Source organism: Ursus maritimus, unplaced genomic scaffold (genome assembly GCF_017311325.1).
Source record: "Ursus maritimus isolate PB19 unplaced genomic scaffold, ASM1731132v1 scaffold_9, whole genome shotgun sequence".
NCBI lineage: Eukaryota > Metazoa > Chordata > Mammalia > Carnivora > Ursidae > Ursus > Ursus maritimus.
Genome location: NW_024427107.1, coordinates 75387902 through 75459990, shown reverse-complemented (window position 1 = coordinate 75459990; position 72089 = coordinate 75387902).

Genomic DNA, 72089 nt, shown 5'->3' with positions numbered 1-72089 from the left:
CCTGGTTCCATCCCCCACCCCCAACCCGCCATCCCACCTGTGTTTCCTCTGATCCGAGGTGGTAAAGATGTCCACTACCAAGTTTCTGATGACTGCATGAAGACAGGTGTTGGAGTGCTTAGCACGCCCCTTTACTCAGGGCAGGAGCTCATTTCATGCCTCTAACCAGCAGGTGTTTATTAAGTACCTAGTCTGTGGTGACTTGGGCCCTGGCGATGCAGCGGTGAGCAGGGAGACAGAGGGCCTGCCCTGATGGAAATCACGTTCTAGGATGAAGGGGGAACAATAAGCAGGTACAAGTAAACGTGTAATCTGTCAGGTGGTGATACAGGTTTACTCTACTCTTGGAAAGTATTGCGTTCCCATAAAACTTGATGTAAAATGAAGAAGCATTACTATTATTTTATATGGAACCATTTTTCAGTGTTCCCAGACCCAAAGATATCCTTTCTCAGGCTTTTTAGATGTCTTGGGCCACATCATGCTAATGCATGTAAAAAAATAAATAGAGATGAAACACGGATTCTCACAGACACAGTTCAAAAGCTCAGGTGCTCCGATGCCCAGAGGCTGAGTGTAGTTCCCGGGGAAGACGCTGGGGGGCGCCACGCTTCCAGGTCCGGAGCTGCCTCTGTAACAGCTTGCTGCAAAATCAATGCCGCACACTTCACTTTTTTGCCCTTTTTTGTGAAAGCAAAAATCCTCTTCGGGTTCCTTTTAGTTAGTGGAAACAGGGACTAATGCAGGTATTCTGTAAAGGTGAAGCAGCGGAACACACATTTTCGAAAAGCGGGGAATACCCATGCTATGGAAGAAGCTGAGCCAGAGAGAGGGGAGGGAATTCATTACTGTCATTGTTATCACCGAAATCATGACGTTAGGAAATTATCCGCGTCATCAACCGTGATCAGTAGAATGGGTATAGCAATGCATGTGGGCTTCCCTGCTAACCCTACAGTCAGAGTAAATGCGGGATTCTCTGCAGACAGGAGGGCAGCGTGCAGGTGGGTGGGTGCCGCAGACAGAATTTGAGCTCCATGTGGAAACAACAAGTGGGAATCAGCAATGCTGGCAACGAGGTGGGTCGGGCGTGTGGGACGACAGGGCGTGTGGAGAAGCTCGGGTGGTGGTGCTGTGAGCCGTGGCTGGGACCAGGTGAGGAGGGGTGGCCACTGGGGGAGGAGCAGCAGTGGGTCCCAGAGTCACTGGGCTCTCAGCACCTGCAGGCACTGTGCATGACCTCACTGAGGGCTCGTCCTGGTTTGGGGCGGTAGGTCGTCAATTTCAGGCAGGTTGACCTTCAGCCTACACATAATAAATGTAAAAATGTAGCATTGATACACAATGCCCCCTTCACAGGAAGATAGATTTGTGTGCTCAGATATGTCTGCAGGTGTCCCCAGTCTGTCCAAGCAACTCACAGCGTCCAGCTAATGGCCCCCCAAGTGACCTGATTGATATTACTCGCTGCTTACAATCCAGCATAAATGTCCTCAGATCAGGCTCAGTGCATTTTCACTAACTCCCATCCAGGCCCGCGTGGTGCCACCGCAGACTCCTCTGTGATATCCCTCCGCTCACCCAGCCTCGTTGTGCTTGATCTTCAAAGCGGCCTCTGATGCCCTGACTGCAAAGAGAATTTTAAGCAAGGAACACAGTCTTGTGCTGGGGCTGAGGAGGGTACTTCTGGGGGAGCGACACGAAGCCCATGGGAGGAGAGGCGAGCAAGGAGAGCATCCCACAGCCTGATTGGAAACAGGAAGTTGTGTGGGAGAAGTCGCAATTGTCTATTGATTCTTGACCCATTTGTTTACTTGTTCATTTGTGTGCTCATCTATTAGTGTCATTTCTCATCGGCCCCAGGGATGCTGGGACAAAGGGACACGCTTTCTGTCCGCGGGAGCTCAGAATCTACCAGCAGAAACAGATGGGGGAACAAATTGTGATGTCTGCTTGAGAACAGTCTTGCAAAATTTAACCTTTCTGCAAAACGTAATTAGTAAATTTACTTAACATCGTAGTGCCTCAGTTTGCTTAAGTGTAAAATGGGCGTAAATAATGGTGGGTATCTCAGAGTTCTGTTACGAATATAAACAGGACGATACAAAGGAAGCACTGGGATGAGTTGGTGACATAGAAATGCTAATATCAGGAATATTAGCTACAAGAATTGTTATTAATATTATTTGTTGACACCAAAGTACTTATGGCAAAGTGTAGAATCATAGCAGAAATTAAATACAGTAGCTTCATCGTATAACCACTTCCCCCAAGTGGCCTTGGGGAAGGTTACAAAGAAAGATGTTATCTGTAATTTTTATTTATAAAAATTTCAGAAGCAAAGGAGACAAAATGTCAACATCTGCTAATTTGACTTGATGGGCAAATGGGTATTTATTATATTACTATATCTTTATTCTTTCGTAGGTTTACTTCTCTTTTTTCAAAGTTGAAAAAATTCACAAACAATGAGGATGGGAGGTTATAAATTGGGTGATAGGTAACTAAGTCGGGCTGAATAAAACGTAGCTAAAACCCAGGGCTTGGGTTTCTGGAGGTAGGATGCAGGGATATGCCAGAGGAAGCCTCCCAGATAGGCACAGAAACAGGGGATGTTGGATCTGGAAGAGGGATGGAAGGAGACCACATCTGGGGAACCTACTCCATCCCAAGCACTGTGTGGATTCTGTTTTGTTTGAACTGACTTTAATGGGAAATGTAGCAACCGTGCAGAAATGTGCAGAGCATGAATGTATACCTAACCGGTGTTTGGACAGTGACCCTCGTGGGAAAGTAGTGTTTCTCAGCCGTGGAGATGTTGCACTTTAGGGGGCATTTGGCAAAATCTATAGACATTTTTCATTGTCAAAACTGGGGGAGAACATACTACTGTATTTAATGGGTAGAGACCAGGGACGCCAGTCAACACCCTCCAATGAACAGGACGGCCACCGGGACAAAGAATTATCCAACTCAAAAGGCAAATAGAGTGGAGATTGAGAACCGTCATGTAAGCGCCAGCCAATGAGGAAATAGAGTATCCTGAACTCTGCGCAGACCCTCATTCCTCTTCTCAACCATACCCTTCCCTTCCTGGGCTGTGCCTAACCTGATCTCTAAGGTAACCACACTCCCAGTTTCCTCAATGTCCCCCTGCAAGCATGCAGCCAGAAGTGTCTGAACTTAATCCAGGTTTTTCCACTAACAGACTGTGTGACCTTGGGCAAGTTCCTTCCGTTCTCTGCGTCTCGGGGCTGCATCCGTAAAGCAGGATCCTAATGCTCTTCCGGTGACAGACTGTGTCACAGCCCCTGGTATAAGGACAGCCCCTGGAACTGTGGCAATGTGTGCTCATTGTTTTATTCTAGCTGGTGTGTTTACGTGACAGCAGAGGACTGACGTCTCCTGGGGGTGGGAGCGGGTGGCTGGTCAAGGTTATGATGTAAGTGCTGGGCTTTCAGCAGCCCGAGTGGGTGCCCCCAGGGCATGAGAGGGGCCAGACCTCTACAGGGCCCAATGCCCAGCACTCTCCCTAGGCCTGCTAGGTCCCCCTGACCCGCACCATCCCACTCTCCAGTGCTGTGACAGACGGAGCCGTTTTGACTCATTGGGATTTTTGGCAAGAAAAGAGCAGATAACAAATTGGGTTCTATCTGGAAACGGCTCCCCAGCGTGTGAAAGATACTCCTTGTCCCTCTCCGCATGTTACTTCCCCCTCCCTGCCTGCTGCTGGCCAGACCACATGGGCTTCCTCTCCAGCCTTCCAGGCCACCAGCTCCACCTGAACCAAACGTACGCTTGGGTAAAAGGAAATGGATGTAACGGGGTCACAGCACACCGAACGACTTCCCATCGTGAAGCTCAGGATGAACGAATTTGGTGACCCGCCTTCTCACCTGTGGGTCCCTCTACCTGAGATGCTTCACCTCGTCTGCCCCTATCTGCCACGCCCGCACCCAGCTAACATCCACTGACTATTCGGGGCTCGGTGGCCTTTTGAGGTGGTGGACGATGCCTGGGTCCACATTCAGCTCTGCCACCAATTATCTGCAAGGCACTCAGCCTCCTGATGTCTCCTTCTCTGATTTGCCTCCTGGAGATGCTAACACCTTGCACGCCAGGTTATAGGAATGTTAAATGAGATGGAAGTGAAGAGGTTGGGACATGTCTGCTACACGGTCAGCACTAGGGAAATGTTCACTGTCACTAGTGTGGTTGCTGTGAGGGTGCAGAGCGAGCCCGGGAGGCATGGGGCGCCGCAGACAGGCTCTGGCTATCTCCACTGCCAAGGAGCTTGGTGGTCTTGACTTTATCTCTCCTCACGTTGCAAAGCCGCCCCCACCGTGCAGCAGGGGTAACCATAATGCTCCAAGAATAGAGTTGTTATGGTGACAGTTCACGGAGCCGTTTCTGCTAGAAAAAAAAAATTACTTAGCTAATTGCTTAACCAATACTAAGTCCTCCGGGATACTGGTTACAATTAGGAGAGTAATAAAACCACCACGCGGGAGCAGTGATCACGTGCCAGGCCATGCTCAAGTGTTTGAACAATACTTTGTCCCAAACTTTTTAAGTTGCATCGATGAGATGATGAGATGAAAACCCAGACAGGCTCGCAGCAGTTATGTGAGTGATGTTGGACGGCCCGCTTCTGAGAATGTTCTTCCATCCACGTCTCCTCCCGCACCCGCTCCCTTGACTCCAGCCTGTAGGGTTTCCCAATCCTGCTGGTACTTCCGTGACCCCTGTGCTGCCCACAGTGCCTTCCCTCGCCTCATGTTCTCTGGGTTTTCCCCACTTGGGCAAGGCTCTGTCCTTGACCGTGGGATCCCCAGTTCTGGGTCCAGCGCCTGGCACAGAGTAAACATTGCACTGAATTTGCTGACTTACTGTAAATTCAACGGCATTACATTTTATCACCCAAATATAAGCTAAATTCATGTTTTGTGTGCACTTCGGGGTTCTCTTTAGAGCACCCTATTGTGAGAGTGTCAATCATAGCACTACCCCCACCCAGGTTATTAGTTATTAAGATTTTGCACACAGCTGTTAAGAGGCTGGGATCACAGTCAAGCCCCTCCCCCAACTGACACCTTTCACAAAAGTTTGTCCTTTGAACTCAGGAGACAGACTTTCTCCAGGACTCCATCCAAAAGTGTTTCCATAGTAACCACCGCCACTTCAAAGGTGCCAGAATGTCTCCCTCCTACATCTGACTTCTTCCCTCCCTGTCCATCCCTTCCTTCCTCCCTTCCTTCCTCCCAGGCAGTTGGAATGAGCCTCAGGTCAACTTACCAAATGTTTCACAGCTGGCAGGAGCAGGTGCACCTATTAAATAAATTACTCGAGCTACATAGATCCTGGTGCACCATCTTCCTATGACTCTGGAGAGAGACCTGCTTTCATCAGTTCTACTGTCCACGAGGAGTCCCTGAGCTGAACCAAAGCCTCATCGTCCTGGGACATTGTACATGAGTGGTTCTTCATAAATATGGGCCGATGGAGTGAAAACACGTACGTACCTACATAAACATACATATATGCATATGTACATATAACTATTGTTTTCTTTACTAGTTGCTTAACTCCTTATATTCTATACCTGATTCAATGGGTGTATTTTATTTATTTATTTGTCAGAGAGAGACAGAAACAGAGAACAAGCAGGGGGACCTGCAGGCAGAGGCAGAAGCAGGTTCCCTGCTGAGCAAGGAACCTGATGTGGGACTTGATTCCAGGACCCTGGGATCATGACCTGAGCTGCAGGCAGATGCTTAACCAACTGAGCCACTCAGGTGTCCCTCAATGGGTGTATTTTAAATGCGATGTATAACAACATGAGATATCACTTTCCTGTATTCAAAAGATTGTGATTGTGAGGTAAAGGTTCCTCTCATAACCATTTGGAATTGGAGGGGTGACTTATTAATACCTATTCTAAATATATTTATCCTGAAATTCCATATCTAGGAATATTTATAATTCCCTACACTATTTATAATACAAAGCACCGAAGACCCGCAAACCTAAATGGCTTAACTGCACAGCAGTTTATTATTGCTTATTTATGCTCCTGTGAGCTCCAGGACAGTTCGTCTGGTGTTGGCTGGTCCCACTCGTGCCCTGTGCCTTCTGCGGCTTACATACGCACCTTTGCTAATCTTGGCTGCACAGTGTCATATAATTGGACATGGACTAGGTAGTGTCCCGGGTCTAAAGGAGAGGACAGTGGATGTGTGCAAACGCTTTCTCAAGCTTCTGCTCATTCCAGTTATGTCTCAGGTCGCATGGCCCAGTTCGAGTCATGTGAGAGGCAGTATTCACTGAGTGCAAAGAGGTCCGAGAGTTTGGGGCTACCGGTGTAATCATTCTGCCACCAACTTAACTGCACCACGGTTGAAGAACTTTGTATGACACTAGCTACTTGAAACTTGTTGAATCTTGCTTTATGGTCCAGAATGTGGTGAGATTTTGTTTTGTTTTATTTTTAATTCCATGCATACTTGAGAATCATTTGTGATCTCAGATGCTTGGGGCAGCGTTCTATGTGTCCCTTAAGTCAGGTATCTTCAGTGTATGACTCAAATCTGACCCATTGTCATTAATGTTTTGGATGCTTGACACAGCAAATAATTGAGAGATCATGTGGAAATTTCCCAGTATGATGGGGATTTCTCAATCTTGCCAATTTCTCTTCTGTATATCACACACACACACACACACACACACACACATATTTTTAGGAGGGAGACAATGAGAGAGGAGGGACAGAGGGAGAGGAGGAGAGAGAATCTTAAGCACACTGAGCTGAGTGCGGAGCCTGATGCAGGACTTAATCCCAGGATGCTGAGCTGACATCGAGTCTGATGCTTAACCGAATGAGCCACCCAGGTGCCCCTACACATATATTTTTGAAAAGAGAACTTTAATGTACCTCTTCCAGCTTTACTGAGGCGTAATTGACATAAAAAATATAAGATATTTAAAACGTACACTGTGGTGACTTGATGATAAATGTACACATGGAGATGAAATGGTCCCCCATCTGGTTAATTAACACATTGGTCTGTATTTCGAGGCTAATTTTTCAGGAGCTTATAACTATAGAACTGTATTCAATTATCCATATTCATATAAATTCTTTTGGTCTTAAAGTCTGTTTTGTATAACAATTTAAAACTAAGCCAGCCTTATTTTGATTGTTATTTATATGGTATATCTTTTTTCCATATTTTTACATTCAGTCTGAGTTCTAGCTCTTGCAAATGGGACACAGTTGTGATTATTTTCTAAAACTATATCAAATTTTTAAAATTATTTACTCATTTATTTGAGAGAGAGAGAGAGAGAATGGGGGGAGGGGCAGGGAGGGAGGGAGAGAATCTGCGGCAGACTCCTCGCTGAGTGCGGAGCCGAACATGGGGCTCAACCCCACAATCCCAAGATCGTGACCTGAGCCCGAACCAAGAGTTGGATGCCTAACTGACTGAGCCACCCAGGGGCCCCTATCCTATATTAAGATATTTTAAATGAAGAGTTTGGTCTATTTGTAGTATTTAGAACATTTGGACTTACTTTTTCATTTTCAATTTATTTAAATTTTTGTTAACCTTCTTCTGCCTCCTCACCTTTTCTGGTCTTCTTTTCAACTGACTACTTTTGGCTTATTTTGTCATTTCATTTACTTTATTTTATTCTAATTTTTTTTATTGTACTGTTTTTTGAGTTAAACCCTCTGTTTATGTTCTTTCGAATGTTGCTGTTGGATTTTTGTGTAATTAGTCTTACTTTTCCCAACAAGCGATTTTGTTATTCACATCATGATTGACACGCAACAACTGTTCAAAATTTTGGTTTGACCTATTTTATAATTCAGTTTCAGCAATATTACCATTATCATTATTATTCAGACAGTGTTTACATTTGCTCGTGTTTGTAAACCTCTTGCTATGTATCTATTCCGCTTGCTTCTTAGAAATACCTTAGTAACATCGTATTAAGGACAGACTCTGATTTTTGTTTGCTTTCTTCAAATGCCTTTGTTCTTGAGATAGAGTTTTACTGAATAACCAATTCCAAGTTGATAATTTCTCTTAGTTCTTAGAAGGTATAATTTTCATGTTTTCTGGCTTCTTTTTTTATTGAGAAGTTGCTATAAGTCTAATTCTCATTCTTTAATAACTCATCTTTCTCTCTGCCTGTAAGATTGTCATTTTGTTTGCGGCGTTCTATTTCATGACAGTGCGTCCAGGGTTGGATTTCTTCTTATTTGTACTATTTGGCACGCCTTGCGTTTCTTACATTTGTGGGTTCATGTTTTTCAAAGGTCTAAAACATGGATCAGGAATTAAAATTTCATTTATTTATTTATTTTTAGGAATTAAAACTTTAAATGTGACCTATTTTCTGTTCTGTTGCCTGCTTCTAGGATGCTCATTAGATGTGAACTTATATTAGACATTCACAGTCTCCCCTCAGTGTCTTCTGAGTCTACTTTTTCCATCTCCTCAGATCGTTATTACACCTTGAGAACGTCTATAGGTCCCTGTTCTGACACGAATTCTGGCCTCTATGTTCAGTCTGCTCCTGAGCCTCCCTCGGCTGGGATCTCATCGTTGGCTCATTCACCCTAGATGCTAATCACCTTCTGGCTGGGAACCCTAAAATAATAAAAGACCTGTATTTTCAAGATTCAGTTGAAGGTAGAGTCCCACGTGTTTCTGCATGAGCTATGAAAAGAGGACGTGAAGGGGGGTGCTGCCTGTTGCTGTTGGCTAGCAGAACCACGGAACAGAGGGTAACTGGTGACAGTTCTTGTCCTTTCCCAGTGTCCTGGGTGCTCACAGCCTGTGGCAATGGTGGTGAGAGGGGAAACCACTTCTTGGTTAGCCTTCGATAGGAGTTTGCTTATCTGTCCTCGGGAAGGTTGCTTCCCGAAGATAAGCCACATCCTTGGGGGTGACGGTGGAGTGCGGTCTTGCTCCTGGAATAGCTATAATGACCAGGTTGGTGGATCACTTCTGATGGTTTGGGGAGTCATTCCAGGAAACAGATTATTGGAAAAATAAAAACAAAATAAAAAAACTGATGCCCTGGATCCAGCCCTTTCTGTGAATAGCTATAATGATTTGGTTTCTCTTTCACATGCATAAGGCAGACTGATACACGATGAGCTGTGTTTTCAGTTTGGACAATTTTATTCCTGTTTCTAAAAGTTTTATTGATTTATTTTAAAGTAAATCGTCCTGGTTGCTTTGGATTGCGTATTAGTTTGCTAGGGCTATTTATAACAAAGCACCACAGATTGGGGAGTGGTGTTTAAACAATAGAAATTTATTGCCTCACAGTTCTGGAGGCTGGAAGTCTGAGATCAAGGTGTGAGCAGAGTCGTTCCCTGCAGGAGCTGTGGGGTTGAATCTATTCCAAACCTCTTCCTCTGGCTTCTAGGGGCTTGTGGACAATCTTTGGTGTTCCTGGCCTTGGAGACTCACCACCCCAGTCTCTGCCTTCGTGTCCACATGGCATTCTCCTGTGTATGTGTCTGTGTACCAATTTCTCCTTTTTGTAAGGACCCAAGTCACACTGCTATAGGGCCCCACACCGCTCCCATATGACCTCATCTTTCCTGACTGCATCTGAAATGACCCTGTTTCCAAATAAGGTCACATTCTGAGGTATAGGGCGTTAGAACCTCAACATACAAATTTTGGGGGTGATACAATTTAACCCATAACAGATAGTATCTTGTCACTTGCTAGTTTTTTCTACCATATTTTATATCTTCTAACATCTCATAGCAAGTTATTTTATAACGTGTACTTGTCATTTACAATATCCGAAATCATTGGTTGGGTGGGGGTTCTTAAATTGTTTTTATTTCTGTTGATACTTTGCTTGCATATTTGGTGATTTTTATTTCTAAAATTCATGCTTTGTTAACCTGTGGGGATCTGAGGTTTTATGTGTAGAATACTTTCCTCCAGAAAGGATTTGCTTTTGCTTCTGCCTGGAACTGCTCCCTGGAACTTTCCTAGGACCTCATTAATGTCACTCACGGGTCCCTCTGCAATGCCAGTCGGGTGACATCACCTCTACTCTCTCCTTGCAGACTCTAGGCAGAATTCCTCCTAAGTTTGTGTTCCCAGAGATTGGGCTAGAGTCCCTGGGGAATGACTGTTTGCTATCTCTCCTGGGCTTGGTCTTTCTTTAAAGCTGCAAAAGTGACTCTTCACATTAGCATTTTCTTTGCTTTCTTTCCCAGGATCCACATTTACCTTATGATATTCTGCATCTTTGTTTTGGAAGCTAAATTAGGGATAAGACACCAAAAATAACTTCTTTTGAGGGAATCGGCCTTCAGATAGGGTATTTCTTTTTTTTTTTTTTTTTCTAAGAAGCCTCTTTTCCAGGAAACTTTTTTTTTTTTTTCCAGGAAACCTTTTTCCAGGAAGTCTCTGACCCTCACTTTTCAGAGAAGAGGATGTAAGCTGTTCACTGAGTCCACTCACCCCCAGCTGAGTGAAGCATGCTTCGGTAAGACAGTCTCCTGTTTACTTACTCATCGCTTGGTTCAGCAAATATTGGTTGAGTCACATGTTGACCCAAATCCTTTTTCAAAGTGAGGCAAATTGTATTTATTTGGAAATCATGCTTGACTTTTAAAGCTTATAATTTGGCACTTACATTATGATACACGATAGTTTCTTATCTAGTTTTGTTTCCTTTTTATTTCACTGAGTTGGAGAGGGTGTGGTTGGAAACATGATTGTGCTGTGCTTGTAATATGCTGATGGAAAGCTGACAGCTGCTGAAATCACCCCAGAGAGAAGCTTGTATTGTCAGGGGGATAATACAAGGGAGAGAGAAGTGAGGAGGACAAGAGCGACCAGTGGGCGATGAGGAAGGTTTGCTGATCCTTCAGAGAAGTACAAACAGAAAATTCAACTGTTTCACAGAACGTATTTGGATGAATTTGGGGGAACAGACATATATGCGTAAAAAGTCCACATATCTTATTACTTGCTAGATGCAGAATGTCCTCTATAATGCCAATGTGTATAGAACTAACGAATATACTATATAACGTTTACATCATCTTAGAAGCTCAGCATTCTCAGGTAAGAACTGGTCACTTGATACTGACTCCTAATACGATTCTACAAATCAAGTCATTGATGCCAGTAGTGTCAAGACCATGGTGCCTGGTTTTGAGAAGCCAGGAGTCCCATAGTGGTGGCCAGCTGGGTTAAAGATGGCATTATGTATCATGTTCCCATAGGTGGCTTCCATTACAATAGAAATACTTAGTAAGACAATAATGTATCTCATTTGTTACACATCCCAATTTCAACCTAGATAGTATATATAATATAGAGAAAGAGTAAACAACATAAATACCTAGATTCTTCTCTCATTAAAAATTCTAAATGACCACATAATCAAACTCTAGGTTCCCCAAGTTAATTTCACCCTGAATCTCTTAACTTGGAGGTAGAGTGTTCGAGCCCATGCAGCCTTATAAATCAGGGGCTTGAAAAGTTAGAGTTACTTTACCGGATGGTGTCTTATGTGTCAAGGACAAGTCTCGATCTAGAAGAAATCGCTGTGTGTCCCAGGATCAGCTGGATAGGAGGGTGCTTCCTGTTCTTGGCAGTAAACTCGTTTCCTCCAGTGGAAGTGTGGTGGAAGGATTTGTGCGTTGCATACTGAGAGCTCGGGGACAAAACCGCTCTGTTTTATTTGACAAACTTCCAAGACTTTACCATAAATCTAGGTCCCCCCACTTCTCTTTCCAGCCTGGATAGACCATTATAGTTTCTGTCTTCATATAATTTTCATTTGTTAGAACAAGGTACAGCTGTTTCGGGGGAAAATGTTTTGAGAAAGTAGCTTGCCTATAAATCCATTTGCTTCACAATAATTAATTTGAACAAACTCCAAAAATATGCTTTAATAACTTCTCAGATCCCAATTAGGGCCAAATAAATGGCTTTCATTTATGGCAGAACCAATCTGATTAGGTTTCTTTTTTGGTGCGCTACAAGCATGCAAAATACCCACCCTGAGGGACATCAAGCGAAATCCACATCTTCAGATTTATTTAACCACAAATGCATATTTATAAATTGCAACAGACTTTTCTAATTAATTTTGCATCATGCTAATGATTTTTCTTTGTGACAACTGATTATATCAGGAGGGATCACAGCCAGATCTAGAGCCATTTGCAGCCACTGTTAGCTTGGAGAGAAATGAAAGGAAACAACACAGAAAACAATTTTCAGGGACGTGGCTCCTGAGAAGTGCTTACTGATTTCACCAAATGTCTACCAAAGCAATACAATCAATAACCTTCATTTGTAAGACCCATTATATGGTCCATTTTACAGCTAAGTTTACTTATAACCGAGATGTTTTCTGTTGAAGAAAATGATTATGGTGAGGTCTGTGCGGAAGTATGACATTGAAGAGTCTGAAATGGCCCCTGATTTTGAGAAGGAAAAGTTACGAGGACAGAAGATCAGGCAAATAGAAGACGTCATGGATAGGGTGCTGGCGACCCGAGTCTTTGTACCTCTGCTTCTTAGTGAGAGGAATTCCAAATTGGCCAACTGGACACATTGAAAGAAGTCCCAGAAAAAGTGAGGTGGGTTGGTTTGAGAGAATAGAATAGGTTGGATGGGAGCAGTGATGCTGGGCTTTAGCAGAGTGGGAGCCGTGTAGTGAAAGAAAGTTGAGTCAACATATCATGGTATTAAACTGAAGTCCTGCTGGATAGGAGTTGGGAAGGTAGAGGGAGTTAACAGTGTCCTATTAGAGTCATACTGAAAGTCATACTTTTGTGTTAGAAAAGGGGCTTTAAGAAACTTCTGGAAAGCCTGCAGTTTATCCTTTTAATTGACTTATGGGGGTAAATAAGAAGTCTTCAAAGCATTTCTGGCTGAAAAAATCACACGTCTTCAGGTGTCCATAGCTAAGACAATGTCAGAGTCAGGAGCTCATGCATGGGGAGGAAGTTAAAGTCTCAGACCACGAGTCCTCACGTTGATGAGGATGTTCTGTTAGTAACACTTTTGTAGCTCTGTTGTTCTATAGGAAGATATAGGCTAGATCTCCAAATAGAACAACATCCTGGCTGGTCAGGGAAAATTAAACATTTTAGGCTCAAATTATATTTTCAAAAGCTCTTCTAACCAAATGGGAAGCAGCTGGGAAATGAGAAAGTTCATGACTGTTTCTGGAGAGGGTGTTGCGGAGCAGAATTTGACGGAGATTTTAGATTCAATAAATCAGGCTGGAAAATGGATAGAAGTGGGATATATCCCCCAAACCATCTGTTTACCTGGACGCGGTCTGATCAAGACGGCTTTAAACTGAGGCCGAGGGGGGAAGCAGAGAGCAGGAAAAGACATACAGATTTTAAGCTGGTTGATTACTTGGGTGCATGCCTTAGTAACCTACTTAGGTTTGTTTAAGAAAAGAAGTGGATTACTCCCGTGGCTGAGGGGAGTGCCTTACAGTAACCAAGGGCAGGGCTGCAGGTAGAGAACCCATGCATTTTAGGTCCTTAGGGGTCTTTTTCGTTTAGATCAGCACACCCACGGCTACTGTTTTCCATTCAACATGGCAGAAAGAAGCCGCTGGTCGGTCATCGAGTGTCATATCCACTCAACAGAGCAGCCCGGTTGGCTCAAGTCTTTTGGTTCCCATCTCTGGTTGGCTGGGTTAGGAATCCATTCCTAGGTCATCAACTGTGGGGTGTGGGGAGGAGGCTGGGCCATGATATGTTTTTCCTGTGGCCCTTTCCACTGCAGCTGGGTTGACCAGGGACCTGTGGGAGAGTGAGCACCTATGCAGGAGTTCAGGAGTACTCAACAGCTGCAAGGGGTGTTCGCTATCCATCGAGTCAACAACACTGGAAGAGGTGCTTAGTAAACAGAAATATAGGCAGCCAGACACTGTCACAAGTGATACAATTAGAGAGATGAAGAATCCCACACGTAAACTTCAGCCCTCTGGGGGGCGCCTGGGTGGTTCAGTTGGTTAAGCGGCTAACTCTTGGTTTCAGCTCAGGTCATGGTCTCAGGGTCGTGAGATTGAGCCGAGCATGAGGTTCTGTGCTCAGCATGGAGTCTGTTGGAGATTCTCTCCCTCTCTCTCTAAAATAAAAAAATAAATATTAAAACAAAACAAAACAAAAACCTTGAGCCGCCAGCAATGGGAAACAGTGGGCTCTGAGCCTTACCATCAGGGCTTTGATGTTTCTTTAGTATATAACAAATTCCCAGTTGGGACTCTGAGCTGAAAATCTATGGAATGAATACATGAATTATTAGAAAGTAGAGATCCCTTGAGATGGCTTTCAAAAGGAAGAACTTTACCAAGGAGGGTGGTTAGATGATTTGTGGAGAAGTGTTTCAGCGGGGCTGAATGTGGGGCCACCACTGGTAACATGCTTTACTTGGCTGGACATGAAGGGGGGCCAATTGCTCTGTGGAAGCGCCAGAGGATGCCTAACTCTGGAATCAGCAGCCAAGCCCATTCCAGGTGAAGAAGGTGGGTCTTTAATTGTGAAATGAACAGACCCATCTGGTATCAAAGTTCATGTCCTTCTCTGACATGATCCTTACTGTTTAAATGTGTTTCTCCCAAATCTAGTTTTGCTTGATCAGATCAGTGTATACCATGTCATAGCAATTGTTTGCATTTAGCATTTAGTGATTCCTAGAGGTGTTGTGGGTACACTCACTTGCTTTATTTATTTAAATTTCTATTTACTGCTTTGGATGTTGTTACCTTGGTGAGCGTTCATGGGTGTTGCATCCTTAGAAGGATTATAGATTATAACTGGGGACCATTTGGATTGCAAAACATACCACTAGGTATCAAGGGGGCAGGACTGGGGGAAGGAAGACAGGGATACTTTATGTGAGATTCCATTTTTTCCACTCACAGCTATTCCTTGATACATGGTAGAGATGACATTTCTCTCTCGCAAGCCCTTTTAAATTCTAGGTTGCATTTTCAAGCGTTTAATAAATGTCTCTTTCGCACACCTAGTGGATACCAGCCACCATCTATTATCGTGATATTCACCATGGAGGGTTGGGAAGGATTATAAATATTATTATCTTCTCTTGGTAGATGAGCAAGTGAAGAGTAAGAGAGATTAAGTAATCTATTCAAGACCACAAACTAACACAAGAAAGTGGTGTTTTCTTAGAAATACTCTATGTGTTCTGGACTGGTGCTTTAACTGAATATGCCTTCTACCAGGCAAATCCCAGAGCCAGTCTCATCCTAGAACTTTCTCTTTGCTGAATGGCCCCATTCCTTTCTTCCTCTACTATAAACTGGCTCTCCCCAGAGTTGACTTCTCTGATGTGGTCCCGTCCACGTGACTCTTCTTCCTCCCCAAAACAAAACAGAACCAATCAATCAATCAAACAAACAATAGACACTCTTTAGAACAGGTAATATCGATATCCATCTCATGAGTTAAATTACTCAATTCGTTGGTGTGTTAGGTGCTTACAGGGATTACCACAGCATTAACTATTATGAGTAGTATTCGAATTATCATCAACTATATATCTTAAGAGTAATATAGCCTATAAATCTGGTCATATCAAAAGAGCCATGATCCTTTTTGGAAAACAAACAAAGCAGTTGCCTAAATGGGCATTGTACATTTGGAGTAATTCCTATTTAGGCAAGCTGGTTTTATATTCATGACAAGCATTTTCAATTTTAATATGTTTGCTTACATGAGATGCAGATTGTAATTTAATGGCAGACTGTTTAATTATGCCTTCATTTGTATAAATTGTAATGTTGCTGCTGAATAAATGAAATAAAAATCTCTTTAATTTCCTTCTCAATATTTAATTTAAATCAACGATAAACAGTGCCCGTCTCTTTGAAACAATGTTAATTAATATTCAGAAGACTAAATTTGTTTTTGGATGTATGGTATGTGTGGCATGTTGGTTTCATAATTGAACTGGAAATAAGATTGATAGAGTTAAATAACCTCTAAAGAGAGAAAAAAAATACTGTACAATTCTATTCAATGCATCTCTGCCAGTAGGAAAATGCACAATATGGGCTTTACATTTCAGACTGTTCATATAATTGTCATCCAATATGTAACTTAGAGTTTAGCTTTTGAAATATTTATAAATATACCACATAATTATTCAGATTGTAGAAGCATCATTTTTTCTTTCAAGTTGATCTGGCCCATTTGTACATCCTATTAAAGAATTAATAAGGTGAGGAGAAGAGTGAGGACAATAATTTTGCTCAGGCTTCATATCCCAGATGCTACATCCTCATACTAGATGACTAAAACAAGATGGTAGCCTTCAAGGAATTTGTCATTTAATGCAAGTTCCAGAAAAATGGAGAGTTTTGATACTTACATAATGGTGAATGCCTTCCTGGAGAATAATGCAGTATTTGTGTTGGTGGGGGGAACGTGGAGTACAATCACCATTGCCAGAGTTAGCACCATCGCCTCCATCTTTGAGTGTTGAGTTTCCCCTGTGTCAGTGTTCTAGGTGATTTATGTTGGCTCACTTAATCCTTATAATGCTCCTGCATGAAAACTAAGGCCCAGAGCTAGTAAACAGCAGACAAGAACCAAACCCAGGGTAGTCTTGCCTTAAGGTCCATATGATTAACTTCCCATTATATGGTAAACTTCACAAAATATGCACATAGGAATTTCAGATAGCCAGGACAGGTTAAGCCAATGGGTTTGGAATGGGCATAGATTATAGGACCCTATCACTGAGGTTCATGCTGGTAAAGGCAACTGGACAGGTGAAAATATAATCCAAAGGCAGTAACTGTCAGCATAATTTAGAAATTATCTGTGCTGTGAAATTTCATTCCATGGGTAACCAAAGCAGTAAGGGAGTTGAGGAAAGAGTCCACTGTGAAGTCATAGAATTTGAAGACACCAAGGGTCACGAGGGCACTGGAAGAATCTGCCCTTTTTAAGAGTAATCCTCACTGGTGCATGAAGAGCAGAGCTACCAGAGACCTGCATAAGGAGGGGAGTGGCACATGGTAGTCACCGAGGGGGGTTGAGCCAGCAGGGATGTAGTTAGGGAATTGGGTCAGGCCCCAATGGGGGGTCGTGGCGAATCCAGTGGGAGAGTAGACTGTGCGAGGGCAGGAGGTGGTACAGGTGTTGGAAGTGAATTCATGCATCACCCCCGTGCATGACTTAGGACAGGTCAGCCAAGGAGACCCAAACCTACTGCTTCCTCACTGCTTTTCTCTGTCTCATCTTCTTAGCATCAGAGAATGTGACTATGAGCTTAGGTCTGAGAATTTTCCATCCAGACTCTGTCAGAGGAGAGGGCAAACTCTTGTCTTGTTACTGAATGCCAGGCCACGCCTCTCCAGTGAGTGACTGCAGTGCCAGAGAATGGCATCTCCAGGGGGCAATGGTCCTGCCATGACCCCCTGGCAGCCTTGCACACGGCCACATAGGTCCATGCAGGGGAGGGCTTGACCTGCAGCTAATCTGAGTTTTGGGCGGACACCTTGTGGTCCTCAGGGGATGTGGGGAGGGGACTTGGATGGGGCTCCTACCAAGCCATATCCTGCTCACTTCCCTGTCCCACTGGGAGGCTGTTCTGAGACAGTTTCTCATCGCCTCCTGGGTTCTCACTGAGTGTGGGGCTTTTTGACCCATGTTCTCAAATTGAGTTTCAGAATATAAAACTGCTTAGCTGCAGACTAGAATTAGCTTCTTAGAAATGGGTTGTATTATTTAATTAGGGCTGCCATAACAAATTCCTAAAATATGGAGGTTTGAGACAACAGGAAGTTATTTGTGGCTCTTGAGGATGGAAGTCTGAAATTGAGGTGTTGGCATGGCCTCATCCCCTGAAAGCCCTTGAGGAGGATCCTTCCATGCTTCTTCCAGCTTCTGGTGGTTGCTGGTGTCCCTTGGCTTATGGCTGCATCGCTCCAGTATCTGCCTCTGCTCCCATGTCCCTCTGCCTGTGTCCTATCCTCTTCTGATAGGGACACTGGCCATTGAAATTAGGGCTCACCTTAAATCTATGGTGATTTCATCTCGAGATGGCTAACTAATTACATCTGCAAAGACTATTTCCGAATAAGCTTACACTCTCAGGTTCTGGACAGACACGCCTTTGGCGGACACTATCCAGCATGGTCCCAGGTGCCCCCAGCTCATGTTGTGCTAATTTACCCTCTTTTGTTGTAATGTTGTCCTTTTCGGTGTATGAAGTGAGGACTACAGGGGGCAGGGGCCTTTGTTTGTCCTTCCTTTCACTCTGCAAGTGGTAAACTGTCTGAATCGAAAAGTGGCTGGTGTGTTTCACTGGTGAATCCAGTCCGGTGTTGGCTTTGGCCCTACCTTGTCTTGTGTGTGTACTCGACAGTCACCCATCCAGGAACTGAAGCTCAAACTCAAAGCCAACCGATGCTCTTCTGCCCTTCTCCAGCATTCTGCTTCCTGCCAGTTCTGTGACTTCTCCACCAGCTGTATTCCTGAACCCTGCTCTTTCCTAGCCCCCATCCCTTCTTGCCTGGTTTACTACTGCTTCCTCACTGCTCTTTGTCCCTCTTGTCTTACCCCATCTCACTACACCCAACACACTGCTGCTAGATTGATCACTCGGAATTTTAAAAAACACCACTACACTCTTGGGTTTAAACCCTGTAATGAATTCCCATTGCCTACAGATTAAGACCAGATCTCTTATGGCCCAGTTCATAGGCCCCCACATGAGTTAGCACCTGTTGCCACATGAGCTGCATGTAGCACATGGCTCACTGCCATGTGGCAGCATCTTCCTCTGCCCCCACCACAGACCCTCTGTCTGCGGGTCACCTGATCCACAGCAGTGGTCATTTGGTCTATGCAGTCAGCCTCCATAGCACTTTTATTTTGTGGCATCATATCCTCTTGCACATTTTCGTATCCCCCATAGACTGCTGGAAATTATATCCTTTACAAGATTTTCTGAAGATTAAATGTGGTAAAGTGCTTGGTGCACAGAAGTCACTCAACAAATTCCACTTTCTTTCTCAACACTGTATTTGACCCAGCCATGTATCTGGCCCATAGTTGATGTTCATTATGTTTGTAGATCAGTTGTTGAAACAATCAAGACCTCCATATCCTTTTGGAAGCAATCACCATAAATTAGCTTTATAATTCTCAAAACAGCTAAATGTCAACAGCAAGTTTATTCTATTTTTTCCTCCTCTAATTACCCCTTAACTTCCTCCTATTTTGAGAGCACCCTTCCTCCATTTTTTCTTCTCCTTGGAATACTAGATAGACTGCTGCATTTCCCAAAGCTGTCCCCTTGTTCACCTGTCCTATCCCCTTCCTATTTTCCCACTTGAAGAGTGAGTCATTCATGATCTTATAGGCAGTCGGATACCTCTTTGCACCCAGAGCAGGGGCCCCTTTTCTTAGGCACGACGTTGCATCCTTCTGAGCACACCACTGTTTCATTTTACAAGCGCTGGTGCCGAGCTCAGGGTGCCAGGCCCTGGGCTGAGTGCTTTACATAAAAAGATGAGAAGTAGGGTTTTCCAAACCTATATGGTCTGGCCCTGGCCTGGAAATTTCCTCCTGCCATTCACGGCTTCATGCATGCCTTTGTGAACTACCTTAATAATTCTGGATTCTTTCCTTTTCTCCTTTAAGAAGGAGTTAATCCCAGAGCACCTGGGTGGCATAGTTGGTTAAGCATCTGACTCTTGGTTTGGGCTCAGATCATGATCTCGGGGTCGTGGGATCGAGCCCCAAGTCAGGCTCTGTGCTCAGAATGGAATCTGCTTAATATTCTCTTCTCCCTGTACGCCTCCCTGACAATGTGCATGCATGCTCTCTCGCTCTCTCAGATAAATAAATAAAATTAAAAAAAAAAAAAAAAGGAATGAGTTAATCCCCTAAAATCCAACTTAAAATGTCAGCTGTATCCGATGCCAGCCCGGTCGAATATACCGTGCCCTCCTTGTTCCCTACTGCATGTGTTGGACACGCCTGTTTTACAGAAAACCCACCACGCTGTAGTCATGCTCTCTGCATATTCACATGCCCAGTGGCCTCTGAGCTCCTAATGACACACGCTCCACTTTCAGGGATGATCTGTAGTTTTCTTCTCTCATCAGAGCAGCTCACAGAGTGTAACCTTAGACTTTGAGGGGCACTTCATTCATCTCTCTGCTGGTCTGACAATGGAAACGAACGGGAACTGCCAAAGGCACTGTAAGAGCCTCAGGAACTTTGCACATCAGAGACACCTGCCCCCAAAGGGGAACATCCGTCTGCTCTGGAGCACATCACTCAGTCCTCAGACTTGTAATAAAATGCTGTGATCTGTTCTAGAGGCATGGTGTGATGTCAGTGTCAGGAAGAAGGAATGTGACTTTTCTGGCACTTGGGCTCTCAGAAGGGAGGAAGAACAGCACCCCTCACGCAGGCTTTCAGAGGGCACACTGGGGAATCTCTGTGTGACTTTAGCTGGTATTATATTGGTGTTTATTTCTGTATACTCCGCCCTGGCCAAATCTAACAAAATGATGTGAAAACTATAACCAGATTCTGGTCTGCTTGGTTGGGCAAGAATGGCAGCCGTCTCTGGGTAATTTCTGTGCTCATATTCATGGTCAGGAAATTAATGATGGTATGGTTCAAGGATTACCCATTCATTTCAAACAGGACCCCTGGCAAAAAGTGGGAGAACAGGGAAGAGAGACCAAATCCTGGAGGAAGGGTCAGGCAGGATCCCAGTAGAACAGAGTTCCTAAAACACAGCTACTGGCTGAGACTTCCTCTCTCCATGTTTTGTGTTTTGTTGTAGAAAGACCTTAGTTAGAATCAAACTTCTGTTCATCCCCTCTTGCTTCTGGGAAGAGTGACTTTCTGGATTGTTGAGCTCCAGCAGATGGGTTTAACCACGTCCTTTCTCCTCCAGTGAGCTCCCTCCTTGCAGGAGCACATATTCTTCCAAGCTCTGCACAGTGAGTTGTTCGGTAGCAGAACCCACGGGGAGGTGTAGGGATCCCCAGAGCTCTGGGGAGAGGACAGGTAAACTCAGTCCCGGGGGGGGGGCAATTAACATGTCCTCTTGGCTGTAGCCATAAGCCACAACCTCTAATAATGCTTTAATAGTGATAAAGGTGGTGTTTGATCCCTTCCTGTTTGATGTTTGTCATCTTTCTGAGATGTTCTGAGAAACAAAAGCATCACTTTTTAGGTTCCTAAAATCATATACCTAACACACTTTGTCCATGCAGTTACCAATGTCAACAGTGCTCTTACTTCGATCAATTGATTCATTGATTGATTGATTTTAAAATTCTGCTCCTTAAGAAGCTGCGTTGTCTCAGAATAAATAGTGCTTAGGAGTTAGAAGGTCTTAAGATAAAGTATCAGCTTCTCATTAACTGAATAAGAATATGAAAATCGTGGTTTCTCTGAGCCTTGTTTTTGTAATACATTAATGCGGGACGATAACTACCTTATAGATGATCGTAAGGGTTGATGCAGAAGTTGGAGTCTAGCACAGAACCTGGCAGATGGTAGACACATAGGGAATGTGAAATCTCTTTCCTCTTTCATTCTTTCCTCTACTCCTTGACATAGCCATGCCCAAAACAAGTATGGGTGCTTAGTAATGTAAAGCCCAGCACTGACTCCAATGTGATTCTAAAGAAGAGATTAGCAAACTTTTTTTTTAAAGGCCATACACTAAAAATTTAGGCTCCGTGGGCCATTCATTCCCATCACAACTACTCAGCTTTGCTACTTGGCACACAAGCAGCTGTGGACAATATGTAAACGAATGTATATGGTTGTGTTCCAATAAAACTTTATTTATAAAAACAGATGGCAGGCAATAGTTTGCTGACTCCTACTCGAAAGTACTGTTGAAATGTTATTGACTGTTAATTCAAAACCCATGTCTGTCATGGTTTTTGATGTTGCCATTACAGGGTGAAGGCTAGAATCAAGGAAGAATCAAGGACATAAATAAGTGTCCAAATAAAATTGACCCCTCCCTCATTGGGGCTCCCATAAAGCAAGTTTTTCTCCCTTTTATCTATAGTGTCTGAGCTTCTTCCATCATAGCACTTATACTGGGGTGTGATTATCTGTTTACTTTCTTTTCTTCTCTGATGGAGCTCTTTGTAGGCATGTATTGCCTGTTGAATTTTATAACTCTAGATCACCCAGTGCCTGGAACATAGCAAACATGCCATAAATGCTCTTGAGGGAAATAACATAGTGAAAGTTTGGGGGCATACTTTTCACAGTTGGCAGGTTGGCTTCTCCACTCAATTACCACGAGTGCGTGAAACCTAGCCAACATCAGTTACTGCAGAATGGTTGTAATTCCTGGCATCTCTTCTCTGCTCGTGGCTAGTATCATATACTTTTCCCCCCAACCCCTGTTTTTAAAAAATTCTCAAATGCCGATTTCTTCGCAGACCTCCAGTTCTAGGCATCATTCTCTCATGGCTCTCTTTCCAGAGTCATATTCTCTGAAAACACATCAACATCCTGAGGCTCTGTCTTAGAAACCTAACACCATACGACTGTTGTTTTGGTCATGATTGCTGGCCCCTGGAGAACTGAAGCTAATTTGTGACTTACTCATCCTTGTATTCCCAGATTCTGCCATGGGGCCTGGAAGACAGCAGTCTCTGAGTAAGGGTTTGTTGCAATGAACTTGAGCTAAATGTGGTTGAATGCAGTCCCGGACCCTGACTTCTTAGAGATCATAGTTCAGTAGGGGAGATAAGTCAGGTCCATAAATGTCTGTGATGCTTGGTAAAAAGCAGTGTTGTAGTAAAAGGTAGCTAAGTCCCCCAGATGACGAGACGGTAGTTATAGGCAGTCATTCTAATGAGCAAGCACAGGAAGGACACATGGAACTGGAGACATATGAGTTGGAACTCAATGGATGGGATTTGGATTGATGGAGCTGGTGTGTGTTCCAAGCAGCAAAAGCACAAACAACAGAATTGTGCCTGGAAGGACAGAGGCGCTAGGGATGTAAGCTGTCAGTATCACTTATTCAGAGCCTTTGACATAGGATTTTAAGTTCATTGGCTCATTTAACATCCACCATAAATTCTCACAAACTAAGTATTATCAACTCAGTTTTACAGGTGAAAAAAACTAAGGCTCAAAAGAGATTCAATGACTTGTCCAAGGTCACACAGTACACTAGGGTCTGTCTGACTCCAGAATCCAAGCAATATGGATTGCAGCTGGAGGAACCAGACTTCTCAGTTAAGAGGTAGCCTTATTTTCAGAATTCCTTCTGGGTTTTTAATATCTACTGACTTAGTCTGTGATTCTAAGTGCCAGGTTCAGCTCTTGCCTGAACAACAGCCTTGGGATAGAGGAATATTCTCTACATACCTCCAGCTCCTTTTTCTTCCCAGTAACCCCAGAGCCCCCAGTACAAGGCCATGACCCAGGACCAATGTGTACACACAGAAACCCAGACTACTTTCTAAATCTCTTCCTTTGTTCTCATCAAACTCAGCCATTGTCTAGGACACCTGTTCAAGGAAGCCCTTCTTTATCTTCCCAAACTAATGTGTTTACTTTCACTGAAACCATTTGGTACCTTTTCTAATCCAGGTGTACTTTCTCATTTGGGTCCCAAGGAGTCCCCGTAGCACACTTGTGCAAAACTTGACCATCCTCCAGGGCATCCAGCCTCCTGACTCCCCCAGTGCAAGTCCATCTCTCTAAACTAGGCCCCGAATTCCCCTCACTGCCATCCTTTTGCTGCTCTATACTTCGTCTCCCAGTAGCTTGGACCATTGGACTTAACTCTGAAACCCTCTGCTGGTGAGCTGTTTACACAGATCACTCCTCAGAGGTAGTGTGTGTTTCTCACAGAGGGAACCACATCTTTGATCCCCACACCTAGCCATTGTCTTTGGCCAGGAAGGCTTTGTTCCTCTGAATGAAGATGAATAATTTATTTTAAATTTGTACCTTATCCATATCCAAAACAAGTATTAGAGATAACCTAAACTCAAAAAGATACATAAGATCTTTACAACAGGAACATAAAATCTAAAATAATATCAAGAAACTGGGAATAAATAAGCCAAGTCCCCTGGTTATGTACTTTTATATAGTGTCTGTCTTTCAAAGCTTTAAATTAAATTCCGAATTTTCTAAAAGCCAAGGCAGAAAAGAGAAAATGGCATTTCATGTAACTCACACTGCTGGGGGTTATTGTGCTCCTGTCTTCTCCTCCCTCTCCTTATATTCCCCACCAGCATTAGATCATCATGTCAGGATAGGGACCATCATGTACCTGTTTCTTCCCTGTGGCCCCCATGGGGTCAGGCTCTGTCTGTCCGCACTAGTTCATCTGAGGGTTGCAGACACGGTTTGGGCTGTCTCAGAGTCAATCCTGACTGCTTTTGCATTGTATGTGAACAAACTCAACCCAGACCTGCCACATTGTGCAAAATTCCCCTTGACCCCTGGACATTTGACGAATAACTTCAAAACCAGTTATAATTCGACAGAAGTAATTTCTATAGTTATCCCACTTTGGCTTTTTGGTTGTAAATAACAAAAATCAATTTGACTGACTGAAACAGACAGGAAATTTCTGAAAGTATATCATAAAGAAGCAATGGCAAGGCTGGAGACTAAGGCTGGTACAATGGACCAAAATATTAAGTGTGGAAGAAACTGAGAACATAGCCAGGGGATAGGTTCAGACTCTCTGGGTAGCATACCAGTCATTGGACTTTGACACTCTGCGGTGAGTGATTTCTTATCTCTGTCCCATTTGTCTATTTCTTTTTCCAAATTAAACATGGAGAGTGGAAGCCATTTATTGATAGAAGCTTAGCCATCTACCTGAGCCGTAGCTTCCTACAGACAAGGAAGAGGAAGATGTGGTCGTCCCTGGTGGGGTCCCTGCTACCCACTAGAACCCAAGCCCCTAAATAGAAAGCAGGTTCCATGCTGGGCAGAGAATACCCAGCCGGTGATGCATCACCTTTGCTTCCAGCCCGAACTTGGAGGACGCAGCGTGCCTCTCAACGTATTTAAATGGGTTGGTACACGTGTTCACTTACTTCAGACTTATAGAGGATTGACAGTGTCAGGGAAATTAGGCTTATTTTTCATGGCCCCAAGTGATTGAACTAAACATAAGGTATTTAAGTGATTGGGAAACTTTTCTCAATGAAAGACCACTGTCACATAGCAAGAGTTGCCCAAAGATAGAATGCAAGCCTGGCATTGAATCAAGTTGAGGCCACATGATGACTCAGCAGGGAACATCTACAGCTTCGCTGTCCGATGTGGGAGCTGAGATTTAAATTTGAATTAACCCAGATTCCAAAATCGAGTTCCTCAGTCGCGCTAGCCACATTTCAATGGCTTAGTAGCCACATATGGTCATGTATGCCATATTTGACAGTGCAGAGAGAGAACAGTCCCATCATCATAAGAAATTCTGTTGGACAGGACTGTTTTAGAGGGTTTCAAAGCATCAGTCATCGTTAGACCAGCTGGAATTAGAGCCTCTCGGTCCTGACGGTGTAAGTGAAGTTGTATACCTCAGGTTAGATATTACTGGCCCTTTTCATGTTCAAGAGAGAGCAGAGAAACAAAGCAAAACTTCACACAGGAGTTGACAAGGATACTGTACCCCAAAATAAACTAAAGGGACAGGTAGCAAATATTCTAAACTTTGTTATCCATGTGATCTGTGTTCTGACTATTCAGCTCTGCTGTTGAAATGCAAAAGTGGCCATAGGCAAGGCAAAAATAAATGAGTGTTGCTGTATTCTGATATGACTTTGTTTATAGTGAAATTTGAATTTCAGATAATTTTCATGTACCACAAAATATTTCCTTTTGATATTTTTTTCAACCATTCATAAATGTGATAAACATAGTTTGCCAGCCCCTTCCCTAAAGAATCTCTCAGATTTGGAAAGACTAGGAGGAAAAGGGTATCTGACCAATCGTCTCCAGTTCCTGTAATTGCCTGCACATCCAGGCTAAAGCAGGGGCTTCTTGCAGTAATGTGAGTAATGATGGGATGACTGTCCAGTGTCCTGCTCCATTGTTCCACCCTTGACTGGCCTGGAAATCAATATAGTGAAGTTCTTATGAGAACAGAGTAAGGAATTAAACAGACCTACTTAGGAATATGTGCTTCACTACTTACTTACTATGCAATTCTGAAGAATTTACTGAATCATTTTACACTTCCGTTTTGTTGCTGTTGGTATTGTTATTTTTAATTATAAAATATGGCAACTTCATGTGCTCCCCCTGTGGTTATTTTGAAGACTAAATGAAATAAGGTGGGTAAAGCCCTTTGGAAAGTATCTGTCAACTCGGTATTGTAAATGGAAGCCATTGTGACTCACACTCAGATAAGACAATAATTGGATGGAAGAATGGTTGAATTGATGTCAAAGTTTGCAAATGTAATGATGTTAAGATTGGGAGAGGCTGGGCAGAAAAATATTAGTTCTATGAAAGCCAAGTTCCAATTGTATTCATAATGCAAGGATCCCTCCCCAAAGGAACAATTCCGAGGGTTATGCCAACTGCTAAATGTCATGTAACATCAGGAATCCTGACTCAGAAGGGAAGGGGAATTATGTATTTGATTGGAACTGCATTTCCTCCAATTTGCAGGAAACTATAATTAGTTTCCTGAAAATGAGGCTTTAATTGGACCCACTTTGAACTGATGAGCAGATCATGGAAATGTATCTTATGTCTCGCAGGTGGATTTGGTCACATTTGGGTACAGAGTGGAGGTTAGTTGATGGCCCGGCTATACCCAGGCCTCTTCCTTATTGAAGACTATTGCAGAACAGAGGACTGGAGGGAAGGGTGTGTGATGTTTCCTCATTTAAGGACAGAACCCCCTAGAACCATCCAAATTATAAAAGGCATGTCATTAGTTGTTCTTCATTTATTCATCCCTGTAAGGATAATACGGACTAGAAGTGTCAGTTCCTGCTTTTGATATTTTCTCTTAAGCACACAAATAACAAGACCGAGTCACACTGTAGAATTCCTCAGAACGACATCACGTGAAATTAACAAGAAACATCTAATGCTGAAGGAAACTGTTCAGTTCAACAAGCATCTAATGAGCCTAAATGCCAGGTGATTTGTAGTTGACCCTCGAACAATATGGGTGTGAACTGCACAGGTCCATTTACATGTGGATTTTCCCAGTAATGACAGTATCGGGCTATAGATGTATTTTCTCTTCCTTAGGATTTTCTTAAGAACGTTTTCTGTGCTCTAGCTGACTTTAGTGTACGACTACAGTATATAGTACATATAACGTTCGAAATATGTGTTAATTGTGTTACTGGGAAGGCTTCATTTCAACAGTACACTATTCACAGTTAAGTTTTTAGGGATCCCAGAAGTTACACACAGATCTGTGACTGTGTGGGGGTATGGCACTCCTCACGCCGGTGTTGTTCAAGGGTCAGCTGTATATCCATGATCCTGAGAACAAATAAGATAGCCCCTACTCTTCAGAAGTTCATAGTCTAGTATAAAAGAACGATATGAACAAAATGTCTTTTTTACAGAAAACTCACTTTATTTTAATTTTTTGTTCAACTATAATTAACATACAGCATTATATTAATTTCATGTGTACAATATAATGATGCAACAATTCTCTACATTACCCAGTGCTCATCAAGATAAACGTCCTCTTAATCCCCACCACTTACTTCGCCCATCCTCCGGCTCACCTCCCCTCTGCAAACCACCAGTTCTCTGTAGTTAAGAGTCCATTGTTTTGTGTGTCTCTTTTTTCTTTTGAACAAAATGATTTTTGAAAGTAGGGAGAGTGTGGTACCAAGTGCAAAGCCTCACTAGTGTCCAAGAAACGTCCGGCCACTTAGAACCATATACTGGTTGTTCCCTGGTTAAGGCTGCCCAGGCTGCCCATCTCCTGTCCCAGCTACAGGGGTCAAGCCATGGGTCCTGGTAGCAGGTCCAGTTACATCTAGCAGCAAGGAGGGGCACGTCTTTCTTTCTTTTTAAAGATATTTTTTATTTATTTCAGAAAGAGAGTGCAGGCACCAGCATGCAAGCATGAACGGGGGAAGGGGCAGAGGGAGCCAGAGTTGGGGCTCAATCCCAGGACCCTGAGATCAGAACCTGAGCCAAAGGCAGACACTTTACCGACTGAGCCACCCAGGTGCCCCAGGGACACGTCTTTCTATTTTCACAAAGGCGCAGTGCATTTATCCGGGCTTTACCTCATTGTGGAGAAAAGAAGGAAAGAGAAGCAGGAGGAGGGAAAAAGGAGGAAGGCAAAGAAGGAGGAAACTCCGCAGTGGGCAGTTGGTAGAAAAGAGGGTTGTAAAGAGAGGAAGAAAGAAAGAAGAGAGGGAAAATTCTCTCCTAAGTCAGAGCTGGAAGGGACATCAGCAATCACTCAGTCCACGACTGGCAGACTTTTCTGGAAAGGGCCAGATAATAAATATTTTTGATTTTTGAGGGCTCCCTGGTCTCTAAAGCAACCACAAAATTCCACCGTTGCAAGGGACAGTATCTAAATAAATGGGTGCAACTGCCTCCCGATTAAATTTTATTGACAAAAGCAGGCAGCTGACGTGCAGGCCATGGTTTTGTTGACCCCTGAGTTTTAACCCACAGTCATCAGCCACGCAGCTGAGCACCTTGGCACCTCGTCATCAGGTTCTCGGTGATTTCACGTGCATCATCTCATTTAATCCCTCCAACCAGCCCTGTGAGGAGGCCCTGTTTTTCTCATTTTACCAACGAGGAGCTTGAGATTCAGACACGTGCTTGAACAAGTCCCCTCTGTGCGGCTGCCTGGGATGCGTTTTTCCATTTTTCGCCCCCGTAATGTTTCTCAGCTCTGGAATACGTAACAGGTGCTCAATTCTTTATGTGGGGAATGGGGGTCTTGGGGAAGGTAAATGACTTAGGAGCTGTAAGTAGAGGGTGTCGGGTGGAGAATGGAATACACGTGTCCTGAATCCTACCCGCATTCTCTGCCCTGGCTTGCTGAATTGGGCTGGTTCTGGTATTATTTCAAATGTGAAGTTTTAAATCAATTTTTTTTTTTAACTAAGAAAAGCATATTTTCTCTGAGCTGTTGAAATGAAATGATGCCTCAAATATTGTGAGAAGCTGACTGAATGCCAGCGAGAACAATGTAATTCTAATTTGGTGGGTTTTCAAGTTTTCTCGTATAGATCACTGGGGGGTGTGGGGAGATGCTATATTTTTCTTTTCTTTTCAAGCATGAATGGTGTATTTGCAACCTGAGATGACGGTTTTAGCAATTTGAGGTGAGTCTATTTTCAAATAAACCTAATTTTCAGTAGCATCCCACAGTCACAATCCATTTGTTGTGACCATTAAAACAGATGCCAAGGAACAGTGAGCTTCACAGCTCAGGGATACATGGAACCCTTGTTATGACCAGAATGGGGTGCTCTACCCAACAGCAGGTCTCCTTCCTTCCTTTGTGAGGATTTGGAGGCATGGCAAGGGGGTCAGACAATCAGACAGTAGACAAGGACATGACACAGGACGCGCAGATCAAGCTGAGAGAGAGGCGGTCTTCAGAGCAGCCTTGTTTTCCACCCCATTCCATCCTGTCCCACTTCATCCCTCCCATTAAGTTCAGCCTTGTTCTGGAGTAGACACGGTGGGGAGAAAACAGGAGAAAACATTGGCTTTGATGTCAGACCTGGATCTAGGTCTTAGGGTGTGCAACCCTAAGGTCTTTACTTAATCCCACTGAACATGAATGTTTTCATCTGTGAGGTGGGAAAAAATGATCCTTGAAGTCCTGAAGTAGAATTCAGAGCAGGTGACGTATGTATAAAATGGCTGACTCACGGCCAATGTTAGGAAATGTTACTTCACCCTTCCCTTCGCTCTCAGAGAAATACGCTATGGGTGAGACACCGTCACAGATTTAAATAACGAAAAAAAGGAAAAAGAGACTAGATTAGTGTTCAACCCAAGGAAAGCTGTGGGAACAGCTCTCCACAGAAAATAACATCCTAACAGAAAAGCAAGGCAGGAGTAGGGCCCAAATGGTTAAGGAAAATGTAGGGGATATTTGAGGAGACAGAAGAATCCATCCAGTGACTGCAGCAACGTAAGAGAGATTTGCTCTTTAAAATCCATCTGGCATATATGAATTGCATAGCTGTGCACTGGGCTGGGTGCTAGTGGTAAGCGAGACAAAGCTCCTCTACATGGAGTCGAAATCTTGTCAGGGCAACAGACAGTAAGCAGGTGAATGGATAAAGGAGACTATTTCAGTGAGCAATAAATGGCATCAGACAATGGGTAGTATGGGTATGAGTGAAATAGGAATGGGCTGCTTATTCAAATCAAGGAGACAGGGGGTTCCTATGGGAAGGCGCCTTTTGAGCTGAGACCCATCTGGTACCAAGGAAGCATATGGGGAGCTGGGAGTGGAGTGCTTTTGGTAAAGTGTAAAGACGTGATGGCTCAGACAGGATGTGAGGGATGGAAGAACAGACAGACACCCCATGTGCTTGGAAGGCTGGGGAATGGGGCCTGAGACTGAGTTGTGGGCAAGATCTGAGTCTCATGGGGTCATTTAGGACCCCAGCAAGGGGTTCGGGTTTCCTCGTTAGCGTAATGGAGACTTTTTGGCATGACCTAAGATCTAGGATAAATGTCCCTTTAGAGGGACAGAAGTAACAACAGGGCAAGGTGTCATCAAGGCCAATGAGTCATCCAGGTATAGGTGATGGTGGCTTGGACTAGGTTGTTAGTAATGACTGTGGAAGGACATAAACCTAACATTTTTATTTATTATAATTTTTTTAGATTTTATTTATTTATTTGACAGATAGAGACAGCGAGAGAGGGAACACAAGCAGGGGGAGTGGGAGAGGGAGAAACAGGCTTCCCGCTGAGCAGGGAGCTCGACACGGGGCTCGATTCTAGGACCCTGGGATCATGACCTGAGCTAAAGGCAGACACTTAATGACTGAGCCACCCAGGCGCCCCTAAACCTAACATTTGTAAGCAGAGCTCACATGGTTTGCTGATGTAGTGAATGATGGTTGGATTAGGAGTAGAAAAGAGGAATTGAGGATTGCATTAAAAAGGGTGACAAAGGTGTAGGGAGCCAAGGATGTGATGCCGCCTGAGTATATATGATAACTGAGATGATCATTAATTTACTGACATGACATGATTTATTCACTGCCTTCCCCAGTGCCTTTATGATACATAGGACACTCCCATACTCATTTTCTTTCTTTTTCTTTTTATTTAACTTCAATTTAGTTAACATAGACTGCATTGTTAGTTTCAAGGGTAGAATCCAGTGATTTATCACTTGCATATAACACCCAGTGTTGTATTCCATCACGAACCCTCCTTAATGCCATCACCCAGTCACCCCATCCCACGCCCACCTCCCCTCAAGTGACTCTGTTTGTTTCCTAGAGTTAAGCGTCTCGCAGTTTCTTACGTAGGTCTGTCAACCACCTGTGGATAAGGAAACTGAGTCCCAAAGAGGACAAATAGCCTTGCCCAAGTTCATTCTTCTAAGTGGAAGGGCTCAGGGCTTAAGGCAAGTCTCCTGATGTCGGGTCTGCTGCACATCTTATTATAACACAGTGCTGATCAATGTACTAGAAACCCAGAAACTGAAATCCGTTTCCTACAATGTATCCCTTCCTAAATAGAGTAGGATAATGCAAAGAATGAAAACTATACAAGTTAGTGAAACCTTTGTTCAAAGCCCGATTTATCAAATACTGATCCTGTAATATTAGGCAAAATTTTAGCTTCTGCCTCAATTTTATGTATAAAGTACAGTTTATGTACTCAAATCGAAAGGTTGCTGCGATTCAGTGGTTTATATGAACTACCTAGTGTGGTGACTGATACTTACGCTTCCCCTTCATTTTCTAGGAACCAATAAAACAAAAAGATTTGTAGCTCAATAGTATTATGCCTCTATATGGCTGATGTCAGCACAGTCAACTTCTTACCTCTATTAATATGACTAATGACCTACTCTAACAGCAAGAATGATCATGTTAATGATAATGCTGATAAAAATCACAATAAAAAGATTTAATCAAAGAAGGCATATTTCTCTATGGAATTACAAATATTTCTATTGGCTATGATTCAACATGTCTTTGCAAGTCAATCTGTGGAAAATACTATAATAATCGTAGTAGCTGGTAGTTATTAGGATTGTTTATATGTCTGGTATTGTGTTAAATTCAGCATATATTCATTTCTCCCTCACACCAAACACTGTGTATTAGGTTCCGTTCTTTTCCTCATTTACAGATGACGGAATGGAACATGGAGAAGGTGGATAGCTCGTCCAAAGCCACAGATACTTTAGTTGTCAGAGTTAGTGTGTGACACATCTGGTTGCAGACTCTGTTCTCGGGTATCCGTAATGAGAAGGATGGATTAGCCCTTGTTTTGCATCCCATGCGTCCAAGCGGTCAGCCTTCAGGTAGATGTTATTAGCTGCCCAGATGCTTCCTGTCCTCTTAAAGAGGATCCCTCCTGCATGTGCACCCTTGGTTCTCAGCACACCGAGGCCCAAGCACTAGTGGAGAGAACATGCTTTGTCAATAGAGAATTATGACCTGGTGTCTTCTCTTCCAAGCAAGACCCCAAATTCTTAAATTTGTCCCAGTACAATAGGTCATATATACACTAAATGTGTTTCTAATCACCAATGTTTAGTAATTCATGATACCTAACATTTCTGGATTTTCCTTTTCTCTCAAATGAAAGTTGTTTGAGGTGTAAAAAAGGACATAATCCAATGGTCCGTATGAAGATAAAGCTCAGAGCCCTTGCTGCAATATAACTGTTATTTAATTTTTTTAATGGATGTTTGTTAAGCAAGTAGGAAATGCAGAGAGTAGGGGCCAACTCAACAACCAGTTCTGAGCACGTCTATTTGTCAAAGCAAGTTGGGTGCGAATGATCTGGAGATTGTAGTCAAACTTCCAGTGATTTGTAAATGAGATGCTTACAAAGATGAAAATACTTTCCACTGTGATTTTTGCTGAGAACCTCACCCAGATCAAAACATCAGAGATCATTACAAACCGGATGTCTCTATTACAAACTTGGGTCCCCTTTGTCCAAATGCTGGCGCTGTCTTGGATCCCAATCATTATGTTTTCTGTGATGGGGTTTTCCAACATAGGTCTTTTTCATGCCACCATTTACATTTCCCATTTTCCAAATGGCTATATCCTCTTCTTAGAATATTACTCTTTTGGGTTCATAGACCCAATTCCTCTATGTGTGTGCATGCGTGTGTGTGTGTGTGTGTGTGTGTGTGTGTGTGTGTGTGTGTAGACTTTCCATACCAACTAGCAATTCTCAGACACTAGCAGGGTGTTCAAGAATTCAGCTCAGTTCTGACACTTTCTACCTGGAGATACCATTAGGACCCATAAGTTAAGGGTTCAGTCCTACAAGACTGCCCCCCACCCCCTGCCAGCACACACACACTTCAGATGATAGTTGTGAGTCCAGACTGTTATCTGTGCATCTGACCAACTGGCTATAAGCCAGAGTTTTCCATGGCCCTGTCCAAGGGTTTGATTAATTCGCTAGAGTGTCTCACAGAACTTGGAAAAAAGCTTTTAATTACTAGATCCCCAGTTTACTGTAAAAAGATGTAAATCAGGAGTAGCCAGATGAGAGAGATGCACGGGGCAAGGTGTGGGGAAGGCGTGTGGAGCTTCCAAGCCCTCTCCAGGGGTACTCTACAGCACCTCCAGATGTTCACCAGCCTGGGAGCCCTCACAACCCTGTCCTTTTGGAATTTTATGGAGACTTCACTATATAGGCATGATTGTTAAATCATTGACCATTAGCAATTCCACCTCCAGCCCTTTTCTCCTCCCTGAGGTAAGGGCGTGAGACTGAAATTTCCAACCCTCTAGTCATGTGGTTGGTTCTCCTGGTAACCATCTCTAATTCTTTTTTTTTTTTTTTTTTTTAAAGATTTTATTTATTTATTCGACAGAGATAGAGACAGCCAGCGAGAGAGGGAACACAAGCAGGGGGAGTGGGAGAGGAAGAAGCAGGCTCATAGCGGAAGAGCCTGATGTGGGGCTCGATCCCATAACGCCAGGATCACGCCCTGAGCCGAAGGCAGGCGCTTAACCGCTGTGCCACCCAGGCGCCCCACCATCTCTAATTCTTAAGAGAATCCAAAAGCCCATCTTGTTAACATAACAAAAGGCACCTTTATGTCTCACACATTTCAAGAGTTTTAAGGGACTATGAAGAAAAGGCAAGGGAAACCAAATATATAATTCTTATTATAAACACAATATCCCGGTTTCCTTTCCGTAATAGCCTCTTTTTGACAGAGTGATAATAACAGTACTGATCATTTTGTGATGATTCTGTTTAATCTTTGAAGCTACTCTCTAGGTCATCTTACTACTGTTTGGATAGATCAGTGCACCAACAAATAAGTATACGAGGCCCCCAAATATTAGAGAACGTCCCGATGACCACAGGTCTTGAAGGCTCACAGCTGAAGTTCTGGGAACACACCTGGGCCTGACTTTCTTATCAGCAAGCTAGTCTGTGGTGCTTATGGTACAAATGGTCTTAGAATACATGTCCTTAGTGTAGATAATAATAGTCTTAGTATTTTTTATGGGTTTTAATTTTAATTTTTACATTAAAGAAACTATTGTCAATTACCTGTCTGTCTTCTCTAAAGCTGAAAGAGTGGGGAGTTCCTGGGCTTCAGAGTCAGGGAGACCTGTATAGGAAAGCTCACTCCAATTTTTTAGGTATATGATCCTAGGCAAGATCCTTAGCTATTTAGACTCAGTTTTTAATCTGTAGAGCAGAGTTAGTAGTGTCTGTTTGGGGGACTTTAAAGGAAGGAATAAGCTAATCTAAGTCAGGTCTCAGCCAGACGTCAGGGACAAAATCATTCTCAGTTCCCTGGACATGGCTGTTCAAGGACCAATTCAAGTTCTTTCTTTCTCCACAAAAAAAGTCTCCAATGGGAATGAGTTTTGGTTCTCTTTCTGTCCTCTCTCTTACCCTAAGTCTGATAGTTTGTACCATGTCTTTGCAAGACATCTTAAATTATGTTGAACTTAACTGTTCATGCGGAGAGGATTGAAGCAGCCCAGGCTAGAAGATTCCCGAGGCTGACCCACGGGATCTCCAGCTACGCATTGGTTTTGGGGGCTATTTGTTACGCAGTGAAAGCTCGCTGATGAAGCAGAATGCTACATGTCAACAAGGAAAACAGCATACCTACTACAGCCTTGAGGGGTGCCTTCAAGGACCAAAAACTCTTCAAGGAGAAGCTCCCTGTGGGAGAGTATTTAAACAGGGAGTTCCATGACTATGTTTTCTCTTTTTAGTAAGATCACTCCTTTGCCCATATGAATACCAGACTGCAAGGAGGCAAGTTCCTTATCAGGGAGAACAGGCCCAACAGTGGTCCCGGCAAGCACGGGGACTTAAGGTACTTGGTTCAGTGGGGAGACAGAAGGCAGGCATCTCAGCTTCTGGGAATGCCGAATCATCTCTTCTGGAAATGTCTCCTGTTTTTCCCCCCACTTCAAGTTCAAACTGTTTCCTCTAGTATTTCTAGGGCACTTGATTCTCTTACAGCAGGAACTCCTGGTACCTCTGTGCTGGCCTGTCCCCCCGCCCCTGCAGAGAGAGCAAGGGCCGCACCTCCTTGCAGATCCTGTCACCCCTCACTCAGCTGTTCTGTTAGGGGCTTCCTAAACTTCATACAAGTAAGTCAAAATGACTTTAAAGTGAGTTACGCTGTCCTCAGTTAGTTGTTCATCTTTTGTGTCTTCTAGGAAATAAAGCATCTCCTCGCATCAGCTCCGAGTTTCGGTGCTCCCCGCATGGTCTCTGATTTGGGTGCTTAAATATCTCACAGTTCGGTGGCATAGGTGCCTCACAGCTCTTTCTTCTTTTTTTTTCTTTTTTTTTCTTTTTTTTCTTCTCATCTTCAAATTTAAGTGTCAGCGTCTCTGGCATTGGAAGTCCTGCCACTGGGCATGTGAAGGCAGCCGGCTCTAATGTGTTTGGTCAGGGAGACACGAGTACTTGCAATCCTGAGACTCACCACTCCAGAAAATTAGGCACGAACTCAATACGCAGAACATCTCTGCAAGGAAAATGGTTCTGTTACTTCATCTCTGGCCAGAGCGGGGCCTCCAACTCCCATGAAGGGTTTTTGTTTCTGTTCTTCCTTTGACAGATTGAATCATTGCAAAGACGCCACCATGGTCATCTCTCAGTTCTCTAAAACTGCCATTTCAATCAGGGGTGAGAGCTAGCCATGAAATCAAGAAATGCTAAGGAGGGCAAAGAGCTGGAGGGACGAAGGGGGCAATTTCAGAATTAACTGGCTAGGGTGACCTCTGTTGACACTAACAGTGTATTAGAATAATTGCCTGACTATGGACAAGGCAGCTCTCTTCGGTCCCTTGTGACATGCGTCTGTGCATTGCGTGCCTACGTGTCTGTGGAAGGAGGAAGAGGACAAGAAAGAGGAGAAGCAGGAAGAGGAGGAGAGGAGAAAGAGTATGGAATAGGGTGTTGGGAGGGGGGTTTTCCTCTTAGGTAAAGGAGAAGATTTTCCTTCCATCGTGAAGTCTTCTACCCCATGGCATTTCCCAGCTGGGTGACCAGATGCCAAGTTGACCTTTCTGGTTCTCAGTGAAATGTTTGCAAAGTGGGATAATTTCTGCAAGTTCTCTTTGCCCTACTGGGTGATTGATGCCCCTACTCCAAGTAGAATTGCTTGCACTCTGTTTATGTCAGGGATATTTCTGGTTCTTGATGTGTTTTTGTTGGATGAACGATCGAATAGATGTGAAACTCAAAGGCATTGAGCTAGGTTGAAAATCTTTGACTTTTGTTAAAATCACATGCTCAAATATTTAAGTGATTTTTAAATTTTTTGCACGGTGGAGGGTCGGGGTGGGGCATCGGGCTGTGACTCCATTGAACTGTAAACACACCATTAGTATGCCCTGGCAAGACAGACAGTACTGTCTAGAAATAGGTTACAGATGGTTACCCTGCATAGCCTGTGTAATGTTCTGCCAAGAAAGCAGGTGACAATCAACAGCTACTCAAGCACTGTTTATTTTATGAAATCATGCTACATTGTATTCAATATATTGCATACAAGATTATTTTATATATGTTAGTTAATATGGGTGAACATTTCTGCCCTTTAGTTCCTCTATACACAGCATACATTTTACTTTGTGGTACGAAGAATTCCCAAGTCACAGTTGATAAGTTCACTATATGGAGAAAGTTACTCCTCTTTTTCCTTTTTTTTTTTTTTTTTGCAGTTTTTTTTTTTCCATTGAAATGTACCTCTTCACCACATTGTACACCTGAAACTAATATAATATTGTATGTTACCTAACTGAAACTAAAATAAAAACTTAAAACATTTGTTTTTTAATAGGTAGTATATTTACCTAGTTTAAAATATAAAAAAAAAATCCACAAAGATATGAACACAGAAGTCTAGTTTCCATAATGTGCCTCCAACACCTGGCCTATCCCCTTTTTATAAGCTTATTGAGGTATAATTGATTTATATTAGAATTGCACATATTTAATATATACATTTTGATGAACTTGGACCTATGCAAACACCCATGATACCATCACCCCCAATCAAGGTACTAAACATAACCATCACCTCCCAGAATTCCCTTTACTTCTTTTGTGTATGTGTATTTGTGTGTGTGCTTGTGGTAAGAACGTTAAACATGGGATCTATCCACTTAACATATATATTTTTTAAGATTTTATTTATTTATTTATTTTTTAATTTATTTATTTATTTGACAGAGATAGAGACAGCCAGCGAGAGAGGGAACACAAGCAGGGGGAGTGAGAGAGGAAGAAGCAGGCTCATAGCAGAGGAGCCTGATGTGGGGCTCGATCCCATAACGCCAGGATCACGCCCTGAGCCGAAGGCAGACACTTAACCGCTGTGCCACCCAGGCACCCCTTAAGATTTTATTTTTTAAAAAATTATCTCTAAACCCAACCTGGGGCTTAAATTCACAACCTTGAAATCAAGAGTCCCATGCTCCACCAACCGAGCCAGCCGGGTGCCCTGCCAGTTAACGTATCTTAAAGTGAACGATGTTTTGCTGGTAAGGATAGATACTAGGTTGTAGGGCACATCTCTGGATCTCTGCGTTTTCATTTTGTTTAACTGAAACTTTACGCCTGCTGGTTTGTAACTCCCCATTTCCGCCTCCTCGTAGCCCCTGGCAACCACCATTCAATTCTCTGCTTCTATGAGTTTGGCTAATTTCAATTCCTCCTATAAATGGAATCATGTAATGTTTGTCTTCTGCGACTGACTTATTTCACAGCGTAATGTCCTTCGGGATCATCCATGTTGTCACAAACGGTAAGATTTGGGTTGTTCTGAGCTTGGCTATTGTGAACAGTGCCGCAGTGAACATGGGGGGCAGGTGTCTCTTAGAAAGTCAGTCCTCTTTGGGCTCCTTGTAGTCTTCCAGGTTCTGAAGGCATGCTGGGGCGGAGGGCTAGGAATGCTTTTACTCAGGCCGTATCTCAGTGTTGTTTTTGTAGCTGGTGACCTTGAGAGACGAGGTAACATTTCCTCGGGACAAACTGAAGGCTAGTTTACACCCTGCTATAAAAGTAATAGAATTCCCAAACCAGGTATGCCTTAGATGTGAAGCAAACGCCCCAAGTGTGTAGCCATAATCTGGGCCATGTTATGCTCGCCTCCCCGTGGGACTGGGGGCAAGAGGAACAAGGCTAATGTGCTGATGACGATGCCACTTGCTTTCCCGTGCGTGACGAAGTCCTTCACCCCCAAACCCAGGCGTCTTGTGTCTCCTGCCAACATTCATGAAATAGTAACAGGCTAACTGCTTGTAAAGAGGGCAAAATGCAATCTCAAAACTAGTATTCTGATGGTATGAAGTGATACAAGGTAACTCTCTGCAATCTTTTTTTTTTTTTTTTGCAGGGTGTAGTTCACCTTGCCAAGGGCTTGGCATGGACCAGGACATAATTAGCATGCAAATTGGCAGACATGGCTCCACTAAAATGCCTGCCACCCCATTGCAAAGAGCTGATGGGAGAATTTGAGACTGATTGAAGTAAAGTGCTTAGTAGTTCTTGCCATCTAGACCATGATCTTTAAATATTTTTATGTCTCTATCCTAATTGATTCTATCATTGTCGACCAAAGATAGCAACTATAAGAACTATGTAAACCTTGTAATTTTCTCAAGCTCATTTTACTTTGTTAACTGCTTTCCCATGCAGAATTTTGGATATTTGGATATTTTGGGAGGGAACCTATGAAATGACTGGGGAAAGATGTCAACAGGGACAATGTTCTACTTCATATTCTGACCCGGGGTGATTGATTTGACCTGGGGCGAGTTTTCAGATTAGCCCCCTTGCCCCCAACAGGACAGACTCACTGACACAGCATTTGTCTGGAGTGAGGGCTTTAGCTTCCTCTTCTCATATTTTCTCTGCAGGACATACTTTTTTTTAGTAAAAGAGGTAAAGAGATCTAGTGACAGAAATCTTGATCTCGACTTAATCTCATCATTTCTAGGGATTGACTCTAGAAAAAGCCACCTCACCCCCCTAAGACTCGATTTTCTTATCTGTAAATGAGAAAAACCATAGTCACCCACGGGGTGGGTAGGAGGCTTCGAGATGATGCCTGAGAAATCCTAACGCTGACACGCTCACAGAAATGGGAGATTTGTGTGGTTGTTTTCCTGAGTGCGTTTTTTCCCAGACGCGACCCCTGTCCTGCTTCTTTCTATCTCCCAAGTCCTGCCACGCCAGGCCCCCTTGTGGACTTCCAAATATCAGTAACTGAATTTCGTGGTTGGGGGACTTCTCCAGAGCTGGGGAAACAGGGCAGGCCATACGCGTGACGGACCCCTGGCTGCCCCAAGCAAGGGCAGAGAAGAGTCAGGATATGAAACATCCAGTTGCTTGGCCCTCGGGTGGGATAACTCCCAGGCATTGCGCAGGGACACCCCACGGCATTTCCCCGTGTCCAGTCACCCACAGCGACTGGAGACCTCATCCTTTCCTAGCCGACTCTTCTGGTTCTCACTTGCTTGCCACATCTTCCAAATACACTACGTGCCCTTGAGTCCTTGCCTTGAGGAGGACAGTTCCTCGGTCCCCAGGCCTGGGTTCTTCCCATTCTTCACACCCTTTTTCTATGCGAGCCTTTGGTGGAAAGTAGGTGTTCTCCTTGTCTTAAATAAACTTATCCAATCTGCTGCTGTTGCCTAAAACAAAACAAAACAACCCTCCCCCCCGCCCTGCAAAGGAGAAAATCCTGTGTCAGAGCACAGAGTAGCTTTTGTCTCGCTGACCCTGAGTTGTAGAATGCATTTGTCCCCGTGACAGGCGTAAATGCACACCAAGGGGTAAATCGATGATTCTCGTACCAATTTCTGCGAGCTGTCTGTTTGGGGGGGAGCTTGGAAAGCTTAAAAGTCTGACCTAGGGAAACAGAGAAAACCCCGGGAGAAGCAGAAGGCAGAGCACAGGAGCTGAAGACAGTCGACTGCCCTGTCTAGAGATGGTGAGCTGCAGGCTGGGTCATGTTTGGTCATGGCTGCTTTCATGTAGAGAGGGCTTAAGAGTTTACATAAAACATCAAAACACTTTATATTTCATTTATTAGAATTGCTTACAGCCTCGGGTACCTGGGTGGCTCAGTCAGTTGAGTGTCTGACTCTTGGTTTGGGCGCAGGTCGTGATCTCAGCGCTGTGAGATGGAGCCCCACTTTTAAGATTCTCTCTCCTTCTCCCTCTACCCCTCCCCCCACCACTTGCACGTGTATTAACTTCTCTTAAAAAAAAAGTTTACAATCTCTATCTACTTTAACAAGTACTTTTCAAGGTCATATGCAGAATACAGCGTCAATCAAGGGGGACAAAACCAAAAAACACAAAGGGAAGTGCATGTCTTCATAAAATTATGTTCCTGTTTAGAGATGAGAGACCATAAATAATTGTATTCTATGTTGTCACAGGGTAAACTTACGTAACACTGTAATTTTGTGATTGTCACAATGGCAGTGAGGTGGGGGGAGGAGGCAGAGAGCTACAGGTAGTAGGAGCATTGCAGTTTTAGGGGCTGGGCTGATGCCCATCTTACAGGATGGCCAGAGAAGCTTTCTGATAAGCTGATGTGTGGGCAGAGACCTGAAGGAACAGAGAGAATGATCCATACACATGTCTAAACGTGAGAGAGGTGAGGGGTATGGAGAGCAACAAAGTTGAGAGCCCTGTGGCCGAAACCAAAACAGAAGGGGGTCTGTGCTTCTAGTTGGAGGGGGAACACAGGAGGTGGGACAAGAGGCAGGAGGGTGGTGTGAGCTGAGGGGGCGGTGGGCACATTGGAGATCGAAAACTGTGTGTCTGAAGCCTTCATAACAGAAAGGTCCCCATCAGAGGTCAGGTACAGAAGGGGGAGTCCAAAGGTGCCCCGGCAAACAAAAACCAGAAGGATGAGACGGTGAAAGGGCAGTGCACAGCACCGAGGTACAGGTAGGCCGGGCAGGTGGGAGGGGAGAGGACCAGGAGGGAATAAAAAAGACAGAGGCCAGATCTGGCTGCGGAGTCGAGTTTATTTGGGACAGAGCTTTTGAAGCCCATCAGAATATTTCTTCTCCCCATGAGCATGCCTCCTTGGGGCCAAGTGATCGCTGTTCGTCCTTTGGCCACTTCCCTAGGGATTGGCAGAAATTGAGAGGGTAAGGTGACCTTTGTTGTCATGGGCTCCAGGGCTCCAAACCAGAACTAATGGTGTTAACAAGATGCGGAGCCAGTAGTATCTGGGGATTCAGTCCCAGTCCTGCCTCTTCATTGGGAACTTCAACATTCCAGTCATATTTCTTGCAGCTTGTGATCTTGTTTTTGTCTGACTTGAATTATAAGGTTGGAAACAGCCATGCCCCCCACAATTTGAAGGAGGATGTGTATAGGCTCTTTTTCAGTCTTATACCCAGGTAGGAGCGTTGGAAATATTTTGCTGCTTTTAGTTATTTCAGGTTGTTCTTTTGAGCAAGAGGAAGGGACAGGGACAGTGACAAGGACTGAAAACTTAAAACTAGGCAGAAAGAGACTGTCACCCAGAGGATGATGGTGCTGGTTCTGGCTCGGACTCCGATGTGCCGTGCAGTCTTGGGCATATCCTCAAGTCCTCGCTGGATCCAAATTTCTGGAACATGAAATGTGGTTCTGGAACAGATGCTCTCCGAGCTCCTTTCTGGCTCTGATATTCTAGGATTCCAAGTAGAAATGCCCAGATGCTACTGAAAAATGTGAACATACGGATGAATTTCTGACCTGCTGGCACAGGAGCTGCCTCCTTAGTTACCAGGCAGAATGAGCTCGTTACCCAGGATTGCACAGATGTCTCAGGTCTTCAGTTGGGAAAATGTTTGGATCACAATTTCTTAAAAGCTTTTCAAAATATTTTGCTCTCTGTCCTTTGATTCCTGTGCCCTTCAGTGTTCTGTGGTGGAAGGGTAAAATGGAGCGGGGGGGAGAAAGAAAATTACCATCACTTTTTAAGGAAACAATACTGCCTTATGTAGTGTTCTCCAGAAAGTCTTGTAAACGTTTTAACATCCGATAAAGAAACATTTAGGATTGTCTGTTAAGTGCTCAGCTCCATGCCAGGACCTGAGGTGACAAAGGTTAATAACACATGAGTTCCATCCTCTAGGAGCTTATGATTTGCTATAGAAGAGGGACCCCGACAGATTGTAGCCTGCTAACTGTTAAAAGAGAGGAGAACAAAATTCTGTGGGAACTCCAAATGGCTCTTAACCTGGTTTGGGGATTAAAATGTCTCCCTCAAGAGTCCTGCTCCCTTGTTTGCTTTGTGAATGTGATAAGGTCATACGCACAGAAGTGCTGTGAAAATGTGTGATGAGGAATAAGTCTTAATTGTTACCGTACAAATTTTCCGAATTTTCTCAAAACATGAACCATGTGAACACCTTGCGAAGGCTCTTCTGAAGGCTTACATGAAGTTTAAGCTTTATTAACTTCCCAATAACTTACCCAAGACTGGCTATATAATTTACAGGGCCCGGTGCAAAATGAAAATGTGGGGTCCTGTGTTCTAAAATCATAAATAAAGTGCTATCAAAATGCTCAATGAGGGCATTCAGACTGTGAGCATCGGAAAAATACTCGCTGAAGACATTGAGCCTATACTCCTAGGTGATGACAGACAGATATGTCATGAGCTCAAGCATGGACAGTCTTATCTTTTTTAGTGGCTGTCAATGACAAAATTCCCAGGGTAGATCCCAAGGAAGGATCCACTAGCTCTAAAACCAAGTCTCGTGCAGGAATAAGAAAGCATATATGGTTGGTTAGCCTCTGAACTAACTACCTGTGTTTTCTCTGTCACCTTTGCTTCTCAGTTATTAGGGAGCCATATTGTATCGGGCACTAATCCAAATTAGGAAAGTGCTCCAAGGAAAAACGGACCTGCTGGGCACAGAGCATGACAAAGGCCAGGGGACTGCAGTTATCTTTAGTCAGTTAGCACTGGGGAATCTAGGAAGAATCCAAGGCCAACAAAACAAAGAGTATGACATGGGGCAGCCAAAGTGTATAAAGTCACCTGGGTCTCATTCCTTACGCACATCATTGAGATTGTTGAGTATCAGAGATTAATTTTAAGATTGACAGTTCTGAAATACCTACTGAATCTCTCCTGATTGGATTAGAAACTTGGTCAGATAGATAGATGTCAGTCAATCCAATTTTGGAGAGCTGATAAAAGCAAAGCCTGGGGTGATGCAAGAGTGCCAAGGATCAGGTCAGAAATCACATATGTCCCTGTGGATGAGCAAGGTGTCTTGCTGATGGGCTCCTCCTCTTGTGAGGCATTTGGTAACACAGATATTTTTTTTTAATTGAAGATTTTATTTATTTATTCGACAGAGAGACAGTGAGAGAGCAGGGGGAGTGGCAGAGGGAGAAGCAGGGGGAGTGGCAGAGGGAGAAGCAGGCCTCCCGCTGAGCAGGGAGCCCAACGTGGGGTTCAATCCCAGGACCCTGGGATCATGATCTGAGCCAAAGGCAGATGCTTAATGACTGAGCCACCCAGGAGCCCTGGTAACACAGATCTTGATTTGAATGGAGGTTCAGTGAATTTTGTGATGTGAAATATTTGCTAAATGTTATCTGTATAAGTTTCATTTTCTTTATCTGCAAATCTAAGACAACTACATTGGCTTAGCCTGGGTTTCCTAGTCATAGACCCTGAAACAAAGGTTCAAGTATACTTTATTTTGGGAGCAGGATAAGTATAGGAGACAAGCTCTGAAATAGGAGAAGCCAAAGCAAAGACGCATTATGGAGTTGAATGACTGATCCCTTGCGAATACTTTAAGAACCTTAAGGAAAGCACCTCAGGACCTCCATTCAAAAGAAGAAATGGGAAAACATGTATCCAATAATTACTGTATTAGTCTACTCTGGCTACTATAACGAAATACTATCAATTAGGTAGCTTAAGCAGCAGACATTTATTTCTCAGGCTGGGGAATTCAAGATCAAGATCAAGGTTTTGGTTCCTGGCAAGGGCCCTCTTCCTGGTTTGCAGATGGCCTTCTTGACAAGTTCTCATATGAAAGAGAGAGAGAGATAGCTAGTTCTCTTGTTTCTTTTTTTAGGGTCACTAGTCTTATTATAAGGACCTTACCCTCATGAGCTCATCCAAATTTAATAACCTCCAAAAGCCTGACTCTTAAAAAAAACCATCACTTTGGATTAGGGCTTCACCAGATGAATTCGAAGGATAGAAACATTCAGTTCATAACAGCTCTCACTCATCTTTACTCGAAGTTTCACTCCTTGGGATATTAACTACTCTGCATTTCGAATTTGCATGTAATAGTCTCCCTGTGGATTTTTGTGATGTTTCTTGCAGTAATGTCAACAGAGAAGCTCCAGGGGATAAGTAAGACTGACAAGGATCTGAGGGGGGGCATTGGCAGGGTGTACCTTGCAGTCCAGGTCACTGTAGTGGTGGTAGGAATAAGGAACAGACATGCTGGGAGGATTTGAAATGTTAAGGTGCATTCAAAGCAAGCAACTCTTTGTGGGTATATTCGGAGTATTAACGTTCAAAAACAAAGGCACAAAAGAATCACCCAGGGATGTATAAACGTTAGCGTCTTTCTCTCCTCTTTTCTCTGCAGACATTCCTTATTTCTTTAAGTAAGGTCAAAAGCCATTAGAAGAGCAGCACTTAGAATCAATCTTGAACTATCTACAGATTAGGGAGCCAAAGAGTTCAATGGAATGACAAGACCTATACAGTTCATCTTTCCATAAAATGTGTTCTTAATAATTGAAACATTTGTCGAGTCTTAATAATTTCCCAATAACTGTCACCCTAGGATCCTATATTAAAACCATATCACAGTGGGCTCATCCCCATGAATGCTCTCCATCTCAGTGAGAATGCCTTCAATCCAATTAGTCTGTGCAATTTAATTTGTTCAATGCAAATCACTGGGGCTTAATTGAATTCAATTAGACACAAATCAATAGAAATCAATTCCAAATGACTAGCCTGCACATTCATCAATACAATTAAATTTAAATGAATCTAGAGAAGATTTACCTCAATGGCTGACATGTTTCTAAAATTTACTGCAAATAACTATGGTATCTGGTGTTGGTGGGAGTTTGGGAGGTTATGTACTGGCTCCTAAAAGGCTGATGCCACTGTTGGAGCTGGCGGAGTACCTATTAAAAAATAAATACAGGATATTCTCTGTATTTTTAGAGAATTTCACAGACAGGTGGTTCATCTTCCCGACACCCAGAAAAGTAGGTCAGACTAATAAGTTCATGTTCAAAGGTAAAGTGGTTACGTTGGGTGTGACCTTCTTATAGACCCTCAGAATGCGAGGATGTAGATGGCTTTCTGATGACATATGCATGTCTCTACTTCCTGTGAACCCTCCTCTCCCGCCTGCAGCAATGGAAACATTTGCAGTCTCTCTGCTTCTGCTTTTGTTCTGAAGCCAGCTGTTCATGATAGAATGTCCAGAGTGATCTTTTCTACAACATAATCACAAGGGCCAATTCTATGGATTGTACACAGTGTGCCAATGTGATTCAGATGGCCGTCAGATCCCATGTCAAGAAGTGCTACTTTGGACCAGTCTCCTACTCACTATGGGAATACCCTCTACTTCATTTCTGTTGGAGTCTAGTAACTCAGCTTCTCCCAGTGATGTCAGTTTCACCATGTTATGCCATTGGCATTCCCAGCCTTACATTTCGTGACATTGACTCTGGGTGAACTCTCAAATTCCACAATACGCACTTTTAGTCAAGTACTAACTTGCAGCTGAAGTCATTCCTAACTGATTTATTTCTGAGATCCACTGGGGATATAATGGGGGTTTAAACTTTTTTTAAAAATTATTTATTTATTTATTTTTGAGAGAGAGAGAGGGTGAGAGAGAGCGTGCACACAAGAGGGGGAGGGGCAGAGGGAGAAGCAGACTACCCACTGAGTATGGAGCCCGACACAGGGCTCAATCTCAGGACCCCAGAATCATGACCTGAGCCGAAGGCAGACACTTAACTGACTGAGCCACCCAGGTGCCCCATAATGGGGGTTTAAAATAGAAAATGGGCATCAGGGTTACACAGCAATGGAAGAATACCTGCGTCATGAAAAGTGTTTCATGTAAGGGTTTGGGAGTTAGGTGTTTAGGGTCATGCCTGTAAAGCAGTCAGTTTTCAAGTTGGAAAGCTGTGACTTCTAAAACATGTTTGTCATTAATTCATATGTCATTCATCAGAAGGGCTCAGGATACAATGAAATATTAGACTTAACCTAGACAAGGAAGAGTGGACTGAAGTTAGTTTCCCTCCAACATGCATGTGCTGTCCTAATATAGATTTTGGAACTACACAGAATACATAGAATTTTCAAAAATTGTTCAAACACTTGAAGGCAAATGCCATTCCCTCTCTTATGGGTGAAACGTCTACAGATATTGTGTTAATCCTCATATGACAGTTTCTGTACCCCTTAAAAAAACTGCCACTCTCCTCACATTTGCACTTAGCAAGTAGCACCAGACAAAACCCCAAATCCAAGTAGAACATTAGCAAAGGGGGATAGCAGTCCTTTGTTTGGGACACTGCTTACATTAATCAGATTACCTCCAAACATTAACCGAAGGATTTTAGTTTAGAACAGAGAAGATATTTGGGATGCTAATTATTTTTAAATAGGGACAGGACTGCCATAGTGAGGTAGAGAAAATATATATAACTAGAAGTTAGGAAAAAAATGTATTCAAGTATTACCTTTGTGTTTATTCTGAAGTGTGGCCTTGGGAAAGCCACATAATACATCTAGGTCTCTGTAATTGGAGATACTAATAATACATGTTTCCCAGTTTCAGGTGTGGATTGAGATAGATATTTTGTGATTTGTAAAGTGAAATGTGCTGGATGCATGTGAACTGGCTTTTTAAAATTATTATTTTCTTGTTTTTGAGGCTCCAGAGTAATACAAAAAGGAAGATATTATTAGGGAGTAGCTGTGAGGTCAACCTAACATTGAAGCTTCTACCATCTGTCCCTGCCTACTAACTGGCTAGACTATCTTCATAAGAAGTGAATCTCTCACCATAGTAAATGTGGAAATAGAGCCAGGACAATTTTTGTCCAGAATCACATATTGTAGTTGTCATTTTGTATTGGTCTAAGTTTTATAATATGTATTGTCAAGTTGGTTTTATACTATGTGATGCACTTTAAAAAACAGATAACAATTAAGTAGTTTAATAAGAGAACTTGGTTTTCAAAACATCTTAAGTTCAATATGTTGGGGAGGTAAGATTTTTAAAGTATGTTAAACTCAAAATATTGATATCAGTAAAATGGTGGTTTCTGGTCAAGGACTCCTTAATGTGGTTGATATTCTGTATTCAAAGGGAGGCGGGGGAGTGCTGAGCAGGAGAGGCAAGGATGGCTTTAGTTCAGAGAGTTAGACCTCTGGGCCAACAGCAGCTGGGATAGCCCAGAAATTATCTGCACATCAAATAGCAAACATATGCAGGTCCAAGCTCCTGCTCTCCATTCCCAGATATAGTGTAGAGGGACATTGTTATGGGCAAAGGTAATATGATGGGTAAATGGATATTACAGAATATGCTTGCTGCTGTGGGTACAGGGGTGTGGTTGGAGGAGGGGTGGTCAGTCAGCAAAGAAGACGGGACGGTTTATGGGATCTATGCACTATGTGCGGAAACGAAGAATTTTGGACACCCTGCACTGTAGAGCATAACCTCTCCTACTCTTGCAAGGTCAAGGCAACTGTAGTAGATCTAGTCCGCCTGCCTTGAAAGAGAGGAACAGTTCTGGTTCATTGTAGTTGACTTTCCAAGTGAACCCTTGTTAATTTTCTACTGGTGAGACCATGGCATGTGTGTCCAAGGGCATGGAGTTTTCTTCTGGTGCTAGTATTTATCAGAAGCTCATTGCAGTGGGAAAGTTACTTGGCTACTCTGAAAACTTCAGTATCCTCATCTATAAAATTAGAATTCTATTAACACTCACTTGACAAAGATTTGATGTGGTTTAAAGAGTTTATAAAGTGTTTCACTCAGTGTTTGGCACATGACAAACACTCAAAAATGTTAGCTAAATATACAACAATAATAATACCAACAACAATAACACAAACACTAATAAACCCGAATCATAGGCAGTGTAATCACCCTCTGGGTTTTATGGAAAAAACACGTTTCTCCCCTATTTCTGTAAATTTGTGCAACGGCAAATAATTATTACATACAGATGGTTTTAGAATCTATAGAGACTTTTGTATATGGTTTACTCATAATAGCAACTGTGTTGGATGTTATTAATTCCCTCACTTTAGAAATGAAATAACTAAGACTGAGAGAAAGGAAATGACTTGTTCAAGGACACACAGATAACAAGTTACAGTAAGCTAAGAATTCTTATTTGATGCACCATTTTCCTGAATCAGTAAGGATATTGACATATATGGTAAATGCGGAATATAGATACAGATATAGATACAGATATTAGCTATCTCTGTTTTCCAATTTGGATAACTTTCCACATTCAGATGTCCTGTGCCCACATGCTTTCTCCCTGGATTTCAATCTGAACATACTCGATCATAGAGCATGGAAAGTGAGTTCTACAATGGACTTTAAATAAGATTTAATACAATCTATTTACAGGTTAAAAAAAATTGAAAATTTCTCAAGGTCATTTATGAAACACTTCCTTTTTAAGAGGTAACTGTTTTAACTCATATTTTTCTTCCTATTACATACTTCTTCCATCAGAGTTGATGCGTCCTGATTTTAACTGTATCCTTTCCCAGCTCTTAGAGAGTAACCTAAGCTTAGAAGCAATATATATTTCTGTATGCCCAATAAGCAAGGGTTGATATTGCGATGACATCCCTGTAACTGAGCCACCCTAATATCCAGAATTGAATTCATAAATATTAACCACTATAACGCCATTTCCTATCTCTGTTCATAAGCTAATGGGAACAGAAGCTAATTTGAAGCTAGCTTAGCTTAATATTTTATTTGCTTTCTCGCTTGTTTGTTTATTCATTTTATAAACATTTATTGAGTGCCTACTCTGTACTCAGGGTCATTCTTAGCAATGTGAATACAGCAGTAAACCAGTCAGACAGGATTGCTGTTCTCATCAATCTTACATGTGGGAGGAGGAGACATTAAATAAATGATAATTTCAAACTTAAATTTCACACTAAATTTTGAGAAGGAAATAGTGTGTGTGTGTGTGTGTGTGTGTGTGACTTTACACAAAGAAAGAATCTGTCTAAGGGTGAAATTTGGGTTGATATTTGAAAAATGAGGAAGATCGCTATTTGAAGAGCCAGAACAAATGAACATAGGGAACGACCATCACAATGTCTCTAATACAGGAATCACCTGGCTGTGTTCAAGGAGCAGAAGGGAAGTAAGGGTGTCGGGATCGTTGTGGGAAAGTGAGAGAATACTTAGAACTGAGGTTGAGAGCATGCGTGGGGCCAGATCATGTGGGGCTTTGTAGGCAGGGCAAGGGGTTTGGATTTTACTGTAAGCATGAAAGCCATGGAAGAATTTTAAGTGAAAAAAGTACCAAGATACAAAGTTTGTTTACAGAAGGTCACTCTAGAGGATAAGGAACTGTGGGTGTTAGGATGGGGAGAGGAGAGGTTGTCTGTGTCTTCCATGTGGAGATAATGATCATTTTGACCAGAGTCACAGTGGTGGTAGAAGGAGAGAACACAACTGACGTGTAGTTAGGTCTGCAACTTTTAGGACGTCCTAGTGGAATGGATACCAGGGGAGAGGGAAAGATAGGGGTAGAAGGTGAGTCTTAGGTTTCCTGTTTAGGCAACTGGCGGAAAAATGGAGCCATTTATTATGACCAGAAAGATGTGGCAGTAGAGTGGGTAGCAGGAGTAGGATGGATAAAGTGCTGGGAGGGAGCCCTCGCGGAGCAGAGGAAATGACAGCAGAGTGGCTGCATAGTGCACAGGTAATCAGGTAGGATCTTGGCCATAAACACCCTTCCAACAAACTTTGCTATGTTACTGATACAATCCCAGTGGTGACTTAGAAATTGGTAGAGCTGGAGAAAGAGGACGACCACGTGAGGGAAGCTCTCAAGTAGGTAGTTGGGGTTAGAACACAAGGTGCTCAAACCCAAGTTGGTGGAGTAGCTTTGGTAAAATCCAATCCATTGTTCATTTTCCATTTTAATAGTGGCAAAGACAGAGCCTCTGAGTCCAGATGCAAAGAAAAAAGTTTGTTGATTTTTTTTATTAGAAGGAGGATGAGTGCACTCCTTTCAGTGAGTGTTCTTTTTTGAATAATGAGTGGGGGAAAGTTATTGGCAGGTTAGATTGGAGAAAAGAATGCTAGAGGTTTGAGTAGAGACCATAATATGTATAATGTCTTCAGAGAGGCTGAAAAATAAACTTTCGGGAACTATTTTGTAGTTGATATTAATATTGGAGTTACAGACATCAATTTAAAAGTACAACCGGTTAACATGGTTCTGAGCATTCTCCAACAGAGTCCACAGACACAAGGCAAATGATTGGTGTGGAGTTTCAGAGTTGGGGAAGGGCAAGGGAACTGAGGATTTTGGAAGGCATTGCTAGAGATAACAGATTTCCATATCTGTAGATGGAGAGAAAACAGACAGCACGAGATGGGAGACAGTGAAAAAGTGATGGTGTTGGCAAAAGGAAGGTCTCAGAAGATCCAAATATTGTTGTCTTAGGTTTCCAAGATGTAGTCATCTCAAGGAGAGGGAGATAGTGGTCAGAAGATGGGATACTAAAGAGAAGATTGTCTAGGAGATGTTGATGCTGTGATGGTGTGATACAGGCTTACCTCACAGAGTGAACTGTCTAAGTTGGGTGGAATGCAGGGTCTTCGCAATGGAGGGTGTCTAGGAGTGGAGAAGTCAGCTCCTGGGAACTGATCTATTAAGGAGATGATGGCAAATGGATAGCTTCCAAAATATACCTTCAAATAGTGTTTCCCATTCTCTTTTTCCTCTCTTTCTGAGATTCTAAATCCATGTATTCTAGGATTCTAAATCTATCCAAGCATCTATCCATCCATCCATCGATCCAGCCAGCCAGCCAAGTGAATTTCAGTTATTGTATTATTTGCATTAATTTGCTTCTTTTTAATAATTTTCATTTGTTTTGAGATTTTTCATTTGTTTTCATCATAACTATATTTAACTTTATGTCCTTAAACATGTTTCTCATCAAGGTTTTAACGTCCTTGTCTGATGATCTCAACATCTGTGGGTTTTTATTGACCAATACCCAGAATATATAGTTTCCACATTAACAGGAAAAACAACTTTAAGATAATTGTAAATGAGAGGAATGGGTAATTTATAAGAGAATAAATGGCAGACACTTGACATAATGAAAAATGCACTAGAAACCAAGGATATACAAATTTAAAAAAACTATCAGATACAATTTTACATTAGATAGGGGATTTAAAAATACATGAAAAAATTAAAACAATCACCTTTTGGTGGAGAGGTATGTTCACTAATGCATGAAGATAAGAATACAAATTTCAGAAGTGCTTTTGGAAAACAGCACAGCATCACTTTGTGAATTCAAAATATGCTTACCTTTTGATCTATAAATTACTTTTCATGGTAAGTACACTTCTCAAACATGCAGACGTTTCTCTCCTACCCTCCACTTCCTCTGCCCTTACTCTCACTGGGGGAAAAAGAGAGATAAGAAAAAAAAGATTCAAACTTGTTGTGAGTTTTCTTTGAAGGGAAAAAAATAATCCCTGTGAAAATGATTATTACAATGCACAAATTTTAATCTACACTCAAAATGAAAAGGCCATGGATCAAGGTCTCTCCCAGCCTTTCATGCTTATTTCCATTTGTCTTAGGTATGCTGAGTAACTGGTAATAGATGGTGCCAGTTGTTCCCCTAAAGAATTTTATATGGCCCACTGCCTTCCTCCGATCTGTCACTGGCATGCATAATGCTACCTATTAAACTCATTAGCTGTGCTCCTTTGGTATAATTAATAAGCAATAACCATACTGTTGCTTGAGGATGCTAAAATGTTAATGTCCTCTTGTTATCTGCCTCACTTGGATGCTGAGGAACATAATGGCTCCACAGAGTCATAAAGTAGCCAGGACCCTCTTTAGCTTTATTGTTATTGCCAACTCTACCCTATTTTTGACTGTGGTATTAAACCATTCCAGATAATTGAGATAGTTACAGACACTGGGTAAGAAATAGTTATGACATGAATGTGAATACAAGGTAATTACATTTATTGCTTGTGTCTTCACAATTAGAATGGGAAATTTAGGGTAAGGAATTCTTCTTAGTTCAAACTTTTCTGGCTGTTGAAAGCTAATTCACTACCCAGAAGGCTCCTAAAGTTTTGTTTTGGTATTTGTTAGTCAACAGGTAGGTTTAGGGCACCTGCCAGAGAGCTAGTTCCCTGTGGTCTGGGATGAAACGGGTCTAATTGGCTCATTCAGTCCTGTACTTTTTGAGGATCTACTGGGTGCTAGGCCTAATGTGAGGACATAGTTGCTACCTTCTTGTGGCTTTCAGACATAATCCTAGCTTCTCAAGGCTGGAGCTAATAGTGAAGGCGTCTAGTTCGAGCAATCATCTGAAGCTTGTGTAGCAAAGCAAAGAACCTCATTTAATGGCCGTTCAGCTTGGGTTCGGACATCTCAAATGAAGAACTCATTATTGCTATTTCAGTCCATGCCATGCTTTGCACAACTTGTATCATTAGAAAATATTTTAAGAACTATGTCATGATTTATTTCAGCACACAGTTCTCTTTGGGGCATTATGGGAAGTCCACCTGCTCTTCCACAGGGAAATGTTCAGTCTTGCCAACATAATTGTCCACTTGCCTGTCCCTTCTTCTCTTGCTGATACAATAAGATTTGGACTCACTTCAGGACTCTTACTATTTAAGTCTGTGTGTTCTCCTGTGGGTCTGTCTGACTTCTAGAGTCCAGTGATTAATATGGAATTCAATTGCCCTGGCAGGACCTTATCAATTAAGAGAGGTACTATCACCTCCCTTAGACTAGATATTTTTTTTTTAATTAATGTTAACCAAGTTCACGTTAGGACTAAAAGAAAAACAATATATACACACATGCCATGGAAGCTAATCTTGCAGGGGAACCACCTCAACTGTGCCCCAAGGCAACTCACAAATGTCGCCACCGATGCTGAATGTGAAGAGGGAGCTTCCTGGGGGTATCAGGAATGGCTTCCCTGAAGAAGCTGGTTTTGCAGGGTCTTGACAAGAGGGGTAGATGTATTGTAAAGAGATATTTTAGAGAACTGTTGAAACCTCTGGTACTAAAGAAAGCGGTAGAAACACCACTTTGAATTATCCAAAAAAGTCACATAATCAAAATCAGAATATAATGATCCACCTGGGATATTGTTGGTTCAAAAATTGTCCCCCATACATGGAAGTCGGAGGGAGATGGGAGGAAGAGGCAGACCACTTCATATGGGTAAGTGACAATTTTAGGAACAAGGAAATATATGTATGAGGCTTGTCTTGGGCACTAGGTGAGGAGATCTCTGCACTCCCACCAGCATCTTAAAAGTTTATAGAGAGGCTTGGATGGGGTTCAGTTACATACACCATCTGAGGGTCTCAGCAGCACGTTGCTGTCTCAAGGCTGTGTCCTTGGAGGTGGCTCTCACTGTGGGAATGGGGGTAAGGACAGAATGAACACTCCAAGGACAAGGGAGGAGATGAGGAGCCTCTGAATGTCCGGGTCCAGCTTGAGGGTCAACCAGCAGTCAGGCCTTCTCAATGACCTCCTCCAACAGATAAACAAACCCCGCTTGTCTGCAAGTAAGACTGTAGCCCATTGGGATGAAGACATGTAGATATCTCTTTGAAACAAGGATCTGGAATGGATCGTTATCAGCCAATGCTCTTTCGGCAACACTGAGTTAAGAATAAGTATCTCTCACTAGTGAGAATTGGGAATGGCTTCCCAGAAAAGGAGAACTGCCAATAAAAAAAAAAAAAAGATAAAAAATACAGTGCACTTATATTCCGCTGGCACTGTGCTAAGAGCGGTGTGCTGTGTTTTAGTTCCTTCACGGACTCTAGTGAAGAGGTATTTTTACTATGCCTACCCCACAGATAAGGAGATCAGAGGTTCAGAGGGTTTTCATAGCTTACCAGGGTCCCATAACTAGCAAATGGCTCAGGAAGGTGAGAACCCAGGTTGTTTGACGCGAGAGCCTCTGTCAATACAAGGTAATACTAATCCCGTGTTATGCATGGCCAATCACTAACCAGTGGTTTATGTGATTGTCATTACCATTCAAAATATCTGAAATTGGTTTTGACACTGAATTATGGCTCTAGGCTTACCGGGGGGTTTCTGTCAACTGACAAGAAAATTCCTCCAGCGATTGACCAAGTGCTTTTATGTTGACTGTCTGGATTCAAATGTGTTATCGAGCCTGGCTGCTCAGTGTGGTCTGTGTGTTAGAATTGTTCGACAGGCAGAGGCTTGGACCACCCCAGATACACTGAATCAGAATTTGCACTCTGACGAGATCCCCAGGTATTCTGTCTGCACATTAAATTGAAGAAGAGCCGCTCTAACGCACATGTGGGAGGCCTAGCCTTTACTGATGCTGGGATGTCACGGGGCCAGAAGCACAGAAAAAGCCTCAGCCCGAGGCTCATGTCCTGAGTGATAAGCCTGACACCAACAGACATGGACTTGGCAAGGACAAAGTTGAATTTTGTTCACAAAGAAAGTACAGAGTTTATTTATGACAGTACCACTGAAACTAGTATTAACAACAGCCAGAGTTCGTTTTATTGTCCGAGTATCATGCACCAGCGCGCTAGGGCTCTCTGTCATCTGCGTGTTTGTGGTGGGAGTGGCATGGCAAACGATCGTAACTCTTGTTTTGCTTTTCTTTCCAAAGATAACGAATGCGCGTGATGGGAACATAGAGAAGGGGCAGCAGGGATGATTTCATAGAGGTGTCAGTTGAACTTGTTGTTGAAGGAAGAACCATCAGTGATGGTTATTCCTACATGGTAGTGAATTCATAGCCCTCCCTGACATCATGATCTGTCCATTTCCTGCCCCCTCCCCTCCCTCCTTCTTCCCTCCCTCCCTCCTTTCTTCCTTTGCAGCTCCTGCCCTTCCTTCTGCAAATTTTATTAAGACCTACAATGTGCATTAAACAATGATTTAGGCAAGATTCAATTGCAGATACTTGTATCCAGAGGAAGATCAAACCATTTGGTCTTTGCTTTTAAGCTTCCAGTCCAGTAAAGATGACAGTTAATAAAATACGAACAAAGCAATGAATAGATAATAATACATTGCTGTCAGTGATAGGAAGAAAACAAACAGTGTTCCTAACGGAGAACAACATAGGGCACCTATTTCAATAGGATGGTGGGAGCGAATGATATTTAAAATGAGAAAAGAAGATGAAAGGGGCCAGACTCGTACAGTGTAGGGGAAAGAGAACCCGAAGCAGAGAAAGTTAAACGCCAACACATCACGTGGGAAGAGCTCTGCAAATGGAAATAACGCCCTGGAGGCTGTTATAGGGTATGAGAGGGAAAGCATAGGGAAGTTAGGCAGGGAGTTCCAGACTATGAATTATCTCCTAGAGTCTAACACTTGAACGTCCTTTGTATTTTACTCTATTTGCAATGAGAAGCCACTGAAGAACTTTAAGAAATGAACAAGAAAGGCATTCAATCGTTTTCTGTTTTAAAACAATTCCAGAGATTGCAATGAGATGAATGGGTAAAAGTGAGTCAGAAGAGAAATCTGGAATAAATTCCATGGGTGGACTCTTAGGTCAGGACGTCTACCTTTTCTCCCCCACCGAGAACCTGCCCACTGCTGTGCTGTGAAGTAGTCATCATTGCCCCAGACTACACTTTTACTTAGAATTCATTATCGTCCCCTTGGGATCTTTTTTTTTAACTTATTTTATTTAAATTCAATTAGTTAACATACAGTGTATCATTAGGTTTTAATGTAGAGTTCAGTTAGTCATCCATTGTCCCCTGGGGTCTTGACACAGGAACTCAACAGCAAGGTTCCCTGAATCAGGAGGCTGGATCTGGCTTCCCATCTCTGGAAGGAGTCTTCCTGGGTACCCACTGATAGACGAGAGGAGAGTGGAGAGCTACCCCAACTCCCTGGCTGCACACACTGTGTCGAATGACCCATTGCCACACTGCACCCACCTGCAAGTACATTGTGGGGAAGTAGAATCTTTTTGCCCATGACAGCAAAGCCTTCTGTCCCAGGGCCTCTACTTCGTTATAGGGCCGCCTCCCAGAAGGGGTATACAAAATCTTTCCTGTGGGCCTACGATGTGCCAGATTCTTGAGCCTGAGGGATACTGCCAGGAACACATCAGAGAAGACTCCTATGTTTAGGAAGCTTCTGTGTTTATTATAAGCAGAGATAGGACAACACGAGGTAGAGTTCTGGCAGATGTGTTCACAGGCAGAGACTGGTGCTAGATAATGTCAGGAATTTCTGCTATGACAAGGAGTCTGGATCCTGGGGAAAGGGCAATGGAGTCAGAATACACTCATCTGAATTCCAAGACAATATTTGTTCTAATTTTGCATTACTAACCTGAGGCTTTGTGATGCAATAAAATTATAAGGTTCTACAAGCCACTCTATGATCTGTGAATGATTAAATAATGCAAAAATAATCATTCAAATAATGTTTTTCAACGACTTACCTTGCTAAGAGTTTTCTCAGACATCAACTCAGCTGCAGCTCCTGTCACCCTGAGACGTACATATGGTCCGTCTGACTGTACCCATTAGACTGATGAGGCCACTGATGCCAAGGGACATTGTGGAGGGTGGGGAGTCATGGTAACTGCCTTTTACAGGGATGATAGATATGTGAATCTGAGGCTGCCACATGCCCCCTCATCACCTCTCCTCCCCATGACACTGGCAGACATCACTGATTCATCATGGCTTTTCTCTGTGGAGCCCAGATGTAGCTTCCAAATTTATATAGAACCGTTCAGGCAAAACTATGCCCAGTAAACGAATGGAGCTAGGCATACAAGTCAGTGTATCTGCTGTCTAACCTTGGTCTCTGGTTGGTATTGTGCTGGTTGCTTTATACATACCATGCTATTTAAGCATGTTAATAGTCACGAAGTGGCAAAGCCACTATCCATGTGTATCACTCTCTGAATCTCCTCTCCTGAGAAGCAAGGAGGAGGCCAAAACACAGGTGTCTGCTCACCCAGAAACTTGTGTTGCCAACTCTCTGATGGAATGCACTTCAGCTCTTATGAAAAGGCCAGCTCAATCTTAATTTATAATTCTCACTTGGAATTTGAAAAAAAATAAAATAAGAAGAAAATAAACATACTAAGTATCAGATGTGCCTCATTCGCGCTTAACTTAATGTTCTTTCTCAATTAGAGTGATTCTTAGGAGCCACATAGGACACTGTAGACGGGACTTATGTTCTTCAGATTTGGGGCATGATGATTCTCCAATGCCAGGTCCAGCAAGTTGTAGATGGTGATTAGGAATCCATGATTATGTCCTCCAGCCCAATGAGACATGCTGTCCTGAAATACTCTGATGTGTCATCAAGGGACACATGACCTCTAGCTTCTCAGAGACATGTTGGAGACATGCTAGTTGACATCCGCATGCAGCTGATACAACATGGGCTGCACAGAGAGGCAGTGCTACACTTGTCTCAGTCGCTAGGGCTGTGAAGATCGAAGGCCAAAATTAACAAGTATTGAGCTCTGACTGTATACTGGCTGCCATGCCACTATTTTGGTGCAAAAAACGGTTATGGTTTGATCCATCTCTCAAGGACAAGAGACAGACTGGTTCAACAGAACACAAAAGTAAAAACTCATAAATCACGCATTTCTTAGGCTTGAGTCTGCACCCCAGTGCGAGAGGTCGTGCAGTGAATGAGCGAGGAGAACGGCAGAGACACACTAAGCGATGAGCATTGCTAACACAGGATTCACGTACTGCCTTTCAGGGAAGAGAGGTTTTTGCTTCTGTTTGTTTCAGTTTCTGTGTGTGTTGGGCAGGTGGACTGTGCAGTCGTATCTTTCCTTTGTACACAGTGTTAGAAAAACCACTCATAACTTTTACTGTCTTCATTACATCTGTTCGTGTAAGGAAAACAGGGACTCACCTCCAGCGGGCCAATTTCTCTCTGATCTCACGTAACGCCTTTGAAAAGAACCCTCACATTCAGCCTGCGCATTTCCCTTTGCCTCTTCCTTCAGAGCTCACAGCAGTCATGGTCATGTCAGAAAATTCTCCCCTAATTTCTTCTGACAAATATCCCATTATATATTCTAGTGACATCATGCACACATGCTTATTAACATTCACAACTAATACAACTTTCCATTTATTTTTATGATTATTGATTATCTTATTACTGTCTGCCTTCTCTGCTATTATATAATTTTCATGAGAGCGGGGGATATCTATTTTCGTTCATCTTTTTTCTTTTTTCCTAAGTACCTAGTGATCTTGGTTTTAAGAACAAATAATTGACAAAAACAATGTACCATTTTATAGCTAAGGAAATAGGTATGATACAATTATAGAACTTGCTAGAAGTCACAGAATTCACAAATGGCAGAGAATGATTTAGAATCCCTGGTTCGCATGACTCCCAAAGCCCATGTTTTTACTCCCTTCCTTTATATAATTGTGTATTCCCTCATTGTTTTTTAAATTATTTTTTTATTCATAAAAAATTTATTTATTTATTTGAAAGAGAGAGAGTGAGCAAGAGAGAGAACACAAGCAGGGGGAGTGGCAGAGGCAGAGGGAGCGGCAGAGGCAGAGGGAGCAGCAGGCTCCCCGCTGAGCAGGGAGCCCAATGTGGGTTTCAATCCCAGGACCCCATGACCTAAACTGAAGGCAGATGCTTAACCTACTGAGCCACCCAGGGGCCCCTGTACCCTCATTGTTAAGAGAACACAACCTCCATCAGAACCTGTGTGCTGGATTATGAAAGAAAAAGGCACACCTGGTGTTTCTAACGATATAGACATTGGGGTCCTTTTTTCTTAGTTTGTCATCTGCAGAGAATGCTTCTTGCAGTGAGGCTGGGCCCATGATGCTGAGTTGCATCCAGTGAAATGGAGGTGGAAATAATGTCCTCCTCTCCCAGGCCGGGTCTCTGCAACATCCTTGCTAATCTCACATTCTCTCTTCCGTGTCTTTGGTCATTTTTAAACACGTCGCTCTTAAGATGGCAACATTATTGGAAGGTAGGAGATCAGATTCCTTTGTCAGCAGCCAGAACACAGCTTCCTCATAGAGCGTCTGAGTGCAAGAGCACGTGAGGATTGGACAATTAAATTAGTGCACTTAGGGGGTGCCTGGGTGGCTCAGTCGGTTAGGTGTCTGCCTTCGGCTCAGGTCATGATCTCAGGATCCTGGGATTGCGTTGGGCTCCCTGCTCAGTGGGGAGCCTGCTTCTCCCTATCCTCATCCCCTCCCGACCCCCCCCAACTTGTGCACTCCCTCTCTCTCTCTCTAATAAATAAATAAATAAGATATTTTTAAAAAGGTAAATTAGTGCACTTAGTGCAGAGTCTATGACAGAGGAAGTACTTACTAAGCACTAGCAAATGTTAACGAAGGCTTTGCCAGGTCTTAGTTTCCTTATTTGCAAACTGGAGATGCACAGAGCTACCTCACCCCCCTGTGATGTTTAATACAACGAGGAGTAAATATGGCAGCCCGCGTGGAGCCCTAAACAGAGGCTGTCATAAACCAGAGAGCCAAGGACTGGTGGCTACTACTTGGACCTTCTTGCAGATCACATAATGGAGCCTGGTGTCGAAGTACAGCTTTCATTTTCTCCTATGGTTCTCTTATTGTGAAAACTTAAACAATTAAATGATTTTCCCTGGAGACTGTGGGGATGGATTGAAGTTCATGGCCAGCATGACTTTTCAAATATCCGACCTTGGAAGGAGAGGAACACCTGGCGGATGTGAGAGGTGGCAGGTGCGAAAATATCAGCAATGAGCTCCCCGTGTTCTGTTGGTTATTTCCCAGAAGATACGGGAATGAGTAGGCTGGATCTGGTGTTCTGTTTTTAGAAAGTTTCATGTTTGATCTCCACTCCTTTTTCCCTACGAGTTAGTGATTTGATAAAATGCTAATTAAGTACTTAACATTTCTGGCCATAAAGATGAAAGTGGGAATCACATTTTTAAAGGTTCTTTGAGTGTCTCAAGGAGCTTTAATAACATTTGTTAAAGCCCCCTATCTTTCTATCAAAAGCCTGCAGTGGTCTTTAGGAAAGGAATATAATTAAGTATTTCTCATTGACACTGAAACACCCAAAGAAATGCTTGCAAGCAGCCAACCACATCTTCTCAGATTTCCTTAACTCACCTAAAGGGTTCTGTACATTTACTCTTCTCTCTGCAGTTCAACCCAACAGATATTAATGAAGTACTCTCGACTTAAGAGCTTGTAGTGGGAAGAAGATGTGGTTTAGGACCCTAAAGACTTGCCGTCAAACCATCCTGTGACCCTCTTACCCTGCGACCCCTGATAATCTCACTCTCTAACCCCCCGTGATCTGGCTCTGCGACACCCAGGGTTCTGGCTTTATGACCCTCTGTGATCTGGCTCTGAGACCCCCTGTGGGACCATGTTCAAAGCCCATGAGATGTGAAGGACTCCAAAGACAGGATCCAACAGAGGAGATGAAAACAGACAGTCCCTACTCTGTGTGTGAGCACAGCACAGGGAGTGTGGGGAGGAAGGAGCATGGGCAAAGCCTGGAGGTTTGGAAAGGACAAGTCTGGGATTTCCAGCAGATGTTAGATGTTCAGATTTGTTCTAAGAGGAATGGAACTCCTTGGCAGATGTTCCTTGGCCATGGTGAGCTAACGTGTGGTTGTTGGAGGAGAGGAATTTGGGGTGAAGGGGGAGATGAAGGTAGGAGATGGATAGCCAGTGGACCAGGTGTGGCCTTATCAAAACTGGTTCCTTGGAAATATATAAAAGTGAGATACAAGAGCATTTAAGAATTGACAGGACTTGGTTACTGATGGGATAGGAAGGCTCACGGAATGGATAGAGCAAAGAAAGGATAACCTCAGGGTTTCAGGCACAAGAAGCTTGCCAAACAGCAGTCCCATCTCCTGAACTAAGAAACATAGGACAGACAAGCATTTGGGGAGAAGCAGGTGGATGTATTTTATTGTGTGGGGTTCGCAGTACTGAGGTATTGAAGCCTCTGCGTGATGAGGGCAGTTCTACAGAACTGGAGCTCACGAGAAAGTTCTGAATCTTAAGGGACAAAAATCTGTGCTGAAGAACTGAGAAAAGAACAGGAAATCCTACTAATGATCTATGGTGGACGTTCTTAGTGCTTCTGGTAATCTCTGCATGCGGGGACGACTAGCCTCCTCATCGCCTTTCCTTAAAGTGGCTTCCGTGTCAACCGCCGTTAGCTCCTGGCAATTGCTCGTAATGGGAAGTGATGTGTGCCCCTTCCAGGCTGGTGCTCCAGGCTCCATGCTCCTTTCTCCTACAGCAGCAATCGGGAAAGGATGGTGGGGACAGAAGAGCTATGGATGGAAAGCCTCCCTTCTCACAGAGCCACTCCTGCAGGAAACTTGACTGCACCTGCAACAGACATTTCTTCGAGCCCAAGACATTAGTTTTGGTTGCGTCAGACCATGAGGGTTTGGGGCCGAATGTTATTGTCTAACAGCCTAGCCTCTCCTGACTGTAGGATCCCTTTGCAACAACTGGTATTGGCCCTGTGGACACCAGGGACTTCAGAAATAAGCACTGACCCCCCCTTGCCCTGCTAAGGGAAGACAGTGGCCTCGATGTTGGTGCTGTTTGTGGTAGAAACCGGTGGGGTAACCAGGTGCTTCAGATGTGAGCAGGAAGGAAGAAGGCTGTAGCTAGATGAAGGGGACTAAATACACGGAGCACAGAGAAACACCCCTGGGGGATTCCCAGAGCTTGTCTGCCTTCTGCAGAAGGGGTTGCTGTCAAGCAGGATTATGCCTAGAAACTGTTCTTATGCAACCAAATATTTGATGCCTCAAGACAGGATCCTTGAGGAGTTGAATCTATTCACCAGCAGGAAGGAAGAGTGAGGGGCAATGTCTTCAGAGGAAAGGAAACTCCTGTGAGAACATCTGAGGTAGATAAGTAGTATGTGGCTATATAGAGATTTGAATACTGTTAATTAAATTATGTTTTTAGAGCACATTTTAGCATTTTTGAAGTCTCTCTTTTTTTTTTTTTTTTTAAGATTTTATTTATTTATTTGACAGAGACAGCCAGCGAGAGAGGGAACACAAGCAGGGGGAGTGGGAGAGGAAGAAGCAGGCTCCCAGCAGAGGAGCCCGATGTGGGGCTCGATCCCATAACGCCGGGATCACGCCCTGAGCCAAAGGCAGACGCTTAACCACTGCACCACCCAGGCGCCCCTGAAGTCTCTTTTTAAAGTCTTCTTCGCCTCAAGTGTACCTGCATCATCACACAACATCCTGCTGATTTTCCCCTTTATATCCCTAAATCGATGCACTCCTTTATGCAGAAACCATGATGACCTCTGAAGCCTTTCTTTCAAAGGCTAAGAAAAGCTGAGCCCTAAGCAAATGGCTTGGCCTTCCTTTCCCCCAGACCCTATTCTGTTCTTCTTACAGGAGCACATTATTTGTGGCTGGACTCCTGTGTGTGAGTTTTGTCTGTTGCATTCCCAGGTAAATTACACCTGGATTGCAATGGCGGCATAGAACCATTTCAGCCAAATATCTACATTGTATTCTGGGGAGTAAGTCTTCTTTAAAGTCCATGTTTCTTTTCTGGCAATTGGAACTATATAAATAATTTAAATGGCTCCATTAGCCAGAGCTCTAAGAGCTTAGATAAAAACCAGCCTTTGGAGATCTTCCCCCTGGAGCACATTTTCAGCTCTAGATGCCTTCCTAGTCCAGATCATTCCAGATAAAATGTTGCCAGTTAAGTATTCCTTCCTTTCTCTTTTTTTCTTTCCCTCCCTCCTTCCTTCCACAAATATTTTTCTGAGTGGCTGTCATGTGCTTGTCACTGTATACACAGGAGAAGTTTGGCAGTGAGGAAATTGGATTAATTGCCATCAGAGTTCATATTTTCTAGCGAGGGAACCCGAGATAAGCCCGTGAAGACATTAAAGCAGAGAAAAGTCAGTTGGTCATGGAAGGTTACTTGTGAGGAGGTGACATTGAGGCAGAACCTGGATGTTGTGAAGGACAGAGCCATGCAAAAATGTGAGGAAAATCAGATTTATCTTCCTGTACAGGAGAGGGAAAGAAACGAGGTGGGTAAGGGACAGGCAGGACTAGGTAGGGAGAGATAGGGGGCTATGGGATGGGCTCACAGAAATCCCAAAAATGTGGAGGTGTAATGAAACCAGAGATAAGGGAACACTCCAGACCACCCTGCCCTAGGTGTCCGAGGGGGGAGTCTTATTAATGACGGGCTCCTGTGGTCAACAGAAAATAACCAGACCCCAGAAAGAAGTAAATCATTAAAGATGTTATCACTAGTCCTGCTTACACAAAGGTGCTGTCAGTAGAAAAGTCAAAAAGATTTAAGTTCCCTGGTTCGCCTTCAATAAAAGTCCAACCCTAAAAGCCCTCAGTGGCAACCCCGACGGGACCCTTCTCACTCCTGAGAGCTTTTTCTGTATCCTTGCTTAGTAAAACTCTAAAACTCTAAAACCAGGTTTAGAAGCAAGGGAACAAAAGGAGTAAAAAAATGTGTGTCTTTGAGGAGATGAAAAGGCTTCTGTTTCTGAGGTTGTCCCAGCAAAGGAAGATGCTGGATGGGAAGCCAGTGAACACTGGCCATCATGCATCTCTGCGGGAGGCACCTAAGGATGGGGCCACATGCTTACCCAGGGGCAGTGGAGTCATTTTTAATTGCAGTATTTAACTGCAAGCTAGCTCATGTGGGCAAGACCTGGTAAATTTGATAACGATTTCAGTGATGAGTAATGTAATTTGCCCCCAGATTTATTAAGTAAAATGATAATCTTTAGAAAAGTGTGAACCTGGCTATTTGGTATTCTCTCCATTCTGCTTTAGTCAATTTTCCAATTTTTCCCTTTATGGAAAATGTTTCAGAGAGGCAAGAGTGCATTTACATAACATATGCAAAGAAAGCTTGGCAAACAACCACAACAAAACACCCTAACAGAAATTCAATGAGGTTAAAATGTCCTTACTGAAAGTGTTAAGTAGAAGTTGTAAAAACACCTTAGAGCAGAAAGGAAAGAATGGGTCCAGCTATCCCACAGTACAGGAGAATGATACATTGATTCACGGGGGAGCTTAGAGTACTTTATGGAGAACTTTGGATACAGGGAACTGAGGTACAAATGAAACATAATCAGAAGGAAAAAAGTCTTTTTTTTTTTTTTTTTTAATCCAATGTTGGACATACGCCATAGAGCTAAGAATGACAGATTCCTATTGGAACTACTCCTAGTACTACTATTACTGCTAATAGTGACTCATAGCATCGGGGTGTATTCACATTTTAATATAATTCAATAAGTATTTGTTAGGTGAGTTCTAAATCCAGGAGTTCTTTTTCCCTCCATCCGTCATTTTATATATTTTACCTATGTATATATATATATACATTTTATACATATTTTATATATATATATGTGTGTATATGGGTGTTCTTTTTCCCTCCCTCCATAATTTTATATATTTTACATACATATATATACACATTTTATACATATTTACATATATATGCATTTTATATATTTTACATATGTAAATATATATATTTAACATATATATTTAATTTATAACTCATCTCATCTTCACAATGATCCAAAAAGGGTAGCACATTATCACCACCATTTGAAGATGAGGAAACTGAGTTAGAGGGAAGTTAATTGAAAGAAATTAGGTTTATCCTGAGAGCAAGGCTAAATAACTCTAAAGAGAAAAGGCACTAAATTTGAAGTCTCTTGTGCAAGCATTATCAGAAGGAAATACAAGATTACATACATAATGTGTGTGGTCCTAAGAGTCCAAAGAAATGAAATACTCACTGTGGTCTAGGAATTCAGCAAAGTTCATGGAGGAGGTGGAAGGCAGGATTGATCTCCAAGGGTAGGGTGGGATTAATCAGATGAAGGGGGTGGGAGGCTGTTGCTGCTGCTGTACTCACAGGGGCAGGTGCTCCTAGAATGCTCTGGGGCTCACGGTGTACCTCGGGCCCAGTGGATGGTGTATCTGCAATGAGAAGAAGCATGAGAGGTCCTTAAAGTGCATTGGCCAGTTAGGTCTCAAGCAAACTAGAATTGGGGGTTTGAGTGTTTTGAGTATACTGAGGATCGAGGGGGTAAGCGTAACGGCCGTCATACTGAGCACAAACTGTGTGTATGTGTGTGTGCCGTTGCATATAATTATATAACATATACATTTATATATATTATATATAATATATAATTATATATACGCCCTTTGTAATATACATAACACATATACATATGTATGTATTAATACGTTCTAGAACAAAATAGACACAAAAACATACATGATATATGATGTAAGTATATTTTCTACATGGAACCATGCACCCTGAAATTATATGCATGTGTATATTTATTCTCTGCATGTTGATTTAGATATAGTCAGAGGGTATTATTCACTCTGCTGTAATCAAGAGAAGGGAAATTGCAAGAGAAGAAAGAATTTTGGAGAGTAAGATAAGCTTCCCTGAAACTTGTTATCTGGGAAGATTCTCACTCGACACACCAGAGCCTATGTTTGCTTCTTGAGTAAATGATCATTTTGTTTTCATTTTGCTTATTTATATTTTCTGTCTTTCTATAGCGAAAGTCATTATAGGTGAAATAATAGGGAAATATGTCTGTACGCAGTATGTTGCACAATGCGACATGGGTCCCGAAGTGTGTCCGCACACAGGCGTGTCCCCCCAAGTATGACACTCATGCCATTTGCCTGACCTCCGATGGCCAAGGAGGGATGTGCGTCAGCCCGAATGGGCCACCAGCCCCGCCTGCCAAGGAGCCTGGCGCAGCCCCTGTGGGTCCTTCTCAGGGAAGAGAGGATCCCTGCTGCCAGCCAGGCTGTCAGTGTGGGCTGGGGGGTGCTTCCCCCCGCCCCCGCCCTGGGGGGACGCCACAGCTGGCCTTGCTGTGACAATCTGATAACCTCCTTTCTCTTCAAGTGCAGAGGAGCGGGGACGGGCAGGATCAGATAGGACAAAATGGATTCTGACGAGGCCTTTTCAGGTTTTCAAAAGGCAGGTCTTCATTCAGGCCTGATATTTCATCTGGATTTATAATCTTCCCATTATGAGAAAATCAAAAGAGGTCATTTGGTGAGGTTTTATCTTCGTCTTCTTGTGAGTAGCCCTTATGAAACATTTATGAGTTTTCTGACAATATCAAGCCAGGCTTCTTTGCAATTCTTCCTTCCCCAGCTGCGCCCTTCGGAGGCCCTGGCTCAGCCCCAGGGATGGTGAGCGCGCGCCGGGCTGGCTCTGGAGGTTAACTCCTTCATGGTGACGGCTTGTCTTTCTGCAAATCTCCCCACAGACCACTACTCCCAACCTTCGGAAACAACGAGTGCTGAGTCAAATCGAGTGGCTCAATCTGAGCTGCTAATTCTCTGCCAGTTGCCTGTTTTGAAATTACCCCCGAGTCTGCAGCAGCAAACACGCCAGGTGATCTAAGCGGAGTTCTGAGTTCAATGCTGTGTCTTCCCAGTGGCGCACTCTAGGCCAGGGGGCAAGTTTGTTGGTCTCAGGCTCTTCATTTGTATAGTCCAGGTAAAGGGAGCACTCCCCGACCTGTGCTGCCATGTGGAAACAAACTGTTAGCAAGGATTTTATCCATACTTAACAGCTGCTGAAATAGGAACAAAAAGTTATTGATATTAGTAAGTTACTTTTCAAAACATCAATTGTATAGTGCACGTCAGACCCCTGCATCTGCAGTGCTCTGATTACAAAGATGAATATGGTCACAAACAGCTAAGATCTCAGACAGGAAACAGAGGAATAATGAGTTAAATATGATGAACATGAGTCCGAGGTATAAATGTCAATGGTGAACTATCCACAAGTTAGTGAGACCAGGAAGAGAAATAATTCAAAACCTGATTGAGCATCTACTATGTGCCAAGGAATTAAAATATCAGTTCAATTATTTCAGACAATCCCTCTGTTCCGCAGATTTTGTTTTTTGTTTTTGTTTGTTTTTTGGTTGTTTTTTTTTGGTTTTTGGTTTATTATTATTTAAATTCAATTTAGTTAACATATAGTATATTAGTTTCAGGGATAGAATTTGGTGATTTATCAGTTGTATACAACACCCAGGGCTCATTACAATACGTGCCTTCCTTAATACCCATCACCACGCTAACCCATCCCCCTAGGCCCCTCCTCTCTGAAACCTTCAGTCTGTTTCCCGGAGTCCATAGTTTCTCACTGTTTGTCTCCCCCTCCGATTTCCCCCCCTTCATTTTTCCTTTCCTTCTCCTAATGTCCTCTGTGCTATTCTTTATGTTCCACATACGAGTGAAACCATATGATAATTGTCTTTCTCTGCTTGACTTATTTCACTTAGCATAATCTCCTCCAATTCCATCCATGTTGATGCAAATGGTGGGTATTCATCCTTTCTGTTGGCTGAGTAATATTCCAGCGTATATATGGACCATATCTTCTTTATCCATTTGTCTATTGAAGGGTATCGCCCCTTCTTCCACAGTTTGGCCACTGTGAACATTGCTGCTATGAACATTGGGGTGCATATGCCCCTTCTTTTCACTACATCTGTATCTTTGGGGTAAGTACCCAGTAGTGCAATTGCTGGGTCATAGGGTAGCTCTATTTTTAACTTTTTGAGGAACCTCCATACTTTTTCCAAAGTGGCTGTACTAACTTGCATTCCCACCAACAGTGTAACACCCTTTCTCCACATCCTTGCCAACGTTTGTTGTTTCCTGCCTTATTAATTTTTGCCATTCTAATTGGCGTAAGGTGGTATCTCAATGTGGTTTTGATTTGAACTACCCTGATGGCTAATGATGTTGAACATTTTTTCATGTGTCTCTTAGCCATTCATATGTCTTCTTTGTAGAAGTGTCTGTTCATGTCTTCTGCCCATTTTTTGACTTGATTATTTGTTTTTTGGGTGTTGAGTTTGAGAAGTTCTTTATGGATCTTAGATACCAGCCCTTTATCTGTAGTTCATTTGCAAATATCTTCTGCCATTCCATGGGTTGCCTCTTAGTTTTTTTAATTGTTTCCTTTGTTGTGCAGAAGCTTTTTATCTTGATGAAGTCCCAAAAGTTCATTTTTCCTTTTGTTTCCCTTGCCTTTGGAGATATGTCATGAAAGAAGTTGCTGTGGCCGATGTGGAAGAGGTTACTGCCTATGCTCTCCTCTAGTATTTTGATGGATTCCTGTCTCACATTGAGGTCTTTCATCCATTTTGAGTTTATCTTTATTTATGGTGTAAGAGAATGATCGAATTTCATTCTTCTATATGTAGCTGTCCAGTTTTCCCAGCACCATTTATTGAAGAGATTGTCTTTTTTCCATTGGATATTTTTTCCTGATTTGTCAAAGATCAGTTCACCATATATTTGAGGGCCCATTTCTGGAGACTCTATTCTGTTCCATTGATCTATGTGTCTGTTTTTGTCAATACCATGCTGTCTTGGTGATCAGAGCTTTGTAATATAGCATGAAATCAGGCAACATGATGCCCCCAGGTTTGTTTTTCTTTTTCAACATTTCCTTGGCAATTCAGGGTCTTTTCTGGTTCCATACAAATTTTAGGATTGTTTGTTCCAGCTCTTTGAAAAATGCCAATGTTATTTTAATAGGGATGGCATTGAAAGTGTAGATTGCTCTAGGCAGCATAGACATTTTAACAATGTTTATTCCTCCAATCCATGAACATGGAATGTTTTTCCATCTTTTTGTGTCTTCTTCAATGTCTTTCATAAGTGTTCTGTAGTTTCTAGAGTATAGATCCTTTACCTCTTTGGTTAGGTTTATTCCTAAGTATCTTCTGGTATTTGGTGCTGTTGTAAATGGAATCGATTCCCTAATTTCTCTTTCTACAGTTACACTGTTAGTGTATAGAAAAGCAATTGATTTCTGTGCATTGATTTTGTATCCTGCCACATTGCTGAATTGCTGCATGAGTTCTAGTAATTTAGGGATAGAATCTTTGGGTTTTCTACATAAAGTATCATGTCATCTGCAAAGACAGAGAGGTTGACTTCTTCTTTGCCAATTTGAATGCTTTTTATTCTTTTTGTTGTCTGATTGCTGATGCTAGGAATTCTACTACTATGTTGAACAATAGTGGCGAGACTGGGCATCCTTGTTCTATTTCTCATCTTAAGGGAAAAACTCTTAGCTTTTCTCCCTTGAGAATGATATTTGCTGTGGGCTTTTCATAGTTGGTTTTTATGAAATTGAGGAATGTTCCCTCTATCCCTACACTTTGAAGGGTTTTAATCGGGAAAGGATGCTGTATTTTGTCAAATGCTTTTTCCGCATCAATTGAGAGAATCATACAGTTCTTGTCTTTTCTTTTATTAATATATCCTATCACATTGATTTGCAAATGTTGAATCAGCTTGCATCCCAGGAATAAATCCCACCTGGTCGTGATGGATAATCCTTTTAATGTACTGTTGGATCCTATTGGGTAGGATCTTGTTGAGTATTTTGGCATCCATCTTCATCAGGGATATTGGTCTGTAATTCTTCTTTTTGATGGTCTTTGCCTGGTTTTGGGATCAAGGTAATGCTAACCTTATAGAACAAGTTTGGAGGTTTTCCTTATGTTTCTATTTTTTTGAAACAGCTTCAGAAGAATAGGTATTATTTCTTCTTTAAATGTTTGGTAGAATTCCCCTGGGAATTCATCTGGACCTGGACTCTTGTTTTTTGGGATGTTTTCAATTACTGCTTCAATTTCATTACTGGTTATTGGTCTATTCAGATTGCCAGTTTCTTCCTGTTTCAATCTTGGTAGTTTATAAGTTTCCAGGAAGGCATCCATTTCTTCCAGGTTGCTTAATTTATTGGCATATCGTTGCTGAATATAATTTCTAGTAATTATTTCTATTTCCTTGGTGTTAGTCATGATCTCTACTTTTTCATTCATAATTTTATTAATTTGGGTCCTTTCTCTTTCTTTTGGATAAGTCTGGCTAGAGGTTTATCAATCTTATTAATTCTTTCGAGGAACCAGCTTCTAGTTTCGTTGATCTGCTCTACTGTTTTTCTGGTGTCTATTTTGTTGATCTCTGCTCTAATCTTTATTATTTCTTCTCCTTCTTGCTTTAGGTTTTATTTGCTGTTCTTTTTCCAGTTCCTTTGGGTGTAAGGTTAGCTTGTGCATTTGGGATTTTTCTACTTTTTTGAGTGAGGCTTGGATGGCTATGTATTTCCCCCTTAGGACTGCCTTTGCAGTATCCCATTGGTTTTGGACCAATGTGTTTTCATTCTCATTGTTTTCCATGAATTGTTTAAGTTCTTCTTTAATTTCCTGGTTGACCCAAACATTCTTTAACAGGGTGGTCTTTAGCTTCCATGTGTTTGAATTCCTTCCAAAATTTTCTTGTGGTTGAGTCCAGTTTCAAAGCATTGTGCTTTGAAAATATGCAGGAAATAATCTTGATCTTTTGGTATCAGTTGAGACCTGATTTTTGACCCAGTATGTGGTCTGTTCTGGAGAAAGTTCCATGTGCATTTGAGAAGAATAAATATTCTGTTGTTTTTCAGTGGCATGTTCTGTATATACCTATGAAGTCCATCTGGTTCAATGTGTCATTCAAAGCTCTTGTTTCTTTGTTGATCTTCTGCTTAGATGATTTGTCTATTGCTGAGAGTGGAGTGTTGAGGTCTCCTACTATTAAAGTATTATTATCAATATGATTCTTTATTTTGGTTAACAGTTGGCTTATGTAGTTGGCTGCTCCCATGTTGGGGGCATAGATATTTACAATTGTTAGATCTTCTTGTTGGATAGACCCTTTAAGAATGATATAGTGTCCCTCTTTATCACTTACTACAGTCTTTACCTTAACATCTAATTTGTCTGATATGAGAATTGCTCTCCCAGCTTTCTTTTGAGGTCCGTTGGCATGAAATATGATTCTCCATCCCCACACTTTCAGTCTGGACGTATCTTTAGGTTCAAAATGAGTCTCTTGTAGACAGCATATGGATGGGTC